This window comes from Haliotis cracherodii, unplaced genomic scaffold (assembly GCF_022045235.1).
Source record: "Haliotis cracherodii isolate W230 unplaced genomic scaffold, xgHalCrac1.p SCAF_11, whole genome shotgun sequence".
Classification (NCBI taxonomy): Eukaryota; Metazoa; Mollusca; class Gastropoda; order Lepetellida; family Haliotidae; genus Haliotis; species Haliotis cracherodii.
Genome location: NW_027266266.1, coordinates 1,430,167 through 1,491,114, shown reverse-complemented (window position 1 = coordinate 1,491,114; position 60,948 = coordinate 1,430,167). Strand labels below are relative to the sequence as shown.

Here is a 60,948-nt window from a genome sequence, read left to right as displayed (position 1 = left end):
CTGGTTCTGTCAACGCAGCCATTACCGCCCGTGTACTGATACATGATATGTGAAGCAATCAAGGACAGGTGTAAAGATGTGTATCATGTAGTGCACTATAGCATGAAATATACAGTCGCAATTACACCCTACCATGATGCGGGTCCTATCATTGTCTCATCTTACCTTCTGTTACACATTCATCAATAACTAAACAGAGATCAAATCAACGTTTCAGCTTGCATCAGTTAACCCTTACTGCTGTAAACATCTATTTTTAATGGACACAAAAATAAGGATGACCTTTCTTTACCAGCACAGATAAAATAAATGAGTAAAGAATTTAGAAATCGAAAGGAGGGTTATAATCGTGATATGTTGGATTAGACACAATGTCCATGTTTAATAATTGAAGGAAGCAAAGGATTTATAAAGTATGTTCAAGCAAATACATTTGTGGTACATTCTACATTTAAAGTACACAACAAATTTATCATGGCATTTCTTTTACAAGCTAAAATACATTGAATGAACAAACATGTAACAATTGGTTTGAAATATATTTGGAGGTGTGACCATAAATTATTTATCGTAGCTCGTACGTGTTGAATTAAAAACATGTTTATGTCATACGAGCAAGTGATTAAATGACAATACATTTTCGCCCTTTTAGCAATATTCAAACAATATCACATCTGCAGACATCACACATGGGCCACACACGCGGTAGTCAAAGGAGAAATAGAACCTGCGCCATCGTCCCGGCGAGTTAACACATTAACAACTGTGCTATTCATTGCCATACGAGTATGAAATTAGGCTTTGGCTTTTTCTGTGTGAGGATATTTACTGAAGGTCATGTAGGTACGTACAGCACGAACTTTTGTAAACATGTACACCATGGGTCAACATTTTATTCACATATGTCTACTGATGCTTGAACAGCCGATTTCATATATTTTAGCCATATATATGTATATGCTTTTGATGTGGCTTTATACAGTGCAACAAATGTCACATGTCTTTATGCAGACATTCATAAAACACGTTTTTACTTTGCTTGACTTTGTGAATGTAACACATAGGGTATGTCCGCAGCAACTGTTGAAAAATATGACTAATGATTCGTTCACACCCAACTCGAGTCGGATATTTATCTTTCAATCAACTGTAACGTTTGGTAACATTTGTTCTGAAGTATGATGCACGAGTAAGTGTTAGGTCCTGGTAGATGAGTATATATGTCTCTCCGTTCTACCTTCACTGTCAGTGTGAAATGAAGACAATGATGATGCTGCATACAACGTCCATCCTCCTCCTCTGCCTGGAACTTGTCACAGGTGACTATATAGTTTACATTTTCTTTATTAATTATCATCATGTGTGTGTTGAAGATGGTAACTTCTTAACCAGTAGTTGTGGGCGGGATGTTATTTTTAGCTACCTGTAATGCTCAACAACATACCTTGCACTTCCAACATAGAACAATAACGATGATATAATGTATTAGCACAAACTTTTTTTTTTTAAATCTGTAATAAAGTCGTAATTAGGTTTAAACTATTGAGGTCACAATGCAATATTTGAACCATGTTTGACTTGTTTCATAAACCAAACATGTTTTCAGTTGTGTTAGGCACCTAAGGTTATTTCCTTTCATCCGCACACTTCTTACGAATATGAACTAGTGGGCTATTTTAGAGGGACTGTGCAATTCAGCAATATTCCAACTATATGGTGGTGGACCAGACGAACCAGTGATTGATATCACGAACAACGATCCATGTCTTCCGGGTATGTTTTCTTTTTGTTTTTTTTAATAATTTTTATTGTTCCTGGTAAAAGTACATCATGTTTTGGTGGAAATCATTATACATGACCAGGGTTTTTAAAGCAAGTACATATCATTCACAAACATCCATACACACATTCACACGCACTAGAAGCTTATAGTATTTATGAAAACAGAATGCAGGATATATATTTAGTAAAGTTTTGGAATAGCAAATATTTATATTTTCAAAATCTTTTCATAACCTTATTTAGGAAATGCGTAATGGTTAGTTGGTTATTTTTCATTTTGCATCTGTAAATGTGAAATTTGGCCAATAAGAGTATCAGATGAAAAATATCATCGGTGTGGAAATGTTTTGAAAAGCCAAAAAGGATTAGGTCTGAATTAAGATTTATCTTGCCAGTAGTTGGACACTTGGATTCAATCCATTGTGAATCTTTTCCAGAAGTTTTTGCTTACCCTACAGTCCCAAATCAGATGTTGGATAGATTCTGGCTCGGCATTACAGAAAGTACATAGACAGTTGTCAACAATATGCATCTTGAGTTAATAAGTATTAACAGGTAGAATTCTGTGGAGCAATCTAAGCTGAAACCATCTAAGTTTAGGGTCTGGAGTAGTTTCGTGTACTCTGATAAATAAGCTAGGCCAGTTCATATCCATTAAAAGTTCCTCTTCCCACTTGTCAATAACTTTTAAACTTTCATCGGTTTGACTTATTACATAGTAATATTTCTTTGAGACTTTTTTACATGAAAAGAGATTGGCAATAGATGTATTTGTATTGTTTGTTGTTTCCAGATGCAGGTCTTTATTAATGCCTAATTGTATCATGTATGTATTTACTGATCTTGTAATACCATAAAATTCAAGGAAATTTATATTTAAGTATTTATTACAGAATTGTTGCAATGTCACAAAATTTCCGTCATTGTTTAGCAAGCAATGTATGCTATGTATGTTATTGAGATGAAAGGTTTTGTTATCTAATGATTTGCCATTTAAAATAATATTTTTATTGTATAGTAGGGGTTCCCTTAGGAACTCTTCATAATTATTGGGTTTTATTTTATTACTATATTTAGTAAAGGCAGTAAAACAATCTTTCCAATTTAAAAAAAAATTTTTTTTAGCAAGCTTAAGTGGAAAATCACTTCCCATAAATAGTAAATCAGGAAATTCAGGAGTAGTTTTAGTCATTAAAATTTTCCATTTCTTTTCCAAATCTACATTTAGTAACTTTTTTATCCAGATTATTTTATCTTCCGGGTATGATGGCATGTATAAACCATGTGACGGGGCCTAAGTCAAATGACTTCACACAACTAGTAGATATATCTTGTTGTATGTAATAGGTTGTAAGAACTGAAGTGGCAGCAATTTCCGTTCACACAGCAATGGGTTGCATACACCTCGTGTCTCGTGAGACATGTTTTTGTTACTTCTTAAACATATTTGAAGTACTGAACGTTATAGGAGAATTATGATCAAATGACACCGGGCCTACCTCTGACATGACAGATATGTGGCGTACTGATTGTTCTACCTCATGGCGTAAACACTTAATTGCAACATAAGAAGACATTAGAAGAGAAATAGTGCTAAATGATGTCGATGATTCTGTATTGCATAAAAATAACTTCAATATGGCCACTTATAATTGCACACATATAAACATATTGTGTGATGAATGTTTGTATTCGACTGCTTTACATAAACTGTGAGCAAATACAATACTGCCCTATGTCTGAAATACACAATGACATATATTATCAATTTGCTATGATTCACTTTTCTTATTCAATATGAACAATAGCTTGATGTAGAGAGGTGTACACACGCTAAAATAAGAAGGGGCAAGATTGCGCTAAGCTGAACGGTAGCTTTTTGTAACTCGGTTGTTGTGTCTCACAATATATTTTGTATTTGTTTTTTCATGAGTAACCGAACTTTTCCACGCAAATATTGATATTGAAATAGACACCACAAAATAAAGTTTAAACATGTAACATTATATATTACTCATAATTTTCGTTTACAATTATTTGATAAAAAGAGTCAAATTGTAGTTTTTTTCAATGCAAGAGAAAATCATTATGTGAAAAATGTGTTGAATAAACAGATAAAAATATAGGCTGTTCGTTGATATTGATTTGACAAGACACACATAGTCAATGTTTATTGTTTAAATCAAATATTTTAAAATACCATTCTTAACATGCAAAATGAGCATCTGTTCCTATATCTTTTGTGATTAAACACGAACTTGGTGCATCCTTTGACATCCATGTTCTGTCAATTGAACGATCCAAAACAAATTTAAAAACCAAACCTAAACTTGTGGATGTATTTTGTCAAATGTGGCCAATTTCATCCAAGGAATATTGAAAACAAAATACAGTCACTACTGTGTGCGATGTCGCGTCTGCCACGGCGGTACAGGCCAAGATTTGTGCCTTATTTTTCCAATCATTGCGACACATAAATATTATTAATTCCTCAAATCTTGCCATGATTTTTAACTCATGCATATTCTCCCTAATCTCATCCAATGTATGCAACACCATGGAAAATGGATCTGTTGTAATAGCAGAAAATGCAAAAGGGTGTTAAATGGGAGGATTGAAACGTTTCAAACGATATAAATGATAAGATTTCAGACATGGGGGTTTGTTTTCACTCTTGATTCATGTTGATTTCGTCTGGGCAACATGTTAAAGTTGCACTGCTTGTTAAGAAAGCGTACATGTAAATATCATGTGGATTTAATACACAGTATGATAGGCCGCATACATACAACTTGTCGCAGGATGAAAGAGCATGTCTTATGTCTTATGCAACCAACAAGTTGCATACTATGGTGGCCGAGAGGGAACATCGCTTTGTCGCCCTCAATTATGGCTGCGAGAAAGCGATGAAGTGATAGAGCGATAACACGAGACGAGAAAGGGATGCCAAGAGATGAGAAATCAATACCACGAGACGAGAAAGCTATAACACGAGACGAGAAAGCGATAACACGAGATGGGAAAGCAATATATTGAGAAAGCAATAGAATGATACGAGAAAGCGATAAAGCAAGAAAATGAGAAAGCAATAGAGCGGGAAAGTGATAGAGCTTCAAAATGTTAAATTTAGAAACCAATCTTTCCCATAATGGCGTACATTAAAAAGTTTTGCTGCTTTTCAGTGATCCATTCCTATAACTGTCAACGCTGTTTTACTTTTATACCTGGAACGTTTCAACATTTTGTAGTAGAGATACATTTCGTAGATATACATACAGAATGTTATCTCGTTTCGTTTGCATACACGCATGTGTTTACTTCTTGTATTGTAGTAAATTAGAAAGATTCACATTCAGTACAACGGGAAAATCTAGTACTTTTACCTTTATTCTTTAAAACTCCTGAGAAAGTCCGCGGATTATTTACGATTTAGTTGGAAACTTAATTGCCCCTTTTATAGGAGTTATAGGCTAAATGCCTACCACCCCAAACATCCCCCCCCCTCTCTCTCTCTCCCTCCCCAACCCGTCGTCGACACAAGCGTTGTGTAGGATGAACATTAGTTATATTCCTCCATGTTTAGACTAACATGCTCTTGGATACTTGTGAATATCGTTCACTGTTCATTACTTAAAACTGAAAACTAAGATATTTCTATTGATATGTGTAGTTATCCCAAGTAAAGATATCAACGTGATAACACCATCGTCATACCAATAGGAACGGTGAGTTACGGGTTCGATTTCCGACATGGCTACAATGTGTGAAGCTCATTTCTGGTGTCCCCCGCCGTCATATTGCTAGAATATTGCCAAAAGCCGTATAAAACCATATTCACTCACTGACAGTGGTGTTTATTAAATTACTATATGCAAACTTTGCTTTGAGTTTCGTAGGTGTTGCTTTGAAGAAAAACAAAACTGATGTCATTACTCCGCGCTCGGCTTCCACAAACAGGCAGTTCTTGCATGAGCTGAGGTCACTGCTGAGCCTCTATCTGGGGGAGAAGATTCTACAGCCAGTGACCTCCGCTCCACAAAGTAGTAGCTCGGGTAAACACGCCTTTGTGTCACTGTGTATGTTTAGTCTTTGATGTCAGAAAGGTATATATCAGATGGTGATTTCAGTACTTGATGATTACTTTCAATTTATGATGATTGTTCACATTCGTCTGTATTCTACTGTTTATTTTCTGTGCTGAAGTCATTTAATCTCAACTCATGCATAACATACTTTACCAATACGACACACATAAAGATTAGCACACATCATGTCTCTCCCTGTTAAGTATTTATTTGTTAATATTGAAATATGTGTTTTTTTCTGTGTATTTGTAGGAGGAGGAGCGATGTTCACTCGGTGGGGAAAGACAACATGTCCGTCTGGAAATGAGGTCATGTATAAAGGTAAAACATTTCGAGACATACGTTTTCTAAAAGTTAAAAGAGAGTAAATCACTTTGTCAGATGGATTTACTTTTCATGTTATCTGAATATTTTCAGGTCGTCAGTTCAATCGAAGTTAACTTATAGGATGGTATCATCTCATGCATAAGTGATCTTTGCTGGGACATATGCAGTTAACACGAAAAGGCCGGTATTGAATCTACTTTGTTACATGACATGTATGCGAAACGAAAACAATCCCATGTGTACAGTGTGTGTGTAACTGTACATTTTCCAATGTATTTATTTTGGAGATTTAACGCTGCGCATTCGCGATCGGTTCCAAATCTAGCACAATTAAATCTACAGTAGGCCTTGTTCTAAAGTGAAACCACATAATGTTTTCCCCCATTCTACCTTTAAAAACAGACTTTTGGTGTCAGCGAGGTTATATTGTGAGGTGAGGCGAAACGGGGTTTAACGTGGTGTTCAAAATGGATTTCACCGCTTATACAGCGAATTGCTAGAGTCGTGCGTGCGTGTCCGCGTGCTTCGTTAAATTTTTCAATTAATGCTTGCAATCGAGCATGCTTTTTCTACGAAGATACTCTTACTGAAAAGTTGTTTGATCAGGGCTCAACATTCAAGGCATTTGTGAAGCTTTCAAAAAGTGTGATGGTTGACATCTGGAGGATATTTTCAAATTTGACGCATCAGTGACCAAACTTATGCCTGCTGCAAAACCCTCCTTTTGCTATATGTGCTCGAGCTTATTCAGGTGAACACTCGACTCGACTTTGTATGTACTTCTGACGGGTGACACCATTGGGGCAGGATAAGCTCACCTTTTCCCGGACAACTGGTATCATCACTGTTTGATTGTGATTCATATGCACATGCTTATGACATAGTCGGAATTGTTCAACGGAAACGGTTTCGTCTCTTTCATCGTAAAAGACTTTAACACCTGCTTCGAGTAATTTAAAACAAAAACAGGTAAACAGTAGCATTTAGACAACCCAGGTATAGTCAGGGATGATGAACTTTGCTAGTCAAACAAAGTAGACACGTTGGTCAACCCATTTTACTGTTAACAGGGATGCAGAAAATGGATCGATGACATGCATCAAACAAGTCAGCGAGCCTGATCTTCCGATCCGTTAGTCGCCTCTTACGACCGCTTCATACCAAAAGACGTTAAAAGATGGTACTTGTTGTTACCCTGTCTGGCGCTCGGCATTAAGGGGCTAAAACAAGGACTGGTCGGCTCGGAGTCAGTAAACTGTGTCTGAGTGGGGTATTCATGTTAAACTGCGGCGTGGTATCTCAGTGAGCTAGCACTATTAATCGGCATCAGTCCGGTCTAGTACAAGGAGCCACACACATCCATACACGTGCATGCACGTAACTATATAAGTGCAATCATCTTGGACGCGACGTTAAACCCCATTTCACCTCACCTCCCCTCAATACGAAGGAAAGTGCAGACTTCATTTTCACGTAGCAGGGCTGCTTTTCTGGGAGAATGAACTTTGAATACTGTAGTAAAAACCACAATTCTACATTCTGTAACCTAAAATTATACGAATTGTTACTTGAAAATGCATACCATCAATGACTGAGAAAGAAGAACGTTTCTTTAAATATTTATAAATCAGATGTTACATATGAATCGTTGTCGTTGTACGTGACTTACATGGTTCCTACGTTCAACACACTGAACCTGTCCCTGGAACATATTTTTCGGAAAATTGATGTTTCCAACAGAAATGAATGGGTCATTTGTTTTTCTTCCACGCCTCAGGACTAAATGCATATATATGCATATTGTGCCGTACATTTCAACAATTTCGATGTATTATATTTTGTTAAAGGGGAGGCTTACGGGTGAGAATGATAAATAGAACTTGTTGAGTTTTCATTATATGAGCAACCAAGTCTTGGTTAATCACTATTCGCCTTGGCATGGGCTCGGCAAAACTAATTAACTAAGACTTTTGATGATTTCAATATTTGATAAAGATTGTCTTTGCACAGAATTAAACCTAGATCCTTTCAATTTCTCAGGTTATGCAGGTGGAAGCCATTACACACACAAAGGCGGGCCTGGGACAACTGTGCCTTCCTGACTCTCCGATCTACGCCAAGCATACTACAGCAGGATCAGGCAGTGCTCTCTATGGGTCTGAGTATGAAACTTATCAAGCAACTGGACCTCTGCACAACATGCTTCAACACGATGTTCCTTGTGTGGTGTGCCGTAGTCGTCACAGGAGGAGTGCTGCCATGGTCCCTGCCAGGAATGAGTGCTTCCCTGGGTGGCATCTGGAATACAAGGGGTACCTCTTCGGGGGTGGCACTGGACACCCAGGTTCAAGTGATTATGTGTGTGTAGATGAAGACCCAGAATCCATAAAGGGAGGCCATGCAGACAAAAACGGACATCTCCTGTACCTGGTCGAGTCTATCTGTGGTGCTCTGCCATGTCCACCATATGTAAATGGCTGGGAGATGACTTGTGCTGTTTGTACAAAATAAATATATATAGTCCATATAGACCATACCATCTGTCAAATATGTACATTAACTGTGTCTTACATACATCCGATAAACACATTCAGTTTTCATATCCATATAAACTGTGTATATAAGTTTACTGAGGTGTATGTGGCACAAAAAGTAGCGTTTGAAATGATTGTCTCATTGTGTAAGGACAGACGGACAATGTTGACCTGTCAGGCTGGAGTGAGTGAGTTTGGTTGTCTCATTATATAAGGACAGACCACGTTGACACGTTGCCGCATAGTTATTGCTGGCTGGAGGTAGTAGCTGCAAGTTATCACCAGCTGTGGGGAACTTCTTGTCAGTGTCATTACACAAGGCCATTCACATGCATGTTCTCCCGATTGATAGAGGGCCAACATTGCAGCATATCATCTGAATCGATCAATCACATAGTGGTTTATACCATACCGTTACATTAACAAATACTGTATACGGAGTATCAAGACAACTGATGTAATATAAAACCATGATGAAAGAAACTTGTAGCTGTAAGTTTCCTTTTTGGACAGAAGACTGGTTCAAATTTGCAGTATGTAATCAAACCATGTTTCATTGATTATACAAGTACCCCAAAGTAACACTAAATGAAGTGTGTATTTATTGTTCTCTTGCCCAAAATAAAGATCCATCCTGAATGTTTTTGTGTGGTCTAAACTTGACACTAAATGACAAAACCACAGTTTTATTAACCAGTCTGTTTTAATGAAAATACTTTGGATGTTTATTATATACGTTGTCAGTGGTTAAAAAATCCCTTTTAACTGATGTGAAATAAATTGTGTCGTAACACAAGAGACATAATGACGTGGATTCAAAACTATGGATAGCTACAAACTGTGTGAGAATTAGGGAAATTCCTGGCTGAATCGACAGAAGCACTGATTTGGTAGAAGTGTAACTTTACGACGCTTTAAGCAATACCCTATCCAAATCATAATCATAATTACGTAGCAGAGCCAAACTATGAGTGGAAGTCAGATGTAGATTCAGTCATCATTTGCTACACAAAAGTGGATAATACTGATGTACATGTAAAGTATGTCCATTGTAAAAAAAACCGCACTATCACCTGTGACCACGTAGAACTGCTATGAGGGGTAGTGCTTTTTCTATCATCAATTTATTCCATCATTAATACTGGATTGGCTTGTAGGTTCCTCGTCACCATGAATCATACGACTATTATACAAAGTAGACTCACGAATCCAAAGTAGGCCTTCTTCCAGCTGGTGGGATGCAGCTATATTTATGGTAGTGAAGACCAATTTCATCTTGTTCTTCCTTTGTATAAAATGTCTCACCCGGATGTCCCATTTACCGTCACAGGTGGAGCGTTTCGTGGTCCATGCCAATAACGACTGCTTTCCTGGGTATTATTTGTGGTAGACACAATAGATACTACGCTTATCACAGTTGGTATCTGAACACAGAAATGTGTAATGAACACAGCTTGTAATATAAACCATCAGCTACAGTTGTTCAATGCTGTTCAGTATACTGGGTTACTCGTTTGCTAAAATGGTCCCTCATTGAGAGCCATAAATTATGTGTCGTTTTTACTTTAAGGCAAGGAACGTACGTACTCCATGATTCCATAATCAGGCGACCCAGGCTAAAAGGCAAAACCCCTATTGTTTATCGTTCTGTTTATTAGTGATCCAAGCCTAAAAGTCAAGAGCACTATTGTACTCATTCTGTTTATTAGTGATCCATGCCCAACAGGCAAGAGCCCTATTAGTTATCATTCTGTTGATTTGTGATCAAAGCCTAAAAGTCAAGAGCCCTATTATCTATCATTCTGTTTACCAGTGATCCAAGCCTAAAAGGCAAGAGCACTATTGTACTTGTTCTGTTTATCATTTATTTCTATTTATTATTCCGCCGTTTGTTTTGTACAAGAGATAACTCAACAACCAGTGGACAGAATCTCTCCCACAAAATCATCAGCATCTGTGTTCATGTGAAGCAGATAACAGAAAGATCCCAAGGCTCTAGGCCTAATGTCCAGTGGCAGACAATTCAAACATAATTAACTAAAAGCAACTCTCACAGAAACCGATAGTTTGATGGCTTTTAAAGCTGCCATCCGGCAGCAGCATCAGATGCTCATAAATTTCCTCTAGACGTCCCATGTCGCCAAATGACATCAAACTCATCACGTAAAGTTGTTGCAGACTTTGCTTGATATATTGCTACTGGCTACTGAACAATTTCTGGTCTTGGTCTCATGTCAAAAGTCACTTGACATGGCAGCCGAATTGAAATGAATTTGTGGAGAGCTCATTTGTCATTTTCCCTCACACATCTTTCCCTACAACTAGATCTGAATCTGTCATGGTCAGCTGCAGTACTTTAACGTTTACAGATATACTCTCTATATTGATGACTGCAGCTATTGGTTCTGGCCGTGAGTTTATATCTTTATCGCTAAAAAAAGTATCTACAAAAGTTTATGGTACACTTCATACTTGGATGAAAGGTTTGATTAAATGTGATTTTACGTCGCATCAAGAGAGTTTGGCAAGTGCAGTGGTTTAGAGTGAAGGGCATTTAAAAGTTAACGCCAAAAAGGAATCAGTTTCGCTTATCTTCAAATTACATTGGTCGTAAAATGAAAATAGTGGTAAATGAAATAAAAGGAAATTCCACAACGGAGGTCAGCGATGTCATGGAGCTGAAAAAATAGTTTCAAGTATATTATTCTCAATTTAAAAGTAAGCAACAAAACTATATATCGCTGGCCAATTATGGGCCACGTTGGTGTGTTTTTAACACAGGAATGCCTCACCATAACGAAGGAAACACTAATTTAACAGTACAAATGTATTGTAATGTATGTCTTTACCCTGCCTGATCACATGTCCGCCGTGGAACAGGCAACTGTGCATACGCAACAGTTAGCGAATTTCAGTTTGGCTTCAAACATCCATCTGAGAGTTCACCGAGTGCATCTGCTAGAATGTCAGTACCACAGAATGTCCTGTCGACAATGTTTGCTGGACAATTCATCGTATGTTCCACTGGATACACATATAACAAACGTTATACTTGGGATAACACTTTCCTAGTAAAGTACAGATTCTCGTACTTTTTGAGATCGTTCAAGGGCGGTAACTCTGTTTGAAACTATTTCTGTCAACCAGGCCATGAAAATACTTACCATCTGGCTCGATGACCGCCAGTACGTGCGTAGGCGAGTCTTACTGTCTGACTCGATGGCCGGAAGCAGGTAGGCGACTCTTCCTATCTGGATCGATGACCGCCAGCACGTGCGTAGGCGAGTCTTACCGTCTGGCGCGTTGACCGGCAGCAGGTGGGCAACTCTTACCGTCTGGCTCGATGACCTGCAGCAGGTAGGCGACTCTTACCGTCTGGCTCGATGTCCTGCAGCAGGTAGGCGACTCTTACCGTCTGGCTCGATTTTCCGTAGCAGGTAGGCGACTCTTACCGTCTGGCTCGATGTCCTGCAGCAGGTAGGCGACTTTTACCGTCTGGCTCGATGTCCTGCAGCAGGTGGGCAACTCTTACCGTCTGGCTCGATGTCCTGCAGCAGGTAGGCAACTCTAACTATGTGGCTCGATGACCTGCAGCAGGTAGGCGACTCTTACCATCTGGCTCGATGTCCTGCAGCAGGTAGGCGACTCTTACCGTCTGGCTCGATGTCCTGCAGCAGGTGGGCGACTCTTACCGTCTGGCTCGATGTCCTGCAGCAGGTAGGCGAATTTTACCGTCTGGCTCGATGACCTGCAGCAGGTAGGCGACTTTTACCGTCTGGCTCGATGTCCTGCAGCAGGTAGGCGACTCTTACCGTCTGGCTCGATGTCCTGCAGCAGGTAGGCGACTCTTACCGTCTGGCTCGATGTCCTGCAGCAGGTAGGCGACTCTTTCCGTCTGGCTCGATGTCCTGCAGCAGGTGGGCGACTCTTACCGTCTGGCTCGATGTCCTGCAGCAGGTGGGCGACTCTTACCGTCTGGCTCGATGTCCTGCAGCAGGTAGGCGACTCTTACCGTCTGGCTCGATTTTTCGTAGCAGGTAGGCGACTCTTACCGTCTGGCTCGATGTCCTGCAGCAGGTAGGCGACTTTTACCGTCTGGCTCGATGTCCTGCAGCAGGTAGGCAACTCTTACCGTCTGGCTCGATGTCCTGCAGCAGGTAGGCGACTCTTACCGTCTGGCTCGATGTCCAGCAGCAGGTAGGCGACTCTTACCGTCTGGCTCGATGTCCTGCAGCAGGTGGGCGACTCTTACAGTCTGGCTCGATGTCCTGCAGCAGGTAGGCGACTTTTACCGTCTGGCTCGATGACCTGCAGCAGGTAGGCGACTCTTACCATCTGGCTCGATGTCCTGCAGCAGGTAGGCGACTCTTACCGTCTGGCTCGATGTCCTGCAGCAGGTGGGCGACTCTTACCGTCTGGCTCGATGTCCTGCAGCAGGTAGGCGAATTTTACCGTCTGGCTCGATGACCTGCAGCAGGTAGGCGACTTTTACCGTCTGGCTCGATGTCCTGCAGCAGGTAGGCGACTCTTACCGTCTGGCTCGATGTCCTGCAGCAGGTAGGCGACTCTTACCGTCTGGCTCGATTTTTCGTAGCAGGTAGGCGACTTTTACCGTCTGGCTCGATGACCTGCAGCATGTAGGCAACTCTTACCGTCTTGGCTGATGTCCTGCAGCAGGTGGGCGACTCTTACCGTCTGGCTCGATGACCGGCAGCAGGTAGGTGACTCTTACCGTCTTGGCTGATGTCCTGCAGCAGGTGGGCGACTCTTACCGTCTTGGCTGATGTCCTGCAGCACGTAGGTGACTCTTACCGTCTGGCTCGATGACCGGCAGCAGGAAGGCGACTTTTACCATCTGGCTCGATGACCGGCTGCACGTAGGCGGCTCTTCCCATCTGGTTCGATGACCTGCAGCACGTAGGCGACTCTTACTGTCTGGCTCGATGTCCTGCAGCAGGTGGGCGACTCTTACCGTCTTGGCTGATGTCCTGCAGCAGGTGGGCGACTCTCTCAGTCTGGCTTGATGTCCTGCAGCAGGTAGGCGACTCTTACCATCTGGCTCGATGTCCTGCAGCAGGTAGGCGACTCTTACCGTCTGGCTCGATGTCCTGCAGCAGGTGGGCGACTCTTACCGTCTGGCTCGATGTCCTGCAGCACGTAGGCGACTCTTACCGTCTTGGCTGATGTCCTGCAGCAGGTGGGCGACTCTTACCGTCTGGCTCGATGTCCTGCAGCAGGTAGGTGACTCTTACCGTCTGGCTCGATGACCTGCAGCAGGTGGGCGACTTTTACCATCTGGCTCGATGACCGGCTGCACGTAGGCGACTCTTCCCATCTGGCTCGATGACCGGCTGCACGTAGGCGACTCTTCCCATCTGGCTCGTTGACCTGCAGCACGTAGGCGACTCTTACCGTCTAGGCTGATGTCCTGCAGCAGGTAGGCGACTCTTACCGTCTTGGCTGATGTCCTGCAGCAGGTAGGCGACTCTTCCCATCTGGCTCGATGACCTGCAGCACGTAGGCGACTCTTACCGTCTAGGCTGATGTCCTGCAGCAGGTAGGCGACTCTTACCGTCTGTCTCGATGTCCTACAGCAGGTAGGCGACTCTTCCCATCTGGCTCGATGACCTGCAGCACGTAGGCGACTCTTACCGTCTTGGCTGATGTCCTGCAGCAGGCAGGCGACTCTTACCGTCTGACTCGATGTCCGGCAGCAGGTAGGCGACTTTTACCATCTGGCTCGATGACCGGCTGCACGTAGGCGACTCTTCCCATCTGGCTCGATGACCTGCAGCACGTAGGCGACTCTTACCGTCTTGGCTGATGTCCTGCAGGAACTGGTGTGGCGGATGCTGTGGAGGTTGCCGTTTTGATCGTTGCCGTAGCTGACGTAACCAGATGTAGCGGCCCTGCCCTATGGTGGTTACAATTAGTCTACATGATCTGTCAAAGTTACGTGTTGCCCTTTGATGTTAGTAATGATTAAAGATGGTGCTTGGAAATACGTGAAACACGATGGCTTCAAGCAATCTCCCAATCTTTCACAAACAGGTAAACGAAAACTATGCACACAGATGCGTTTTGGTGAATTTCTGTGATCTGCATTTCGCCCTTGCTGTGTTGTGGCTACTGTAACAATCGCGATATGTTTGAACCACCAAACTACAATATATTCTGTATCGTTTGTGTAACTATTTGACATATATAATGACTTTATTCATTTTGCATTTCTTTTGTTGCTGAGTATATAAAAGAGAAATCAATACATGTACACATGTAAATAAATAACATATGTTGTCTTTAAGGACAAAACACATATTTCGCCAAGACGAACGGCCACGAACACACAGGGCATCGTACAGGGCTTTTCAATGAACCGACACGTTTACATTTATGGGCAGATAGTCTTTGAAATAAGTTTTGTTGACGTTCATGGTGGCACCTTTGAGAAAGGAATACAACATCCCAGCTTCACTCACCAATGCCATCTGATAACATTTTCTTTCAATAGATGGAATTTTGCAACATTGTGGAATTTGATGATTATCAGTATGGAAAACAGATTTAAGATACTTGGCACTGAACACATTTTTCATAAATCAGATCATCCAGAATGTTTAAATAAGCATGGAGTAACTGGGGTATGGTAACGTCAGCTTTCTTTTTATTCATCTTTTCAGTCATCAAGTGCATCTTTGAAGGCGACAGATAACTATACAGAATATGTTTCCCACAATGCGATCAACCATGTCTTTCTCGTAGTGACTTTGATGATCATCAGAGGAGGAAAAGAATATTTATATTCCTTCTAAGAGGGTATATTGTGACCTAAACGTGTTTTTTATGTAAATATTTTGGCAATCAGAGCTGCCAAATGCGTTAATGAATCACTATCAAATAGTAATGGTACCAGGTGTTCGCGGGAAGGTGAACGCATTCTGACCCACGGATTGCACCCGTCAAAAATACATGCAAAGGCAAATCAGTTGATCACAAGCGGAAAAAAGGGAACATATTGTGCAAGTCAAAATACACACTATTTAAAGTTTTTACAGACACCCTCATGAAACTACCGCCTTGGTTAGTGTTTTGAAGGTGCTTCCTTTAAGAGCAAACACGATGTTTGACTCCGTGGACAGTAGCCCGTAAACCGGAAGTGCTGAGCTGGAGTTGCTGATGAGCATTTATCTGGAAGAGCCGGTCATAAGACCAGTTTCTCTAGTCCCAGCACCCGAGTCCAAAAAGGGTGAGTGAGTGAATGTAATTTAACTCCACCGTTAGCAATATTTCAAGAGAACGGGTCTTCACTTTATCCTAAACGTTCCACGGCTTCAGGGTTCAGCGCCATGCCGTGAGTCATGTCACCGAGTAGGACTCCCCAACACTGATAGCTAACACTAACCTGATGACCTAGCCTCAGAATAGGGCACAGCTGAGCCTGTGTTTTGGGAGTAGCTTCCACTGTTGTGTATACATAGTCTTTGATGGAACAATCGTTTATTGCAATTATATCTGATTTGTTTTCAACATTTTGTCTTCCTTCGTACATTTGTGTATAAATTTCAGTAAAACGATGATATTATCAGTGTGAGCGAAGTTTAACTGATAATTAATTCTCACATTCTTAACTTTAAAACAGTAGCGCCATGGGTTTTATTATTTTACTTCTACAAAAGTCTACAAAATTAAAATGGTCAACGCCAGAAATTACCAATCTCGATTATGTGCCGAAACAGATTGAATCGGACGTAAAAGGCAACACTGTGATGAAATTTATATGTGAGGGTCACTGAAATTCCGTGTTTGTGAAAAGCCTAATCATGTCCTTCCCTCACGGAAGCACCCGCCTCTCACACACTTTTCACACACAAAATATTGTAAGTGTTGTATATTGATAACTCTGCCACACGGCGGTAAACGATCGAGTTGTGAGCAGACAATCCTCTGATCAGTATCTTGAGCAATGATCCACGTTGAGGTAGGATGCCATGCTATCAACCAAACATGACCACCCGATCATCAAAGTGACAGTGATTCAGGATGTGCCAAAACTCCCTGTAAAGATCATAGTGTGGGATAACACCGAGCATCATGTTCACAAGCGACGCGTCATGTTTAGCAAGTTTCTCTGAATGTCTAGCATAGAGTGTCAGGAATTACCCAACCAGGACTACAGGTGTTATCTTGATTGAATGGTTTAGATGTAAACACCACATGTCTTTCCGTCTGAATAATATGAACATGCTGGGACCGATGGTATATTGCTCCCCCGAAAATAAATGTATGATGGCACAATAGAAATTGTCTCTTTCGTCAAACAGCTTTAATCTTACTTGTAATCATAAGTAACTGCAGGTGTTTACTGGCTAGGATAACAAGGCTCAGGCATCTTGTCTCTCGTGTTGTGAACTTCGAACTGCATCAGTTGCACAAGAGCCGGTCAGCAGGGTAGGTCAAGCGTGCAGTCAGTCTGGGTTATCACCTACCTGAGGGCGTAGATGTGATTTGTAGCTGTCACTATAACAACTGTAAAACCCTGCAGTCAGTCTGGGTTATCACCTGTCTAAACGGGTAGCTGTCACTATAACCACTGTGACACAATGCAGTCAGTCTGGGTTATCACCTGTCTAAACGGGTAGCTGTCACTATAACCACTGTGACACAATGCAGTCAGTCTGGGTTATCACCTGTCTAAACGGGTAGCTGTCACTATAACCACTGTGACACAATGCAGTCAGTCTGGGTTATCACCTGTCTAAACGGGTAGCTGTCACTATAACCACTGTGACACAATGCAGTCAGTCTGGGTTATCACCTGTCTAAACGGGTAGCTGTCACTATAACCACTGTGACACAATGCAGTCAGTCTGGGTTATCACCTGTCTAAACGGGTAGCTGTCACTATAACCACTGTGACACAATGCAGTCAGTCTGGGTTATCACCTGTCTAAACGGGTAGCTGTCACTATAACCACTGTGACACAATGCAGTCAGTCTGGGTTATCACCTGTCTAAACGGGTAGCTGTCACTATAACCACTGTGACACAATGCAGTCAGTCTGGGTTATCACCTGTCTAAACGGGTAGCTGTCACTATAACCACTGTGACACAATGCAGTCAGTCTGGGTTATCACCTGTCTAAACGGGTAGCTGTCACTATAACCACTGTGACACAATGCAGTCAGTCAGGGTTATCACCTGTCTAAACGGGTAGATGTGATTTGTAGTTGTCACTATAACCACTGTGACACAATGCAGTCAGTCTGGGTTATCACCTGTCTAAACGGGTAGCTGTCACTATAACCACTGTGACACAATGCAGTCAGTCAGGGTTATCACCTGTCTAAACGGGTAGATGTGATTTGTAGTTGTCACTATAACCACTGTGACACAATGCAGTCAGTCAGGGTTATCACCTGTCTAAACGGGTAGATGTGATTTGTAGTTGTCACTATAACCACTGTGACACAATGCAGTCAGTCAGGGTTATCACCTGTCTAAACGGGTAGATGTGATTTGTAGTTGTCACTATAACCACTGTGACACAATGCAGTCAGTCTGGGTTATCGAGTGGATCAACTGAACATGCGGTGGAGTAACACAAGTCAATTACAAGAGTTTCAAAATTGTAATTATTTTATGTGAAATATTGTCACGTGACGTTTTTATCCGTCTTGTAAGCACGCTATGTTATGAACACCGCCACTATCCCCAAACCCCCACCCCCACTCCCCTTATATCCGTATATTAAATGGTCGGACACCTAATGATACTGAGGTCAGGTTTAATAAGTATTTACTGTTGTTTTACGTATATACTTTTTATTGAATATAGACACATTATACATGCAACCCCTATAGCGGCCAAGAGGGGATATTGCTCTCCCGCGAGAAGAGCGATAGAGCGAGAAAGCGATGTCCCCTCTCGGCTACCATAATATACTGCATCAACACAAATTGAAAATTGACATGTCCAAACATATATTCTGTAATGCTTATAAAACATGTTAGTGGATGAGGTCTTTCTACCGACTGCCCTAACGTGGACATTATTCAGCTAACTTTATGTCGGATGTGGCAATATACTGGCGTTTGAATCTTATCAGAAGACCTGGAGAACCAGTAATGAAAATAATTAATTAACAAATTCACCCGTGGCATGAACAGGATAGACAGCATAACAGATGAGGGATGGAAAAGACAAATTGTTGTACGTTTGTTGTTTAACGCCGCACTCTAATATTCCAGCTATTAACGGTGGTCAGTAAATAATCGAGTGTGCACCACACAATCCAGTGATCAATATGATGAGCATCGATCTACGCATTTGGGATACGATGACACGCATCAACCAACTCTGAAATAATAGTAATTATAGTATAGCATATTCCTCATTGTGGATGCAAGCTAACTTGCGGGTTCCCCATGCGAAAACAACACTTTGCTGCTGAAACTGACACAAAATATCTGCCTCTCACTGAGTGATACACATGTAGCCTATATGTGTTTATTAAGAAGCCATGTCAATTACGCCTTTATGGCTATGGCCGCATTACCGTGAAATAACATCACACGACACCCTACATACAGACTAGAGTATCACTTCTAAATGTTTTTCAAAGACCTTGAGTAACCAATTTAAGCCGGTAAAATCAGCAATAATATTTCATATAATCTGTTGGATTGTTCTAATTTTTAATTTGAAGTTTGATATACGGCTTTTTCGATTACAAGAGAGGCCGGTCACATGACTGATCCATCCTTGTGAAAAATACACCTTAACAATCGTAATATCGACTCCATTCGAGTCTTGGCTGACATTTACAGTCTACAGCAATTTATGTATTTACCTTCGTATCTATTTGACACATAATCTTCTTTATTATGACCTTCCAATGATCGACCAACTGATTAATGATGACCAACACACGTTACTGCCAACGGTTCATTTACAACTTCGGAAATCTCTCCCGTCACGTTTATCGTGTCGGCCATATTGACGTCTTTCACTTGATGTTAAGGCATTACGACGCGCTATCATTGTAACTGACTTACTGAGGTAGTTCTTAACAGATCTTTCTCATCAAATGGAAATATTATTTGAATATATTTGTTATAAACCAACTACAACAGATGTCCCGTAGAGCAAGTTGAGCATACACACGCTCACGTCACCTCTCTTTTTTAGGAACTAAGCTCCGGCGTTCATACAGATTGGCCTCACTCTGTAAAGGTTCATCCTCCAATGAACTCAGAAAAACTTAAAGTGAATTCTTAAATATAGACTGATGATTTTTTTGTTTGTCACTTGTGAGCAGTGAGTATTTAGCCGTACCATTTGAACAATGACTGGCTCTGGTCTGTTGTCACTGTTTACATTCATATCGATTACATTCTGTGTCACACAGAGGGACGTTGAAATTGAAAACAGCCAACACTACTTACTGTGAATACTTATCGGCTGCCTTTGTCTGACCAACTCAGTTATAAAAGCTTTTACACAGATGGTCATAGCACATCGCGATTGAAAGTCAGATTTGAATTAAAAATATAAAAGCGATTTACACTTATCCCCACGTATATGCAACACCTGCCTGAAGGTGGCATGTCCTGTTTTGAAATATAATCAGTTGTCACTATCATTGAGGGATGGAAGAGTGGTGAAACTTTCGTTCACTCGGATGGGGACCGGGGATTGATTTCACAAATGCCCTGCTGTGTGTATTCAATCGATATTACTGCAATGTTGTTAAAAGCTCGCTTGCTCATTCGACAATTATGTTGTAATTATTGCAACATTTCAGTTTGCTTTACTTGTTGATTGATTATGTGTACATACAAATGTTCTTGAGATCATAGATATAGCCAATTATGACAGTGATATTTCATATAATTGTTTATGCATCAGAACATATTAGTGATAACACCATTTAAATGATAAGAAGAATCATCTGCTCAAAGTCTTGACTGTTGAACGATTTCGACTTTGTCATATCAAAAACAGGTCCATCTCCATTCAGCCATGATAAGAGCGTTTTATAAATGCTCTCTTGGAATGCATTCTTACGTTTGGCTAGCTATCCTAGAAGGTGACAAAAGAGGTCAGATATAGTTCAATATGTATTCCTTATATTCTTGACCAGATAAAAATAATGGTTATTATTATGACGCAGTTTTTCTGTTTTCAGTTATGAAATAATCCTCTTCAGATATGTATTTAGTTTCATCACAACCTGCTGCATATTTGCACTGCTTGGACTCAACCAAGTCATTTCTTGGAAATCAACATGACATCTTCCATTGTAGGGGCGACAGGTTATCAAAATAATGATAAAATAACGCTGAACTAAATATTTTCTCAAATACGTCATTACATCAGTGTTTCAGTTATTTTGAAGTTGTATTTATGTACCAGTTAACCAGAAATAACTCCCCAGTAACTGTAAATAAACGCGACAAAACCTTTTCCATATTCATAAGAAATCTTAGCACAAAGCAGAGTAGATTGCACGATTACATCCGTTAACATCCGTCACAAACACATGCAAAGCCAAGTCAATTATTCACATGACAAAACATGGAAACATGGAACAAGTCAAATTAGGGAATTGCTTTTTGAATGCTTTACTGAAACCTCGAAAGCTGTAATCTTGATCAAACAGTTTCTGAGCAAGAGTTGTATGAAGCTCTTTGAAATCTTGGAAGAAAGAGAATCATCGATTGTACCTTAAAAGTTGTAAAATGTAGACACCAAGGGTTGGAGCTGCAGGACTATTGCTCGACTTGATGGGAACCTTGACAACTGGAAAGTCGTTAGTCACCCCTCTTGTCTTGTGATGAGTGTTTTGTCACTCGCTGCAGATATCTAAATATGAAACAGATGAAGCGGTCTGACAGGACCTCTTTTCTTGATCAGGTGGTTAAATCAGTGGACGGGAATTGGGTATTTCATGGTTATTGAACGATATCAGATCATCGATATACCTGAAGCTAAGTTACATTGTTTTGACTTTGCCAGTGTGGGCCGAAATTCCGACTCATATGCATAAAGAAACAGATCATCAAGAAGTGGAGCGCAATTGGTGCCGATGGGGATGCCTACTTCTCGCTGAAAGTTCTTACCCCCAAATGTTACATACATGTTATCAGTGATATGATATGTCATAGATGTAATCAATAACTTCTTTGATAGGCATTCAGAAGTTGGAGTACTAAGTAAGGATAAGAATTTATGGATGAACAACTTCTTTATTACAATTAAGAGCGACGTTTCGGTGTAGGTTCTAACACCGTCTTGCTTGATAATTCTTATCCTTACGATGTAATCAATGTCCACCCTCCTCATATCATGTTTTCTCAGTAAACGTCAGATGGCATTTGCCTTAATTATTTAAAAAATCACTTGAACATCTGAATAGATAGATAGATAGATAGATAGATAGATAGATAGATAGATAGATAGATAGACGTCCACCACGTTTTGTAACAAAAGTCCCATGGATCAAGGAATGAAGTTTTATTCAAGTTTGTCATGTGGGATAGTGGTGTACAAAGTTGAAAAATCCAACGTTTTGACAGAATTGAACCTTGTTCTTTTCTGAGATTGAGTTAGTCTTTTGTTTTGTCCAGCTGGATGCTGTGGCGGTGTTGTCACGGATATGGTCTGATAGAGCTGACCTTGAGTCATCTTTGGAGACTGACCTTTGATGTTCTTTAATTTGGGTTTTGATGGACCTTGATGTTTCGCTAATGTAATGTTTTGATGGTTCTTGTGACACAAAATTAAAGCTCAAAGATTTCAAAATAAAAACAACTACAAGAAGCCATCAACATGAAAAGATTCCAACTATCAATCAACAGTGATCAAGGCTTGTGCATACCCCCTGCGTTCCATCAACTAATCAAAGACCCCAACCAGTCATAATCCTTTTCTTTATATTACTGGCTACACTGGTTCCTATATTTAATCTTTTGTGTACAAAACAGGCGTCTCCACTCAAGTGTAACGACATACCAATCTACTCTACCGTATAAACACTGCCTCCTACCTGTATATATACTGAGCAACAAAATTTCTTGCGACATTGAATAAGATTTAATCGAAAGTTATGTTTTTCACCAAATATGAAACCATTTCGGTTTGCAACAGATAAAAGACTCCTGTAAGTGTTCAAATGGTTTAATTTGCCATACTGACTTCAGAAAATGTGTGATTTCTTAAAAAAAACATGAACATGCCAAAATGTCAATTTACAAATCAATAGCGTGTGTGTCCACCTCTGGTTGTGATGCAAGGAACACATATTTGTCTCATGGAATGGACCAGGCGTCGCACAAATTCCTGTGGGATATCTGCCCATATCTGCTGGAGCATGTTTCGAAGTTCCAGAGTGTCTGTGGAACACGTGGTTGACGTCGAAGGCGCCGATCCATCTCATCCCACATGTGCTCGATTGGTGCGAGATCGGCGGAGCGAGCCGACCAGGGGATGACATTAACGTTGTCATGTTGAAAGATAATGCCTGGGCCATGACGACGCAAAAACGGTAGAAAAACAGGGCCAATGATCTCGTCGCGGTAGCGCTGTCCATTGAGATTTCGTTTGTTGCCAGTGTTTGCCATAAACACCAAATGGTGTTTTTGTGGACGTTAAATTGTCTTGCAACATCACGTTAACGCGATCCTGCTGCAAGTGTACCAATGGCTTGCAGACGCTCATTTTCGGACAGGCGTGGCATTTCGTAATGTTGAACAATTGCGTAATTTTATTGTTTTTTCTGAGTGGTTGTCATCACGATGCTAAACAATGCATATAGAATCCCGTTTTTGTGACTTGATTCCATATATGTACTACAATATTGAAAACCAAACTTTACTTGTTTGAAATATATATATATATATATATATATATATATATATATATATATATATATATATATATATTTGTCAACTTGACTCTGCACATCACTTGCTTGATAACAGTGTTAGAACCTACATCAAAACGTCGGTCCTAATTGTAATAAAGAAGTTGTTCATCCATATATCTTATCCTTACTTAGTACTCTAACTTCGAAATGCCTCTTAAAAAGACACGTCTTTTTACAACTTACCTCTGACTCCCTCAATCCCTGAAATAATTTCGGAGAATTCCTTTGATTATATTACCATCTAACAGGACATATTCTTAATGAAATAAATTATGGTCCAGCAACATCTGTTGATGCTTAGGGTCCAAAAGAGTTATAGTGAAATCACTACCACGAAGCCAACAGATAATGACTATGAATAATATGCTCTTCAAAAAAGAAACTATACATGCATACATTTGATGACACCGAACCCAATCATTTTCGTATAATCGAATTTTGATTTCATTTGATTTCCGAAGTGAATTGCCCAAACGTGGCTGCAATGCCATAAACTTACAGCATACAATTTTCTGTCGTGACAATTCCTCTGTCAGCAAGGTTTAAAAGGCCAGGACAGTGACTGCCGACACACACATCAGAAAGCGCAGGCGATGGGTGTGACGAGATTGACCATCTCAAACTTGTGGAGACGTTACAACATCACCGGCAACGTTCGTGACAGGCCAAGGTCAGGATGACCTTGCGTTACAACGCCTGGCCAAAATCGCTACATCCGGGTACGACAGATGCAGGACCGTTTCACCTGGGCGACGTCAACATCCTCACAACTACCGGGACTGCGTCGAATATCAGATATCGAGCAGCCAGTATTCTAGCCAGGAGACCCGTGCGGCGTAACATCCTGACGCTGCATCATCTCCGTGAACATCTGCAGTGGTGTCGTCAGAGAGTCAAAAGCATTAAGCAGATGGAGGCGTGTTCAGTTCACAGACGAGTCCTGTTTTCCGCTGGGACGTGCTGATGGCCGTGTGTACGGACGTCGTAACTAACGTTATGTTGAAAATTGCGTTCAGCAACTGGATCGTTTTTGATGGGGGAAAACGTCTGGCGCCATCTTTCAGCAGGACAAAGCCAGACCCCACGTCGCACGTGTTTGCACAAAGTTTCTGCGTCAGAACAACGTGTCTACGCTACCCTGGGCTGCTTCTCTCCAGACTTGCCCCTATCTGTGGGACGTGCTGGATCGTCGTGTCCGTCAACGTCAACCACCGCCACAGTCGCCGCAGTCGCTGTCTTGGGGTGATAGCAGCTCTAAGCAGGACGTGATGGTTACTGATGGTTTCTGTTCAGTGCATATTATACAGCATTAAACATTGTATCACCTTGTATGATTTACTGTAGAGTGATGTGACTTTCTCAATTAAAGCATATTGTGTATCTGACTTAAGCAATACTAGTTGGACATGTTCATGCAGGCAGATAGAGAACGGTGTATAAATCAATATGTGTGCGTGGATGTTTGTGACCCGGGCAGTCAACTGTGACGCCGTACTTGGTAACAGATGAAGTTTAGCTTTGAAAACCTTACATGTATTTCTGTTTTTGCTGACATGGTATCTACCAAAATGTCATGTTTGTGTAATTGTTTGCATATATAACATCCGTTATTGCTGACTAGGCGTTTGTGTAGTTATTTACATGAGGCTCAGAAAAGACGAAAAGCCCTGACAATAATAATTCAACAACTCCTGTTGTGAAATACAAAGCACAGTTATCAAATAACTCACAATACCAATGTTCGAAAGTATATATAAGTTATTCTAAGGAGAATATAACATCTTCCTTATTAAATATTGCCTTACACACCCATGATTTTCTCATCTTACCTTCTGTTACTCATTCATCAATAACTAAACAGATATAATATCAACGTTTCAGATTGCATCAGTTAACCCTTACTGTTGTAAACATATATATTTTATATACAAAAAAGGTTGACATTTTTTTACCAGCTCAAATAAAATAAATGAGCAAATAATTTAGAAAATGAAATGTGTGCTTTAATCCTTAAATACTGGATAAGTGACAATTTCCATGTTTAATGTAGGAAGAAAATGAATAGTAAAGTGTTTTCAAGCAAAATACATTATGTACATTCTATATTTAATGTACATAGCACATTTATGTAGCATTTCTTTTACCAGCTAAAATAAAATGAATGAACAAACATGAAACAATTTGGTTGAACTTCTTTTTAGGTGAAACCATGAATTATTAGCTCACTTGGTCCAAAGGACCAAGGTAAGCTTATGCCCACCGGGGCATCCGTCGTCCGTCTGTCGTCCGTACGTCAACAATTTATTCAAACGACTTCTGGTTCTGAACCACTAATAGGAAATTAACGAATTTTGACTGGAAGCATCCGAAGGTAGTGAGGATTCAAAATTGTACAAATGGTGGGGCTGACCCCCCAAGGGGCGGAGGGGTGTGGTCAAATAGGGGTTATTTGGCTATATTGCATTTTTGTGGAAGCCTCGGTGGCTGAGTGGGTAAGATCGCTGACTTTGTGTACTGGCGATTAGGTGCCTCACCCTGGCAGGTGTGGGTTCGAGTCCTGGACGGGACTCAACCCCCAAAAAGTACTTGAATCTGTACTACTAAGAAAGTGTTATCCCCAATATAACATTAGTTATACGAGATAGTTATCAACCATATTTAGTTAGAAGCATTCTCCAATGGTGGGGATTCAAATTGGAGAAATGGAGCAGCTGCTGTACCATCGTCGCGACGTGCTAACACCTTCACCACGGACCTATTCATTGCCACACGAGCATGTGAGGATATTTACTGAAGGTCATGTAGGTATGTACAGCACGAACTTTTGTAAACATGTACACCATGGGTCAACATTTTATTCGCATATGTCTACTAATGCTTGAACAGCCGATTTCTTATATTTTAGCCATACATCTGTACATGCTTTTTGATCTGGCTTTATACAGTGACAAATGTCACATGGTTTATGCAGACATTCATCAACCACTTTGCTTGACTTTGTACATGTAACACATAGGATATATGTCAGCAGCCACTGTTTCAAAATATGACTAATGATTCGTTCACACCCCACTTGAGTGTGATATTTATCTTTCAATCAACTGCAATGTTTGGTAACATTTGTTCTAAAGGATGAAGAGAAGGTGTTAGGTCCTGGTAGATGAGTATATATGTCTCCCCGCTCTACCTTCACTGTCGGTGTGGAATGTAGACAATGACGATGCTGCATACAACGTTCATCCTCCTCCTCTGCCTGGAACTCGTCGCAGGTGACTATAGTTTCAATTGTCTTTATGAATTATCATAATGCGTGGGTTGAAGATGTTAACTTCTTAACCAGTAGTTTTGTACGGGATGTTATTTTTAGCTACCTGTAATGCTCAACAATATACCTTGAACTTCCAACATAGAACAATACCGATGACATAATTTATTAGCACAAACTTTTATCTAAAATCTGTCATAAAGTCGTAATTAAGTTTGAACTATTGAGGCCACGAAGCACTATTTGTTTGCACTTGTTTCATAAATCAAACATATTTTCAGTTGTGTTATGAACCTGAGTTTTTTCCCTTTCATTTGCACACTTCTTACGAATATGAACAAGTTGGCTATTTTAGGGGGACTGTGTTTGTTGTTGAATCTCCACATTTAGCAATATTCCAACTATATGGTGGCGGACCAGACAAACCAGTGATTGATATCATGAACAACGATCCATGTCTCACGGGTATGATGGCATGTATCAACCATGTGACAGGCCTGACCACCCGATCCATTTAGTTGCCTTTTTCGACCATCATAGGTCGCGGAGGACCAGAAATTGCCACAGGGGCTCACCATATGGAGCTGATAATCTCAGAAAATTATATGGATTGTAGAAATTTAGCAAACGTTTAATAACTAACCAACTTGGTCAATAAGAAGAAAATCACGATTCAAATCATTTCGTATAACAGTGGTTATGTTGCTTTTATAGAAATTGATAGAAATATTGTACGTATGTAGTTTCGTTACAAGCATTCAATAACACATATGCATTTGAGGAAGCTAAGCCAAATGACTTGAGGGGCATTCACACAACTACTAGGTATATCTTGTTGTATGTAATAGTTTGTAAGAACTGAAGTTGGAAGCAATTTTCGTTTACACAGCGATGAGTTGCATACAACTCGTGTCTCGCGAGACATGTATTTGTTACTTCTGAAACATATTTGAAGTACTGAACATTGTACCAGAATTGTGGTCAAATGACATCGGGACTACCTCTGAAGTGACGGATATGTGATGTACTGATTGTTCTACCTCATGGTGTAAACACTTAATTGCAAAATAAGACGACATTAGAAGAGAAATAGTGCTAAATGTTGTCAATGATTCTGTATTGCATAAAAATAACTTCAATACAGCCACTTTTAATTGCACACATATAAACATATTGTGTGATGAAGGTTAGTATTTGACTGTTTTACATAAACTGTGAGCAAACACAATACTGCCCTATGTCTGAAATACACAATGAGAATGTTATCAATTTGTTATGATTTTCTTTACTCATTCGATATGAACAATACTTTGATGAAGAGTGATGAAGAAGGGCAAGACTGCGCTGAGCTACACATGTATAGTAGACCATTGTAACGCGGTTGTTGTGTCTCACAATGTTTTTCGTATTAGTTTGTTAATGAGTAACCAAACTTTTCCACGCAAATATTGATATTGAAATAGACATAACAAAAGAAAGTTTAAGTTTTATAAGTTATAAATGTAACATTATATATCACCAATAACTTTCGTTCACAAATATGTGATAAAAAGAATCCAATTGTAGGTTTTTTCGGTGCAAGAGAACATCATTATGTGAAAAATGTCTTGCATAAACAGATAAAAATATAAATTGTTCGTTGTTATTGATTTGACAAGTCACGCATAGTCAATGTTTATTGTTTAAATCAAATATATTAAAATGAGCATTCTTAACATGCAAAGTGAGCATCTGTTTCTATATCGTTTGTGCTTAAACACGAAATTGGTGCATCCTTTGACATCCATGTTCTGTCAATCGAACGATCCAAAACAAATTGAAAAACCAAATCTAAACTTTTGGATGTATTTTGTAACATGTGGCCAATTTCATCCAAGGAATATTGAAAACAAAATACAGTTGTGCTTAATTTTTCCAATCATTGTGATACATAAATATTATTAATTCCTCAATTCTTGCCATGATTTTAACTCATGCATGTTCTCAAGATTTCAGAGCACGAGTTTGTTTTCACTCTTGATTTATGTTGATTTCGCCTTGGCAACATGTCAAAGTCGCTTTGCTTGTTTAGAAAGCATACATGTAAATATCACGTGGTTTTAATACACAGTATGATAGGCCGCACACATACCGCTTGTCGCACGATGAAAGAGCATGTCTTATGTACAACCAGTTGCATACAATGAGGTCCGAAAGGGAACATCACTTTGTCGCCCTCAATTATGGTCGCGAGAAAGCGATAACAGAAGAAGGCAAAAGGGATACCAAGAGATGAGAAAGCAATACCACGTGACGAGAAAAATATAACAAGAGATGAGAAAGCTATAACACGAGACGAGACATCGATACCACGAGATGGGAAGGCAATATACTAAGCAAGCGATAGAGGGATAGAGTGATTAACTGATAGAATGATACGAGAAAGCGATAAAGCAAGAAAGTGAGAAAGCAATAGAGCGGGAAAGCGATAAAGGTTGAAAATGATAAAGTGAGAAACCGATCATTCCCATAATGCCATAAATTAATTTTTTTTTTGCAGCTTTCCAGTGAGCCATTCCTATTGTACCTTTTGGACCTGGAACGTTTCAACATTTTGTAGTAGAGATAAATTTGTTAGATATACATTCAGAATGTTATCTCGTTTCGTTTGCATACACGCATGTGTTTTCTTTCTTGTATAGTAGTAAATTAAAAAGATTCACATTTAGTACAAAGGAAAAGTCTTGTACTTTTACTTAAATTCTTTAAAACTCCTCAGAAGGTCCGCGGCTTTTTTACGATTTAGTTGGAAACTTAATTGCCGCATTTATAGGAGTTCTAAGCTAAATGCCTACCACCCCCCCCACCCCCCCCGTCTGTCTCTCCCTCCCCCTCCCTGTCGTCGACACAAACGTTGTGTCGGATGAACGTTAACATTAGTTATATTCCTCCATGTTTAGACTAACATGCTCTTTGATACTTGTGAATATCATTCACTATTCAATACTTTAAACTAAAACTAAAAACTAAAACATTGATATTGATATGTGTAGTTATCCCAATAAAGATATCAACGTGATAACACCATCGTCATAGCAATGGGAGCGGTGAGTTAACCTAGTGGTTAAAGCATTTGCTCCTTACGGGTTCGATTTCCGATGGCTACAATGTGTGAAGCTCATTTCTGGTGTCCCCCGCCGTAATATTTCTAGAATATTGCCAAAAGCCGTATTAAACCATACTCACTCACTGACAGTGGTGTTTATTAAATTACTATATGCAAACTTTGCTTTGAGTTTTTTAGGTGTTGCTTTGAAGAAAAACAAAACCGATGTCATTACTCCGTGCTCGGCTTCAACGAACCGGCAGTTCTTGCATGAGCTGAGGTCGCTGCTGAGCCTCTATCTGGGGGAGAAGGTTTTACAGCCAGTGACCTCCGCTCCACAAAGTAGTAGCTCGGGTAAACAAGCCTTTGTGCTTCTGTGTATGATTAGTCTCTGATCTCAGGAAGGTATATATCAGATGGTGATATCAGTACTTGATGATTGCTTTCAATTTATGATGATTGTTCAAATTCGCCGGTATTCTACTGTTTACATTCTGTGCTGAAGTCATTTAATCTGAATTCATGCATAACATACTTTACCAATGCGGCTCCACATAATGATTAGCACACACCATGTCTCTCCCCGTCAAGTATTGATTTGTTTGTAAAGAAATCTGTGTTTTTTCTGTGTCTTTGTAGGAGGAGGAGCGATGTTCACTCGGTGGGGAAAGACAACATGTCCGTCAGGAAATGAGGTCATGTATAAAGGTAAAACATTTCAAGACCTACGTTTTCTAAAAGTTAAAAGAGAGTAAATCACTTTGTCAGATGGATTTACTTTTCATGTTATCTGAATATTTTCAGGGTGTCAGTTCAATCGAAGTTAACTTATAGGATGGTATCATCTCATGCAAAACGAAAACAATTATATGTGTACAGTGTCTGTAACTGTAGACTTTTTAATGTATTTATTTTGAAGATTTAACGCTTCTCATTCGCGATCGGTTCCAAATCTAGCACAATTAAATCTACCGTTAGTCTTGTTCTACAGTGAAACCACATAATGTTTTCCTCCATTCTACCATTAAAAACAGACTTTTGGTGTCAGCGAGGTTATATTGTGAGGTGAGGCGAAACGGGGTTTAACGTGGTGTTCAAAATGGATTTCACCGCTTATACAGCGAATTGCGCGAGTCGTGCGTGCGTGCCCGCGTGCATCGTTATTTTATTTCATTAATGTTTGCAATCGAGCATGCTTTTTCCATGAAGATACTCTTACTGAAAAGAGCCTGATCACCCGATCCGTTAGTCGCCTCTAACGACAAGCATTGTCGCCTTTTGCGGCAAGCATGGGTTGCTGAAGACCTGATCTTCACGGGTCTCAATACGAAGGAACGAGCAGACTTTATTTTCACGTAGCAGGGCTGCTTTTCTGGGAAAATGAACTTTGAATATCGTAGTAAAAGCCACAATTCTACATTCTGTAACCTAAAATTATTCGTCTTGGTTTGGACAAAGAAGAATGGGAAAACGGGAGGGCTTCCGAGCACCTATTTATTTACTCTGATGACGGAGTTCTGAAAACAATTGACAAAAATAATAAATCTTTGTTTATACACCAAATATTCATACAATCACTAAAATACATCTCTCAGTGAAAGTCTCTTGGCATTAAATTCATAACTCTCAATTGTACAATGACTCGGTGTTACTAATTGTCTCTGGAATGCCTTATATTATTTATGAAATAATTATCAAATAAATATATAAAATAGTGTAACACAATATCAGGAAATCCATGATATATCATCTCTTTGGCACTCTTACTCAAAATTAAGTGCACGCAAAAACTCTGGAAGCTTTCATACACTTGTTGCTTACAAAAAAACCAAAAAAACCCACCTCAATTGAAAGTTCAATTCTCTAACGAAAATAATTGCAAAGTACTCGGAAATATATTTAGATATCATATAAAATACCCAAATAGCAAAAGAATTAATGCTTTTGAATATATAACAACATTTACTTGACTCCAAAATGTAAACAAACACTGAAACTAGCGTAACACTGCCAGCTGGCCTAATGCCGAGATTTGGACTAGTCTATCTTACTCGAGGGGAAATAGGTTGTGCTCTCAAGTATATGTACTCAAAAAGGAAAGCCTAAAAAAGCCTAAATAAAGCGAAAACGATAAACATTACAAATATTGGAAAAACATTGAAAATAAAGTGACTTTGGCGCTAATAAATGTACATTTAAGAAAACATCCCTACGCTAGAATATAATGGACTGTTCCAAGAGTCAACAGTTGTCAAAATGCTACACTTTTCCTTCAAATATGCATAAAAATAAAATTACATGAAATAATACATGAAAAGCTACTCTAAGCATTAATAAACAATATAAAGTACAACTAATTACCTGAAGAGTAAACCTCCCTTACTTTGGACAATATCTCTCTCTCGCTCCGACTCTTTCTGTTGAACGCATGTGTTCGAGTGCTCGTGCAGCACGGGCGGAAATACAATGAGTTAAAAAATACTATCTACCCGAAATAATCGATAAACATGTAGTTAGAATTTATTGACAACTCTCTGTCGACAAAAGAAAAAAATATAATGACTTACGACCGAGAAGTACAAAAAGACAACTTAAGCTTTTAAAATAGATAATGTATTACAACATTATAAATTGAATATTTTCTTCACAAAATTAATTCAATCCACACTCGGGGGCCACAACAAAGTGAAAATAAGCAAAGAAAACATCTTTAAATGCAAATCATCACAAAATGTTCACATTCACTCTCTTGATATAAACTGACGTCCAAAAGTAACTTTACCAGAGTTTGAAATCACTCTTGCTCAATAACAACAAAACATACATGCATGAAGTCAAGTGTATTGAGAAGATCAATATATCATCATAATCAACACGGAAAATGACAATCATACCGCGACCGAGAATGACGTCAGAGCCCCCCAAATTGGGTGTGGTACAAAACTCGAGCTTTCAGAATCATGGACAATAGGCAGAGTACATAAACAGTCGCTCACGTTCAATAACAAGTCATTAGTAGCGTGTGTGACCACCAAATGCCTCAATACACGCAAAAACTCTTCGACGCACACAAAATGTCAGTCGTCTGATGTGGTCACGTGGGATTTGACGCCATTCTTCTTGGAGGGCCAAGATCAGTTCTTGCCGGTTGGTGTTCTAGGAGGCCCATGTCGGGTGAGCGTGCAGGCCACGGCACGACGTTGACGACTGCGAGGAAGTTAGTGACAATTATGGCTCTATGGGCTCTAGCGTTGTCATGCTGATAAATGACACCACGTGGCTGCTGTTGGAGAAATGGTAGGACAACTGCACGAAGAATGTTATCCATCTAACGCTGAGCTGTCAAGTGTCCGTCAACGATGACCAGCGGTGTCCTCTCCTGCCCACAGATCCCTCCCCACACCATGACACTCCCTCCACAATATGGTACGACCTCCTGCACGCAACACGCCGCCGTTTGTTCACCCCTTCGGTGGTAAACACGTTGTCTTCCATCAGCCCTAAACATACAGAATCGACTTTCGTCAGTGAAGACGACCCTCTGCCAGTCACGTCGTTGCCAACATCGTACAGTCCGGGCCCATCTCAATCGCAGACGACGATGTTGCGCTGTCAATAGCTGTCCTCTGTAAAGCCCTGATTCCATGAGCCCTAAGTCTCCTGGCTACTGTCTGTCGACTAACCCTGTGGCCTAAGGCATTTGTCGCCGATTATGTCACCGTCGGGAAGCGATTTCGGAGGCGCAAGGTACATAAGTACCGGTCATCATGGGGCGTGGTCACCCAGGGTCTGCCTGTTCTTGGCCTGTCAGCGGTTCGTCCTGTCTGTCTGTAACTTTGCATCAAGTTGGTAACACGGGAGCAACCGAAGGTTCGTGCAATATGGGCGTGGGTGGCTCCCATCTGTACCATACCAAAGGCTCGTTCACGTTGTTTGACTGTGAATCGTGGCATTTCTTTTCATCACTGTGGATGTCTGACCTGCCGTTGCAATCATTTTATACCCTTACCCGCACGTGCATTTGCAGTCGTCCGTGGTGCCCGTGTTTTTCACTTTTTCGCGTGTTATCTCGCAAACATGTAACAGACGATTAACATTTTCTGCATACACTGTTGTTGTATTTAGGTTATGTGTTTGAGATAGACTTCATTGAAAAATAAATTGTGCTTTGTCTGAAATATATATTTTCAGTTGGTAAAGTTTCTTTTGGACATCAGTTTATTTACACTTAATCCCTCACTATGTCAGTTCATGTATCTCAGCACAAAGTTAGTTTTTAATCAAAACACAGCACTTCTGAACTGATTTTTGTACAGTCCGTTCTGAGTTTTCACTTTCACATTTCGGATTACACCATCTTTACCTGGAAACACTTCAACTTCACATGCCAAGGGCCATTTTCTGCGTGCAGATTGATTGTCTGTTAACAGCACTATATCATCAATGGCTAGTTGTCACCCTTTACTTCTCTTATGAATCTCTTCCAAAACTGGTTTACCAGGGTTTGTGTGAAATCAAATCTCTTTCTGAGACTCAGGGATTGGTCGAAATGTCCATGTGGAACATCTGTTGTAGCATTACCAAGGATGAAGTGGTTTGGTGTCTTTTGGGTCATTCGAGCAGTATCCAAGCAGTCTTGAATTTAACAGACTTTACACTTCACTGAATATTGTTGACATCTCATTCAATGACAAAGTAGGGTCTCCAACCATGACACGGACTGCTCGTTTGGCTTGCTTTATCAGGCTTTCATACATACCTCCTTGATGTTGTCTTAGAGGTCTTGTGAAAATCCATTTCACATTGTTGAAAGCACTTACTTCTTTGATGTCCCGCTGTCCGTCCTTGAAGATTTTCTTCAATTCTCTCTCTGCTCCAACGAACGACGTACCATTATCCGAGATGATTGTCGATGGCCAGCCATGATGTGATGCAAATCTTCTCAGAGCGTGTAGAAATCAATCTGTTGAGAAGCGTTCTACTGTTTCCAAATTCACTCCTCTTGTTGCAGCACATGTAAACAGAGCACCCCATGCTTTAATTTTCTTATTTCTTCCATACTTTAGGTGAAATGGTCCAAACAAGTCTACACCGGTTGTTGTGAATGGCGGTGAATATATCTTCAGTCTTTCTGACGGCAGGTCACTCATCAGTGTCGAATGTGCAGGTTGTCGCATTTCCCTGCAGATTACACATTTTCTCACTACACCTTTCACTGCATTTCTACCTTTCACTATCCAGTATTTTCTTCTGCTTTCAGACAGTGTTCTCTCTACTCCAGCATGGTATGTTTTGTTGTGTACTTCTCTAAGGATGAGCTTGGCGATGTGACTGGAACCACTTAACAGCACAGGATAAACTTGGTCATAGCTTAGATATGAATGTTTTACTCCTACTCTGATGATTCCATCTTCTACAAAGGGAGACAACTCACTGCATGTTCTTCTCCAGTCTGGGATTTCCTTCTGTGCCTGCTTTATCCACCATGTTTCTGTTGATTTTCTCTCTTCTGGAAGCAGACACTTGTTAAGATTTCTCTCTTTTACTGCTGACCTGAGATTTCTGAGAAATCTGAGGCAATATGATGTTACAGGGATCAGTCTTGTGAATATTTCTAAAAGTCTATGATTGAGGATAGATTAATCACTTCAGTCATTACACTTGCACATGTTGATTAAACCTGCTTGTCTTCATTGTCGGGTGTTCTGTCTGCTGGTTTTGCACAGATGGTCTGGTCAGGCCACTTTCCTTTCGGTTTCTTGAGGAATGAAGCTCCATGGAACCAGGTGTTCTTGATGTCACTCATTTTTATCCCTCTACTCAGATCGTCAGCCGGGTTGAGGTCGGTAGGAACAAACTGCCATATATTTATGTTCCACTCACTCTGTATTTCAGCCACCCAGACACCCACGAAGGCCTTCTTTGTTGTTGATTCAGCATTTATCCATTTGAACACTATTTGGGAGTCAGTCCACAGGAGTACATCAGGCTTTTCTCGCAGTTCTGTGTAAATGGTTCTTGCCAGTCTAGACGCTAGTAGAGCTCCCATCAGCTCTAGTCGAGGAATTGTTGACTGTTTTAGTGGTGCCACCCTTGCCTTTGCTGCTATTAATTGAACTTCAGGTTCCTCACTTGTTCTCCACAGCAGATATGCACAGGCTCCATATGCTTTCTGGCTTGCATTGCAGAAAACATGCAGTTCCGGGGTTGAGCTTACTTCTTCTGGTCTCAGGCATCTCTCTACATGTATCTTATTCAGGTTTTCCAGATCCAGAAACAATTCTCTCCATTTCTTACAGTCTTCATTGGACAATACACCATCCGAGTCAGTATCTTTCAATCTCCACAGGTATAGCATGGCTATTCTTGTTCTGATGGTTGTGATGGTTGCAATGCCAAGTGGATCATATATCATGGATAGTCTGGATAGTCTTCATCAGCTGCTCTTCCATTTTCATTTCTACTTTGAAGTGTATTGTGTCACTTTCACAATTCCAGAACACTCCCAAGGTCTTCACAGTCTCTCAGGTCTGCCTTTTTTATGTTTGATGGACTTGAATCAGCTGATTTATACCATTTCTTTATCTTGAAAGAACCTGATGCAAGTATGTGGTAAAGTTCTCCCATCAGTTTAGCTGCCTCTTCTGGTAAGTTGCAGGAATGAATTATGTCATCCATGTATCTGTCATTTGTCAATATTTCTGAAGCCTCTGGATACTCTTCTTCATTTTCTCTTGCTATCTTAACATGACGAAGTTGGCCATATCAGGGGATGGTTTGTCGCCGAATGTCACTCTCATCAGATGATATACTGTAGGCTCTCTTGTTGCATCTAGATCTCTCCACAGGAATCGGTGTACTTGTGTATCAGCTTCTGGTAGGCGGATCTGTAAGAACATCTCTGATATATCACCTTGAAATGCTACGGCTCTTTCTCTGAAGCGTATGAGGATACCGAGCAGATTACCCAGCAGTGATGGACCCTTGTACAGGAAAGAAAGGAGACTCCCTTGAACGTGCTTGTTGGATCAAAGACTATTCTCAAGGGTGTACTTTCTTTATCTTCCCTGTACACCCCATGATGTGGTAGGTAATTGTCTATGAATTCCTTCATCCCCTCTTGTATAGTTCTGTTTTCAATCCCCTCTCCAGTGACGTCATTCGTTTTGCAGCTAAGGCATAGTTGTTTGGTAATTCTGATTTGTCTCTTTTCCAGGGCAATCCTATGACATATCTATCCCCTTGTTTCTGACATGAAGATTCCATTAGCGCCAGAGCATTTCTGTCATCTTCCGATAGGATATCTCTGGGACAGGCGAAATGTGATGCTTGAACTCCTATGGTCCCCATGTCCTACCTTCTCGCGATGTCTGGATTAGTTAGTCTTCGACAGAAGTTGACACTTGAGCTACCAGTCTTCTGCTTATGGTCTGAGCCGATTACACACCATCCACGTCTGGTCAGTCTTGCTACTGGTTCAAACGGGCGCCCCTCTCGTACTTCTTGTTCTGCAAGGAGATGACTGTATTGTACTCCTAGTATCATGTCAATGTCACCTCCCTCATGTGGGAAGGAGATACCTTTCAAATGCTTAAACGTCGACAGCCATTCTCTATTCAGATCAGGAACACTCAGTACAGTCTGGTCAAGTTCATGAGCTTTGATTTCGTAATCTTCATCTCTATCAAGGGGACATATCCAGAATTTATGACGACGACTATCACTGTTTACATGCCTCTTGCCTCCTACTACCCCTATCTCTAGTTCCTCTTTCACTCCTTGTAGACCTAGTGTTTTAGCAAAGCCTTTTCTTATTATTGTAGTCCCCGCTTCCCCATCTATCAGAACATTTCCTTCTTTTACTCTTCCATTTATTGATATGAAATTTACCCTGACCACTGGCATGATGCTGTCATTATCTAGCACTGATGTTGCACACCCAAATCTTACTGGATCTGTATGTATCAGCATGTGATGTGTCCTCGTACAGTTGTCTTTTCCACAGGCCTTCTTCAGTCTACAGTCTCTTGTGACATGTCCCTTGTTGAGGCAGGAGAAACATAGTCTACTCTTCTTTATCAGGGCTACTCTGTTGGGAACAGTTGAATTTCTGAATGTAGGACAGTCTGTGACCTTCACTGCAGACATGACATTTGATCTCTCTAACTGAATGGATCCCTCTTCGTTGATCTCTCTCTTTGTCTCTGTAACTCTTGTCAATGTCTCCGAAATCTGGGTCAAATTCTGTCTTCACCTGCTTACAAAGGTAGTTGTTGATGGTCTGTAGGTCTGGGAGTTCACCTCTCTAAGATCAGTGGCATGACTTTTCCATTTCCTGATGCGGTAGTCTGGTAGACGTTCTATTAACTTTCTTAGGGTTTCCGTAGCGTTAGCGTCAGAGATAAACTGCAATCTGTCTAGATTAGCTAGACAGTTCGTGATGTCCAGTGAAAGTGAGTCCATATCTGTCATTGGGTCGAAGTCTCTCCCTGCTTGTCAACTTCTTGATGTGTGCTCTGGCAATTACTGATCTTTGTCCAAACTGTTCTTTGACCATCTTCAAAGCAGTGGCGCACATTACTCCTGCACATCCCAGGCCAGTTATAGCTCTGGCAGCATCTCATGTTAATGCTGTCTTCAGGTGTTGCAGTCTCTGATCATCATTCAGGTGAATTTTGTCATAAATCTGAATCTTAAATGTCTCAATGAACTCTACATACTGTAACGGATCACGATTGAAAGTCATTGATCTGCTAGAAGGCATTTCTCTTGTTGATTCAAGGCGATACAATGCTTCAGCAATGGTCATTTTTACTTTTGGTTTTGGGTGTATGATTTCTGCCAAGTTGTCTATCCAGGTGTCCATGGGGCTCTTTGAAACACTGTTTATTTCACTCTGAGTACCTTCAACTGTAAAATAGTCCTCGACTTCCATTTCAATGGATTGGACATCTCTAGTGAGGTCATTTCCCATCTTTCTAGTTTAGCTTCCTCATCATATCCATACAGTTCACTGTGAAAGTTCAATGCACTGTCAAAGTCTCTTCTTAGATCTCCTAACTCTTTATCTGCTATCGTCTCTGATAGGGTTTCTTTTTTGATCTGGTCATTTATTCTTCGAATTGATCTTGTAATTTCACCTCTTAGCACCCTTCGTCTGGTTTTCACATACTCATAGTTTGACTCTTGTGTATTCTCTGTTTCCGCTTTTCCATCTTGTACTCCTGACTCTTGTTCTTCATGAATCTCTATCACTCCTCTCTCGACCATTCTGTATCTCTCTACTCTCTTGAAGAACTTCTTCACTCTTCAGAAAAAAATTGTTTTGGACAAGAATGGGAAAACGGGAAAACGGGAGGGCTTCTGAACACCTAATATTCATACAATCACTAAATAAATAAAATACAGCCCTTAGTGAAAGTCTCTTGGCATTAAATCAATTGTACAATGACTCTGTGTCACTAATTATCTCTGGAATGCCTCATATTATTTATGAAATAATTATCAAATAAATATATAAAATAGTGTAACAAAATATAAGGAAACCCATAATATATACTCTTAAAAAACAACAACTTGACATTGACTTTCAAAATGTAATATAATGCGATTGTTTCAAAATAGGACACAGAAACCATAATTGAAACACTGTTTGAAGATCAATGTACCCAATGTTCAAAACATTAATCGTGTCACTTAGACAGACACAAGTACACGATACAGTTAATGTCACAGGGGTACAGAACATGTCAGTATCGGTTGTGCCCACCACATTCATCAATCACCGCTTAACACCCACGACCCATAGATGCAATCATGTTGTCAATAACACGCTGTAGGATGTGCTGCCATTCATGCTGAAATGCATCAAGAAGCGCCGGAAGTGTTTGGGGCGGTGGATTCCTTCTGCAAACGCGTCAATCAAACTCATCCCACAGATGCTCAATGGGGGACAAATCTGGTGACCGGGCTGGCGGAGGTAATGTCTCGATGTTGTTGTGCTGTAAGAAGTCTTGACAAACACGTGCAATATGCGGTCGAGCGTTGTCCTGCTGGAACTGTCCGCCATGAACGCTGACGTGAGGAAAAACGTAAGGCTGTAGGATCAAGTCTCTGTAACGCACACCTGTAAATGCACCTGCCACATGCACGAGAAGCGTCCTAACACCGTGATGAATTCCGGCCCATACCATGACACTCCCGCCGCCAAATGGGACAACCTGCTGCACACATTTCGGGGCGTAACGTTCACCCCGACGTCTGTAGACACGTGCGCGCCCATCAGCACGTGTGAGTAGGAAACAGGACTCGTCAGTAAACAGTACATTTCTCCACTTTGCACGTGCCCATCTAACCCTCTGTTGGCACCAAAACAGACGGTCCGCGAGATGACGTGGGATCAATACATGACGTCGAACAGGTCTTCGTGCAAAAAGTCCAGCCTCCCTCAGTCTGTTGCGTACCGTTTGATCTGATATTCTGCGTACCCCAGGGATCTGTGTGGTTTTAGACGTGGCTGTGGTAGTGCTGTCTCGGAGGTGTCACAGCCGGATGTATCGATCTTGTGCTAGGGTTGTCACCCTTGGTCTTCCTGACCTTGGTCTATCCTCAACTCTGTTGGTGTTGTTGTATCGGGTCCACAGTGCGGAGATTGTCTGTCTGGAGACGCCAAAGTGCCTGGCCACTTCTTGCTGAGTTGCTCCAGCTTGTAATCTCCCAATGGCGTTGTTCCGTTGAGCTGCATTCAGTCATGGCATTCTGTCACCGCCTCTACTGCCGTTATAAGGACTGTATGAACAGCCGTTGATGTGGATTTTTATACCCATTCAGCAGGGGGGCCTTCATGCCTAAATGCAGGATCATGTGCTGCACGTTTTTTACAGGCGGTTGCGTTAGGATGAAGCTGTAAAATTGATCCCCAAACGCTACGTTTATATGCTTTGCATGTGTTTTTTGCAAATTATAGACACATCATCTTTCTGTTTGACTTATTTGGTTCTCATTTAATGTTTTATACATTTGGCAAAAAGTGGTTTTACATCTATGTCAAGTTTCTTTTTTTTTAAGAGTATATAATCTCTTTTAAGTGTAGTCTTACTCAAAAATAAAGTGCACGCAAACTCTCTGGAAGCTTACATACACTTGTTGCTTACAAAAAAAACCCCCTCAATTGAAAGTTCACTTCTCTAACGAAAATAATTGCAAAGTACTCGGAAATATCGTTAGATATTACATGAAATACCAAAATAGCGAAAGAATTAATGCTTTTGAATATATAACAACATTTACTTGACTCAAGAATGTAAACAAACACTGAAACTAGCGTAACACTGCCAGCTGGCCTAATGCCGAGATTTGGACTAGTCTATTTTACTCGAGGGGAAATAGGTTGTGCTCTCAAGTAAATGTACTCAAAAAGGAAAGTCCCTACGCTAGAATATAACGGACTGTTCCAAGAGTCAACGGGGACACGGGTGGCCCAGTCGTCTTAGGCGCCGCGATTCGCTGTGCAGAGTTGCGTCACTTGGACATGCCAGAAACCTATGATTGTGGGTTCGAATCCCAGTTAGCCCCAATTATGTTTCTAGGCTGGTCATCACCATACCCGTGCTCGTGGGTTTCATCGAAGTGGTAAACGTCTGAGACCTGCATCACTTCGGGCTTTCCTCCCACATTAAGCTGACACGCCGTGATATAAATGGAATACTGTTAAAAGCGGCGTTAAACCCAACTCACTCACTCACTCCAAGGGTCAACAGATGTCAAAATCCTACACTTTTCCTTCAAATATGCATAAATATAAAATTACATGAAATAATACATGAAAAGCTACTCTAAGCATTAATAAACAATATAAAGTACAACTAATTACCTGAAGAGTATACCTCCAATACTTTCGACAATTTCTCTCTCTCTCTCTCGCTCCGACTCTTTCTGTTGAACGCATGTGATCGAGTGCTCGTGCAGCACGGGCGGAAATACAATGAGTTAAAACATACTATCTACACGAAACAATCGATATAGTTAGAATTTATTGATAATTTTCTCTGTCGTCAAAAGAAAAAATATAATGACTTACGACCGAGAAGTACAAAAAGACAACTATAAATTGAATATTTTCTTCTCAAAATTAATTCAATCCACGTCTTGTTATTTGAAAATGCATACCATCAATGAATGAGAAAGAAGTACGTTTCTATAAATATTTGTAAATCTGATGTTACATATGAACCGTTGTTGCTGTACGTGACTTACATAAGCACCATGGTACCTACGTTCAGCACACTGAACCTGGCACGAGCAACGTGCTTTGACTGGTACTTATTTTTCGGTAAATGGATGTTTCCAACGGAAACGAATGGGTCTTTTGTTTTTCTTCCACGCCTCAGGACCAAATGCACATATATGCATATTGTGCCGTACATTTCAACAATTTCGATGTATTATATATTGTTAAAGGGGAGGCTTTGGGGTGAGAATAATAAATAGAACTTGTTGAGTTTTCGTTATATGAGCAACCAAGTCTTGGTTAATCACTATTCGCCTTGCCATGGGCTCGGCAAAATTAATAAACAAAGACTTTTGATGATTTCAATATTTAATAAAGATTATCTTTGCACAGAATTAAACCTAGATCCTTTCAATTTCTCAGGTTATGCAAGTGGAAGCCATTACACACACAAAGGCGGGCCTGGGACAACTCTGTGCCTTCCTGACTCTCCGATCTACGCCAAGCATACTACAGCAGGATCAGGCAGTGCTCTCTATGGGTCTGAGTATGAAACTTTTCAAGCAACTGGACCTCTGCACAACATGTTTCAACACGATGTTCCATGTGTGGTGTGCCGCAGTCGTCACAGGAGGAGTGCTGTCATGGTCCCTGCCAGGAATGCGTGCTTCCCTGAATGGCATCTGGAATACAAGGGGTACCTCTTCGGAGGAGCCACTTCACAAACAGGTTCAAGTGATTATGTGTGTGTAGATGGAGACCCAGAATCCATAAAGGGAGGCCATGCAAACAAAAACGGACATCTCCTGTACCTGGTCGAGTCTATCTGTGGGTCCCTGCCATGTCCACCATATGTTAATGGCTGGGAGATGACCTGTGCTGTGTGTACAAAATAAAACACTCTACATAGACCGTACTGTCTGTCACATATGTACATTAACTGTGTCTAACATACAGCCGATAAACACATTCAGTTTTCATATCCATATCAACTGTGTATATAAGTTTACTGAAGTGCATGTGGCACAAAAGGTAGCATTTGAAATAATTGTCTCATTGTGTAAGGACAGACTGACCACGTTGACCAGTCAGTTTAGAAATCGCTGGCTGGAGATCCAAGCTGCGGAGGAGCTTCTGGTCAGTGTTAGTACACAAGGCCGTCAACATCCATGTTTTCCTAATTTATAGAGGGCCAACATTGTAGCATATCATATGAGTCAATCAATCAAATGATGGTATTATTGAAGGAAATGTCATCGGCCCATATACAAGCGAGCTTCACAGACATACCTTTATATTAACAAATACGTAAGTGATATCAAGACAACTACCGCAATAAAAAAGATAATTATAGTTTAACTTATTTATTTGTCTTTTTTTGACAGCAGACAGGTTTAATTTTGAAGCATGTTATCACACCATGCTTCCTTGATTACACAAGTACCTAAACGCGACACAAAATATGTTTGTTGTCCTCTTGACCAAAATGAAGATCCATTTTAATGTTTTTTGTGTTGTCTAAACTCTGGACACAATGTAAAATTTTTTTTTTTCTAAATAGTTGTTACACTAAATGACAAAACTACATTTTTTTTAACCAGTCTAGATCTGTGTTTTGAAAAATATATTTTTGAAGTATCTTGCTAACATTTAAAGATGTCTATTTGATGTAAAATGTATTATTTCTTAACACAAGAGAGTAAATGCTCTCGTTACATGGGTAAAAATTTCTCGTTGCCAAAATATAGATAGCTGTTTGAAAGAAATTCATGAAATGTTGAAGCACTGATTGCTTAGAAGAGTTATTTTACGACGCTTTAAAGAATACCCTATTCATATCACTGTGGAAAATATCAAGTCTCATTAAAATCAGATTTTTGTTCTCGCTATCGCTGAACAAAGATCTGAGGACATCCCATGAAGGGTCACGTCAGAACGACCTTTCATCCAACCAATCAGAGTGTCGCTTACCAGATCGTGAAAGTGACAGTCGGAATGTGATTACTAATCATGCAACCTCGAAAATGTTAACATGGGGTATTCCGAACGACAGTTACGGCCTGTACGACTGATTCTGTCAAAAATATCGTCTATATCTCGCTTTCGTCGGATAAACATTTGAAGGGAGGAGGCGTTGAAGAGTACGTGGGAAACACTGACATACAATCGCAACCTTATATCAGAAATTCCGGAATGTTGTTCAATTTTCAAAATTTTAATCGAGAACTGTGTCAACATATTTTTCAAGCGTAGTCTGAAATGGAAGTCGCCTAGGTTGAAACGAGTGCCGTAAAGCTCGAGAAAGCTGCTTTCTAATTGGCTGATATCGACTTCTTGTTAGTCATTTCAGTGGTCGGTCAAAGTTCGTGAAAGGTCTTTCTGACGTGAACCGTAATGGGATTTCCTCAGATCTTTGTTAATATTTATTATTACTGATAGCGAGAACTAAGAACTGATTTTAATGACTTCTTTGATAGGCATTTAGAAGTTGGAGTACTAAGTAAGGATAAGAATTTATGGATGAACACCGTCTTTATTACCATTAAGAGAGATGTTTCGGTGTAGGTTCTGACACTATTATCAAGCAAGTGATTTACAGAGTGTGGTTGTTGTTGTTGTTGTTGTTGCATTAGGTGTTTAAGAGGTCGCCTTCTGCCTAGGCAATTTCGGCTGACCTGTCCCTTTTTGGGACTCCTGTGTGTGAGAAGGGTTCACATATCTATTGTGATTTCGGTGTTCACATAATTTCTGTTTTTGCATTGATATGAGTTCTATTTTCTTATATTGATATGATTTCATTTTTATCCTTGGCTGCTCTGTTTATATACGTTCGAGCAGCTGTCCATCTCTCAGAAATAGAGTTAGTTTGGCCTTCGCTATTGCATCTCTTGGCTTTAGGAGATCTATGACAGATAGCGGATCTAACTGCAATTCTTGTTTTAACCTAGCCCGGGCTGGGGCATGGTCTTGACATTCTAGTAACAGGTGGTCAATGGTTTCAGCCTGATTGCAAGATGAGCAAACCTTGTCATAGTGCTTTTTGTGACCAAGTCTGAGGCGTGAGATAGCAGTTTCAATTTTCCTTTCATTTGGGTATGAGTTTGGCTTTTGTTGGACCTTGGGTTGAATTTTGTATAGCCATCTGCCGATCTTACTTGCGTCCCATTGGGCTTGCCATCTTTTTGCTATGGAGGCTTTGATTTTGCTTTTTATCTCTAGTTTACTAAAGGGAATAGGCTGTATATCCACTTTGTCTAGAGCTAGCTTCGCCAGTGAGTCTGCTTTTTCATTTCCATGAATATCTATGTGAGAGGGGATCCAACACAGCTCCACCTGTTGCCCTTGGTCCGATAGTTTTGTATATTCGTATAGAATATTGTTGACTGTGTTTGGCCTGGAGTTTGAGTTTCTCCCACTGATGGCCTGAAGTGCACTTAGCGAGTCTAATAGGACGACTGCCTTTGCTTCCGGGAGTTCCGGTATGAGTTTGAGTGCATGATGAATTGCCTCCAATTCAGCCGTGAATACTGACTGACCATCAGGCAAGCGAACTGAATGTGCTTGGGGTTTGGAGCTGTGGATATGGATACCGTAACCAGCACTGTTGTTGATAGGATTCTTGGATCCATCAGTGTATATATGGGCCCAGCTGTCCCAGGTAGTTTGAATTTTAGTGATAGCTACTGATCGTAGTAGGGTTGGGTTTTCTCTTTTAGTGACTTCTGATGTTAAAGCAGTGTCAACTTTGGGAGTTTGTAAAGTCCAGGGAGGGTGTAAACCTTTGTAGTGACTTTCTGGAGGCTGAATGTCATCGCAATTGTGACTTCGAATGAGTTCACGCACTAATATCCCAGATGGCTTTAGTGAGGGATTTTTTCGAGCTAGGGCTTCATCTCGAGCGTTTTTGTCTTGCCATATCATTTTAACCAAAGGGTTTGATGTTCGTCCCCAGAACGATAATATTGCCTGCTCTCTTCTTAGTTTCAATGGGAGTTCTCCTGTTTCTACTTGTAGTGCTTCTAGTGAGGTGCCTGTCGCTGAGCCTGTGGCCAGCATTAGGGCTTTGTATTGTATTCTGTCTAGGCGCCTCAAGACAGTATTTGATGCTGAGTGAAAAGCCTCACAACCATAGTCAATTTTTGATCTGATAAGAGCTTTGTAGAGGTCCAGCTGAGTGTCCCTCGATGTGCCCCAAGATGTGCCTGAAATTGCCCGTAATACGTTCAGGTCTTTTTGACATCTGTTTTCCACATATTCTATATGCTTGCGCCAAGTGAGGTGTTGATCAAGGATAACTCCAAGAAGTATTGCAGATTTTTCGAATTTGATAGATTTGCCTTTTATGGAGACACGGGGTATCATAGCATCTTTCCCCCGGCGTTTGAATAGAACTCCAACCGTTTTTTCACTTGAAAGGGTGAATCCCCATTTATCGCACCATTGATCTACTCCGTCCAGGGCTGACTGGAGTTTTTTTCTGATTTGTGAGATATCTCTGTGCTTTACCCATATTGCTCCGTCATCAGCGAACTTAGAAGTTTGGGTAGGAGAGTTGACATGGTCAAAAAGATCATTGATCATGATATTAAACAGGGTTGGGCTTATGATGCTGCCTTGTGGCGTGCCATTGTCCAGTGCCATAGGATCCGATCGATTGTTCCCTATTTTAACTGATAGCGACCTGTCTTGCAGGAAGCTGTCTATGAAGTTTGCCATGTTCCCTTCAACTCCACGAAGGCTTTGCTGAAGTCCAGAAATACTGCGGCTAGGTATTGTCTGTTTAATTGGGCTTTTTTTATTTCATTTTCCAGTCTTAGAATATGATCTAGACACGAGTGTCCCTTCCTGAAGCCACTTTGGTCAGGTTTTATGTGATTGCCAGTTTCAAGATGATGCATGAGCCTTTTTGTAACCATGGCTTCCATGGCTTTGCACATGTTTGAGGTGAGTGAGATCGGTCGATAAGAGTTTGGTAGGGCTTCTTCTTTCCCTTGCTTTAGCAGCGGGATAACCGCAGCATGTTTCCATGCTTTTGGGACTTCTCCTTTGGACCATATCGTGTTATACAACTCAGTGAGTAAGCCTTTGGTTTGATCAGGTAGGTTTTTCAATATCTCGTAGCTGGTTGTGTCAAGACCAGGTGCTGTGCCTTTTCTATGTTGTATCGCATCATCAAACTCTGTCACCGTAAATGGTATATTGTATACCAGATGCTTGCTTTGCGGCCGTTTTGAGAGCTTAGGCATAAGCATTTTTTCCTGTTTGAATTCTTCGCTGCAATTTGTGTTGCTGCTGACAGATGAGAAGTGCTCAGCTAGAATGTTGGCCTTTTCTTTGACTGTATGGGCGTTGGCTAACTTGGGAATTTTTGTGGGTTTCCGCTTACCCCTGATTGCGTGTATTTTGCTCCAGACTGTTTTAGCATTTGTTTTCTCATTAAGGGATTTGCAGAATGTCTGCCATGACTCTTTTTTAGAATCGTCTATGAGTTGTCTTACTTTCGTCCTGGCTGCTCGGACTTGGGCAAAGGCTGATTTATCCCTTTTTGACCTATTTAGGGCTTTCTTTCTCACTCTCCTAGCTTTTGCTATTTCCCTGTTCCACCATGGTACCGGCGTTTTGCCAGTTTTGTAGTCTTTTTTTGGAATTGATTTTTCAGCTGCGGCAATAATTGCTGAGGTGAGATTTTGGCAAAAAAGGTCAGGATCATCCGAGGCAATTTCTGAGGACTTGAATGATAAACATTCCTTTCTGAATTTAGGCCAGTCAGCCTTTGCATAGTCCCATGTGGGCTGAGGATCGGGCTGTTCCTCTAATTGTGGTGGGCTACCTATGTAGGTGAGTATAGGAAGGTGATCGCTTCCCCAAGTGTCGTCATGGACTTGCCATTGGCAATGTGAGGCGAGGTGTTTGGTGGCAATTGTAAGATCAATTGAACTCCACGTGTTGTGGACTTGGTCATAACGTGTGTTACTGCCGTTGTTCAGAGTTATGAGATTGTCGTCCTCAACCCATTTCTCTACCATTTTGCCGTATTTGCATGAATCATTCCTGTCTTCCCAAAGAGGGCTGTGGGCATTAAAGTCACCAAGGATTATCCCATTTTTGCCTACTATTTGAGCTAGTCTTGTTAACTCTTCCATGTTCGTTTCATGGGTAACCCTGAGATATATGTTAGCTATGCGTAATTCGTTGCCATTTGCCAGTTTTAGGGAGATTACTTGGGTTTCAAGGTTTCCTACGTTTGCTTCAATATTCTTGGAGGTACAGCTGTCGTGGACAAGGGTGATTAGTCCTCCTCCCTTGTTGCCAGGCATAAGTCTTTTTCTGTCTTTTCTATATTGGGTGTACCCAGGTAGTGTGAATTTGGCTTTTTCACTGAGTTTAGTCTCCTGTATTAGAATGACATGAGGCTTGATCACCTTTTTTTTGACGAGTGCAGTCAGTTCATTGCCGTGGCTCTTAAGGCCATTTGCGTTCCACTGTAGTAAAAGCAAGTCCATGATAATTTATAGATGAGCGCTTATTGAGTTTTAGGGCATACCCTATTTAGGAACTGTTTCTTTGTTCCTTTGTATTTCATTATTTTGGAAGCCAGTTTGAGGATACAGGTGGCTTTGGCTTTGACACTCATTTTTCTGCTTGTAATTTGGATCAATGCCGTTGCAATGAACCCTACAACTTTGTTTGTGTTCTGAGCCTTTTGTTTACCATGAGCTGGTGTTTTCTGAGCCTGACTGATTCGTTTGCTGTGTTCCTCAGTTTGAGGATTAGAAGGCATGGGGTTTGATTGGGGAGCTTGGGTCTTTTTCCCCTTGCGTTTTGCAGTGGCTTTGTGCCTGTGAGCAGGCGGATCAGTGCTCACAGATTCGATTGTTTGCTCAGTGCTCACAGATTCGATTGTTTGCTCAGTAGAGTGATCAGTAGTCGCTTGGGTTTTTTCGACCTCATTGGGTTGAATAGATTTGGATTCAGATTGCTGAGTAGGTATTTTATTTATACGTTTGCTGATGAGCAAGCGTTTAGGACATTTCGGCGCCAAGGATGAATGACCCTCTTTCCTGCAGTTTGCACACCATGTGTTGCAGTTTTCTTTGCAAGAAACTCGGGAACAGTTTTTGCACTTGGGTGGCTGGTTACATGATGTTTTCGTATGTCCATAGAGCATACAGTTTGTGCATTGGGTTGGCCTCTTCCTGTATGGCATTGTTTCTATGTCCTTACCACCTAGATTAAGGTGGCCGGGGACTGACTGTCCAAGTAATGTGAGTATCACTACTCGTGTGTTGTTTGTGCCCATTGATTTGATCCTGAATGCCGACAGGATTGTAGGTTGGGTGACTTTCTTTTGAGCTTGACAGACAATTTGATAAAGCTCGTCGTCATTAATTTTTTTGTCAAGATGTACCGCACATCTGACATTGCTAAGCCACTTTGGGGTATCCCATTTTAGTTTGATCCCGTTTTTGCTTTTGGGCATATCAATTGACTCTGTGAGGTTGTCCCCGACAACAACATACCCTCTTCCACACTTATTTATTCGAATAATATTTTTGTGCTTCAGCTCTTTGGCAATATCTTGAGCTGTTAGGATCTTATTAAGATCTTGGGAGAAGTCTGCGCTAAAGACTACTTTTTCCCATTTGGTTTGTGGTCTTCTATTTTGCTGTGTCTTTGATTCTGATGAGACCATTTTTTGTCTTTTCTGTACCATTTTAGCCTTAGGTGGGCTAGATTGAGGCTGTTTGCGTTTAAGCATGCCTTGAGCCCATAGGGCACTATAATCGATATTTTCTTTGTTTTTAGTTCCTGAGAACGTGAATCTGTCCTGAAAACGGTCAGGGACATTTAGCGCGGCAGAGTTACTTACTTACTTACTTACTTTGGAGATTTAACGTGCGCTTTCCGACTGATGCGTATTTCGCACACGGGCCCGGCCAGGCCATTTAATGTGTTTCTGAAAGGGGCGAGGGTGGTCTGTGCAACCCAAGAGGGGGCTTTAGGGGTTGCTTATATATAATTTGGGAATTTTGAGATTTGGAATAGATGCCGATGGGGTTGGGGAGGAGAACTAAGGGAGCTGGGTATGGTGGATGTTTGTTTGTTTATGTGATTTTGATTTGGTAGGTTATTATGGTTTTAGATGCGTTTTATTAGTTCCGTTTTTATTAAGAATACGCCTAAGGCCTTGAAGTTTTCTAGTTTATTTTGTGGGTTTAGTATTGCTTCTAGAGTGAGAGCCTTGTTTAGATTGAGGGTGGTTTGTAATGCGGTTCGATGTGTTAGGTAGTGTGTGCAGTGGATGAGTGCGTGTTCTGGGGTTTCTGGTTGTTTGCAGTGTGGGCAGTTACCTGTAGTGTGTTTTTTAAGTTTTTTTAGGTGGTTATTTAGGTTGGTGTGTCCTGTTTGGAGTTTAGTGATTACTCTGTCGATTTTTTTTGATGGATGGAGAATTTTTGGTTTGGTTAGTGGTTTGCTGAGCACTCTTTTGATTTGGCTATTTGAGTTTAGATATAGGTTATGCCATTTTTTTGTGATTTTTTGTTTGTTTACACTTTTAATTTCTGATTTTGAGATGGGTAAGTTTAAGCTTATTTCTGGGATTTTGAGTGATAGTTTAGCTGCTTTATCGGCGTTTTCATTACCGTATATTCCTACGTGGGCGGGTATCCACAAGAAGGTTATTTGTTTGCCTGCTTTTGTTAGGTCGTTGGAGCTTTTAAGTATTTGATTTATTAATTTAGGTCGGTTTTTGGTATTTTTGTTTTGGAGGGCTTGTAGTCCACTTAGGGAGTCAGTAAGTATTAGGATTTTTTGGTTGTTTTTGGATTCTTGATTGTGGAGGGCTGAGGCCATGCCCATTAGTTCGGCCGTGAATATTGATTGGTTATTTGGGAGTCGGAAGGATTGTGTGGTTTTAGTTGGTTGTGTGGTATGGACTCCGAAACCCGTGTGTTTGGAGGTCGGATCTGAGGATCCGTCCGTGTAAATGTGACACCAATTTGGCCAATTTTTGTGTATGTATGCTAGTGTGGTAGTTTTAGCTATGTTTGGGTCGGTTTGTTTATTTATTTGGCTAGCTAGTGTTGTGTCTATTTTGGGTATTTTAAGTTTAGGGGTGAAGATATTTGATTGTTTGCAGTTTTGTTTAAGATTTTTAATTTGGTGTTCATTTAGGTAGTTTGTTATTCTTTGGGATATTGGGGTAAGTAAGGGGTGTTTACGAGCTAGAGCTTGGTTTTTGGGGCTGATGTTTTGGTTTATTAAGTTTTGGATGAGAGGGTTTGATTGGGACGCGGCCCAGAAATTTAAGCTTAGCTGTTCCCTGCGTAGACTTAGTGGCATTTCTCCTGTTAAGGCCTGAAGTGAGGTGTAGGAGGTGCCATGTTGGGTGCGTGTAATGAGTTTGAGAGCCTGATATTGTATTGAGTCAAGTTTTTTAGATAGAGAGTTGTTTAGGGTGTTGTATATGGCGCAGCCGTAGTCTAGTTTTGATCTAATTAGGGATATGTAGAGAGAGAGGAGAGTATCTTTGGAGGCTCCCCAGTTAGAGCCAGTTAGGCATCTTAGGGTGTTTAGGTCTTTACTGCATTTAGTTGTTAGGTTTTGGATGTGAGCATCCCAGGTGAGATGTTCATCGAAAATAAGTCCTAAGAATTTGGTTTGTTTTTGAAATTTGATTGTTTGATTGTTTAGCTGGAGGATTGGGGAGGCGGGTTTCATGTTTTTTATGTTTGAATACTATTCCTGTTGTTTTTTCTGTGTTAAGGGAGAAGCCCCATTTGTCAGCCCATTGTTGTATTTTATTAAGAGATTTTTGGAGTAGATTTTTGGCCATTTTCATGCTTTTAGTGCGGATCCAGATGGCTCCATCATCCGCGAATTTTGATGTGTTTACTTTAGGGGATAGACCCTCGAATAGATCGTTTATCATTATATTGAAGAGGGTGGGGCTGAGGATACTGCCCTGTGGAGTGCCATTTTCTAGGGGACATTGGTCCGATAGAGTTTGGTCTATACCCACGGTTATTTTACGATTGTTTAAGAAGTCCTGGATGTAGTTTATTATCTGACCTTTGAGTCCTATTTTTTTAAGTTTTTGTATTAGCCCATCGTGCCATACCATGTCGAAAGCTTTAGAGAAGTCTAAGAAGATGCCTGTGGTATATTGTTTATTTAGTTGTCCTGTCTTAATATCTTGTTCTAGTCGGGCGAGGTTATCTAGGGTTGAGCGGCCAGGAGTGAAACCGCTTTGATCTGGGTTTATGATTTTATTTTGGGTTAGGTAATATTGTAATCTATTTTTAGCCATTGATTCCATTACTTTACATAAGTTTGAAGTTAGGGATATTGGTCTATATGAGTTAGCTTGATTAGCTGGTTTATTAGGTTTAGGGATTGGTATGACTAGGGCCTGTTTCCAGGGAGTAGGAACCTGTCCGTTTAGGTAGATGAGATTGTATAGTTTGAGTAGTGCCTGGAGTAGTTTTAGGGGGAGTTTTTTAATTATTTGGTAAGAGGTTAGGTCTAATCCTGGGGCTGTGCCCTTTTTCCTGTTTTGGATTACGTAGAGGAGCTCCTCCATTGTGTAGGGTTGATTTATTTCTAGATTGTTATTGTTTGGTTCTTTTGTGGGTTTGTTTTCTGTTTTAAGTTTATCTTGGAATTTTTGGCTGAAGTTGCTGTTACTGCTAACGGCCGAAAAGTGGTTGGCGAGATTATTTGCTTTTTGGGCGGGGTTGGTTGAGTTGTTAATGTTAGGTTTTTTTTTATGTCGTTTTAAGCCTCTAATGGCGTGGATTTTGCGCCAGACCGTTCTGGCATCTGTACGGTTATTTATACCTTCGCAGAATTTTTTCCAGTCTCTACTTTTGGCTATTTGGACTAGTTTTTGAACCTGGTGGTTTAGTTCGTGGGCTATGTTTAAATATTTGTAGTCGCGTTTTGCTTTATTGAAGGCTGATTTACGTTTTCGTCTGGTCTGTTCTATTTCCTCATTCCACCATGGTACCGTCGGTTTGCCTGTCTTAGATGTTTTGAAGGGGATGGAGGTTTTGGCTGCGTTTATTATATAGTCTGTTAGGTTTTTACAATAGGTTTCTGGATCATTATTTTCTATTTCGTTTAAGTTAGCTTCGTTGCAGATATCTTGGAATTGGTCCCAGTTAGCTTTATTGTAATGGAATTTTGGTTCTTGGTTTTCTGTTTGGATTGGTACGTTTGTATTTCCTATGGTTATGTTTATGGGGAAGTGGTCGCTACCTAGCGGGACGTCGTGCACTTCCCATTGAGTGTTTTGGGCTAGATCTGCGGTGCATATGGTTAGGTCGATAGCCGACATTTTTTGGTTTATCTTATCGTACCTCGTGGGTTGGTTGCTATTAAGGAGTACTAGGTCGTTTGTTTCTATCCATTCGGAGATTAATTTGCCATGATTATCTATTTTATCATCTATGCTCCATGTAGGATGGTGAGCGTTAAAGTCTCCTAGGAATATAGTAGATTTATCGCTTATTTTGAGTAGTTTGTTTAGATCCTCAGGTTGGACTTTTTGTTCCGCCCAATGGTAAATATTTATGACGTTTATGTTTCGGTTATTTAATGTGATTTTAATGCCGTTGGCTTCTAGGTTTGGCGTGTCTATTTTTATTTCTTCGTAATTTATATCTTCCCTGATAAATATGATTAGTCCTCCTGCGGCTCTTCTTGTTTTCGGTTTAGCTCTGTCAGTTCTAACTGAGTTGTAGTTAGGTAGTGTGAATTTCGATTTTTTTGAGAATTTGGTTTCCTGTATACAAGCAATGTGAGGGCCTTTATTTAGTTTAAATTTAGTTTTTAGTTCATGGCCGTGGGAGGTGAGTCCGTTGGCGTTCCACTGAAAAATATTTAGTCCTTCCATTATTGGTTTCGGGTGATTGGTGATTTAGTTTTTAGTTTTTATTTTATTCGGTGAGTTCTTTTAGATGGAGGTTAAAGAGGAAGAAGGGAAGATCGGTTAATTTTAGATTGAAAGCTACTTTGTGGAAGGATTCCATACTAGCTTTTGGTGAGTTTTGACTATGCATATATGCTAGGAGTAAGGTGAGGTTATTTAGGTTTGGGGTGTTGGCTGGTTGGGAAGTTTGGTTTGTTTTAGTTGGAGTAGTGTCTATTGTTTCCTCAGTAGTGGAGAAATCTTCGTCATGGGTTGGATTAGGTTTAGATGGTTGAGTTTCCATGGGGGAGGCATGTGATGTGGAGGGTTGTGAAGGTGTTGGCGGGATGGGTGTAGCTGATGTTTTCTTAGTGTTTGTGTTTTGTTGTTGTGCTTGCTTGTGGGAGAGCGTTGTTGCCATATGGGCTGTAGGGTGCTTGGATGAGGGTCGTGTTGTGGTGGTCATTTTGAGGTTTGTTTTGCATGCGGGGGTTGATGTTTTGGGAGGGTTCGTGGTTGGTTGAGTGGCTGCTTGTGTGTGTGAGGTGGGTGCGGTTTCTCGGTAGGGGTCCCAGACAGAGCTGTCGGTTATGGGTGTGGTGTTTGTTTGTGGGATGGTGTTTGGGTGTGGTGTAGGGAGGAGTGGTTTAGATGCAGGTGTAGCAAATTTTCGTGTTTGGATTTTAGCCGTTTCTATGTTTATGTGTTTGTTGGCCTGCTGGGTGAGTGTGTGTCTGTGTGGGCATTGGTTTGAAAGTGAGGTGTGTTGGGTGGATTTGCAGTGGATGCACCAGGGTGTGCATGTGCCTGGGCAGTCTGTTTGTGCGCATTTTTTACATTTAGTTTTAGGGTAGGTGCATTGGGAAGCAGTGTGGTTGTAGTGTGGTTGTAGCGCGGCAGAGTGTGGTTGGCAAGTATATATACAAGTAGGAGGCAGTGTTTATACAGTAGAGTAGATATTGTTATACTGGAGTAGAGAAGCCTGTTATGTACACACAAGGGTAGTGATGACAATCATCGATGAAGTCACTGACATAAACAAGGGATGAAGCCAGAAATACAAACAACGGGATAATGACTGATTAGGGTCTTTGAGTTGATGGTACGCCAGGAGTATGTAATAGTCTTGGACACGGTTGACTGACGGCTGGATTCTTTTGATGTTGATAGCTTCTTGTAGTTTCCTGATCTTGAAGTCTTTGAGGTTGGTGGCGAGGGTTGTGACTCTCTCCCACTGAATGCTGTGGCTTGGGTTGTCACGGATGAGGCCTGATAGAACTGATTTAGAGTCATCTTTCGAGACTGAGCTTTGATGTACTTTTATTCATATGGTGATATTGGATAGTGAACATTTTCTGTTCTGGATCATATGTCAAAAGTCACGTGACTTGGCAGGAGAATTGGAATGAATCTTTTGAAAGTGCATTTGTCATTTTTGTGGGGAACAGATCTTTCCTTCTTTCCTTTCTGAATCAATTCATCACATTTAGGTAAACAGATATCCATTCTTTAGGTCATGACTGTTTTTTTTAAAAATCTTGATAACTTGCGGACATATTGGATATATTTTCTTTGTAAATTTGATCATAAAGTGCTTTCTTTATTGCTTTTTTGAAATAAAATGATTGCACTATGTAATTAGATAGCAATCCTGTTCGTAAACAGATTTTGTTCTTGGGTGCATGTCAAAACGTGATTTGTGTAACAGACATATCGGATTCTACTTTGCAAAGGTTGTGTCTGCCCAGGTTGGGCACAACGCATCACCAAAAGACTCTGGACATTAGTGTTCTGAGTTCTTTGCCAAACGGCGTGTCGTTAAGTGGCCATATTGGATTGAAAACTGTCTGAATGCAATCATTTTTAAAATGTAAGCATCATGCATATCAGACGCTACAGGCCCAACAGCTTCCAAAATCTGGCATGTGACAGCGTTTTTAGATGCTTGTCAATTTATACTGTAGTGTCACGGTAATGATGTTTCAAATATAATGGAAAAAAGGAATTGTTTGACTTAACACCACTTCATGCATCAATGTCAAGGCAGTGAAACGTGTTTGTAACGTTTTTTTCTAAGACGAAAATACAGTATGGGAAATACGCCAATTATCTACCTTTACATCCACGAAGGATAAAGTAAAACAGTAACCAAGTGCATTATAGAAAACCCATTGTTTTTTTGTTTAAGAGAAAGTGACAATTAAAGCCATATAGCGGGAATTACTGTGAACTCTGTACCTTATTCACTTAGAGCCATATAACGTTCAATCTTACTGTGCTTGAAGGATGCGTTCCCAATCATCAAGTGATAAACTTAAATATATAGATAGACAGGCAACCTTTGTTTCAAGAACATTTTTTTCAGTTACAAGGTAAACTACAACCACAATACTTTCCTCTTTGAAGTGCTAATGTAGTCAGCATTTGTTTCAAGAACAAGTGAGGTAATCCAAACCGGAAGTATTCAACCCTTTGTAATGACCTGAGCGAAAACCATGAGAATTCCGTTTTTAAGTTCTAGGTAAATAAAGTAGGGACATAATCAAAACTAGAAGTGCCAAGAGCCTTTGTTTTTGTCTAAACTGAGATAAAATCACGGGCCTTCAGATTCAGGGCTTTAATGCAGTAAGAAAGTATTTTGTGAAACCGAAAATTAGACAATAGTGTTGTTGCAAAACGAGCTGCAACCATGTGATTTTCAGGTTTATAAAAAGAACGTGTTTTATTCAACCTCATATGGCGAAGTACGAAGACAGAGAGTACTAATTATTTTATTGTAAACTGAGCTAGAACTATTGGACTTTGTGAGGTAAAATGTAAAGAAAGCAGACCTATTTTTTAGAAACCAGAACTGATTTCTTAACACAAACTGAAGGAGGGTCACGGCATGCTTTGTACTTGGACTAAATGATTAAAACACGCGGTCGTTGTGTGATTTTAAGTCGAATCAACAGAGTTTGGCAAGTACACTGTTTTAGAATCAAAGGAAATTTAAAAAGTCTTGAATATATTCAGAAACAAGTTCCTGGGGACGTACGTTCCGTTGATTAATGTCCACATGAAGTCATTTTACTGGTATTTTCAAGCACCACATAACCAAAATAGGACATTTATGTTTGAACTCACCAAGAATGAAAAAAAACCCAACATATGTTAAGATCTATGCACAAATAATCAGAGACAAAAATATATGCACAAAACCGAATAACAAGACGGATGACTTCCAATAGTCAGTATTCGCTACACGTGAGCGCTATTTCCAGCAACTCCAACCTTTAGTTTCAACATTTAATAACTTAAGATACAAAATATACAAAACTATGCACAAAACAGTATGACATGAGGGATGACTTCCATGTAAGAGCAATTTCTAACATCTCCAACCTTTGGTTTCAACCGTTCCAATGTTTTAAGGTACAATCAAGCATGCTCAATGCGCGTCATACAATTCTTGCTCAAAAGGTGTTTGATCAAGGTTACAATATTCAATGCCTTAGTATAGGTTTCAGAGCGTTTTACGCTTCACATGCGAAGGATGGGGAGGTCTGGTAGTCTAGTGGTTAAAGCGTTCGCTCGTCACTGCAAAGACCCCGGGTTCGATTCCTGACATGGTTACAATGTGTGACGCCCATTTCTGGTGTCCCCCGCCGTGATATTGCCGGAATATTGCTAAAAGCGGCGTAAAACCATACTCACTCACTCACATGCGAAGGATTCCTATATAATTGCCTATTTTGACTTGTACCATGTGTTCCCTTGTTTTTATCAGGTGGACAACTGACTTGCCCTTGCTTGTGTTTGTGACGTTTTGGATTTTCCATGATTTCGGAAATAATTTTGCCGCTATAATCAAAGCAGCGTGTCTTAAGTTTGGAATGTTATTGATCTTTATTTTTAATAGAATGTCAATATTTGCGATAGATTTGGCCTAACTGTGCATCCCATAACTACCCTAGTCGTCCAGCCGATTTTACGATGCTTCGTTGTAACGGGACAACGCTGATCCGTACATAAAAAGGCATAGGCAGCTTTAATCGTGGCTCAAAAGTATACCAACCCCTCCTATTCGTGAGAACTCTCTGCTGACAGCATCATCAATTCTCGATTGTACCTTAACGTAGTCCTTAAGTCATCTACACGTGATTTTATCTTGTAACTTGTAACCTGTCGTCGTGAGGCGCACCGGAAATTGTAGCTACCACAATAACCACTGTAACATCGCTCAGTAAGTCTTTGTTATCATCTGTCAAAGAGGGTATATGTGATTTGTAACTTCGTCAATAACTACAGTAACATCGCGCAGTAAGTCTTTGTTATCACCTGTCAAAGAGGGTATATGTGATTTGTAACTTCGTCAATAACTACAGTAACATCGCGCAGTAAGTCTTTGTTATCATCTGTCAAAGAGGGTATATGTGATTTGTAACTTCGTCAATAACTACAGTAACATCGCGCAGTAAGTCTTTGTTATCACCTGTCAAAGAGGGTATATGTGATTTGTAACTTCGTCAATAACTACAGTAACATCGCGCAGTAAGTCTTTGTTATCACCTGTCAAAGAGGGTATATGTGATTTGTAACTTCGTCAATAACTACAGTAACATCGCGCAGTAAGTCTTTGTTATCACCTGTCAAAAAGAGTATATGTGATTTGTAACTTCGTCAATAACTACAGTAACATCGTGCAGTAAGTCTTTGTTATCATCTGTCAAAGAGGGTATATGTGATTTGAAACTTCCACATTAACAACTTAAACTCAGTCAGTCTGGGTTATCACCTATCTAAGGTGGTATATGGGATTTGTAGCTACCCCTTATAGAAACCATAACATCACGCAGTTAAACCGGGTGAATGTTTTCTAAATCGACTGACCTGACTTCGGTTTACGGATATATGACGGCCCTGATATGTGCTCATGATTGATTACACTGACATTTGTGTGTTCATGTGCTGACACTGGTGTTCTCGTGCCTGACTGCCCTTAAACTGGTGTTCTCGTGCCCGACTGTCCTGACATTGGTGTGTCGTAGCCGACTACCCTGACATTGGTGTGTCAAAACCGACTGCCCACACACTGGTGTGTCATAACCGACTTCCCTGACATTGGTGTGTCATAACCGACTCCCCTGACATCGGTGTGTCATAACCGACTCCCCTGACATTGGTGTGTCATAACCGACTCCCCTGACATCGGTGTGTCATAACCGACTCCTCTGACATTGGTGTGTCATAACCGACTCCCCTGACATTGGTGTGTCATAACCGACTCCCCTGACATTGGTGTGTCATAACCGACTTCCCTGACATTGGTGTGTCATAACCGACTCCCCTGACATTGGTGTGTCATAACCGACTGCCCTGACATCGGTGTGTCATAACCGACTCCCCTGACATTGGTGTGTCATAACCGACTGCCCTGACATTGGTGTGTCATAACAAACTGCCCTGACATTGGTGTGTCATAACCGACTCCCCTGACATCGGTGTGTCATAACCGACTCCCCTGACATCGGTGTGTCATAACCGACTGCCCTGACATTGGTGTGTCATAGCCGACTCCCCTGACATTGGTGTGTCATAACCGACTCCCCTGACATTGGTGTGTCATAACCGACTTCCCTGACATTGGTGTGTCATAACCGACTTCCCTGACATTGGTGTGTCATAACCGACTTCCCTGACATTGGTGTGTCATAACCGACTTCCCTGACATTGGTGTGTCATAACCGACTTCCCTGACATTGGTATACACATGTTTAAACATAACATCTTTACTGCGGCAATCCTTGTTGTTTTTAACTGTAAATAGTTTATCACCGCAAAATGTAAAATTGCAATCTTCAGTTATTATTGGGCAAGTTGGACATAGAGGTGCGTGACAACAACACTACTGACAGCTTCGTGTGTGTCTCCTACAGCAATACTGACAACTCCGTGTCTTTCTCCTTCAGCAATACTTACAACTCCGAGTGTGTCTCCTTCAACAATACTGACAGCTCCGTGTGTGTCTCCTAAAACCATACTGACAACTCCGTGTCTTTCTCCTTCAGCAATACTTACAACTCCGAGTGTGTCTCCTTCAACAATACTGACAGCTCCGTGTGTGTCTCCTAATACCATACTGACAACTCCGTGTCTTTCTCCTTCAGCAATACGTACAACTCCGAGTGTGTCTCCTTCAACAATACTGACAGCTCAGTGTGTGTCTCCTAAAACCATACTGACAACTCCGTGTCTTTCTCCTTCAGCAATACTTACAACTCCGAGTGTGTCTCCTTCAACAATACTGACAGCTCCGTGTGTGTCTCCTAATACCATACTGACAACTCCGTGTCTTTCTCCTTCAGCAATACTTACAACTCCGAGTGTGTCTCCTTCAACAATACTGACAGCTCCGTGTGTGTCTCCTACAACAACACTAACAAATGACAGCTCCGTGTATGTCTCCTACAACAACACTGACATCTCCGTGTATGTCTCCCATAACAACACTGACAACTTCCTGTGTTACTCCTACAACAATATTGACAGCTCCGTGTATGTCTCCTGCAACAACACTGACATCTCCGTGTATGTCTCCCACAACAACACTGACAACTCCATGGGTGTCTCCTACAACAATACTGACAACTCCGTGTATGTCTCCTACAACAATACTGACTATAAATAAAGAAACCGACCCAAACATTGCTAAAACCACCACACCAGCATACATACACGAAAATTGGCCAAATTGGTGTCACATTTACACGGACGGATCTTCAGATCCGACCTCCAAGCACACAGATTTCGGAGACCAT

General features: G+C 40.7%; 1 protein-coding gene and 1 pseudogene across 1 annotated transcript; both read left to right on the top strand.

Moving 5' to 3' along the window:
- Positions 1 to 1,210: 1,210 nt before the first annotated feature.
- LOC139455198 (uncharacterized) lies at positions 1,211 to 8,705 on the top strand (annotated as a pseudogene).
- Positions 8,706 to 26,857: 18,152 nt separating this feature from the next.
- LOC139455197 (uncharacterized) lies at positions 26,858 to 43,559 on the top strand. The gene is made up of 4 exons (XM_071236745.1): positions 26,858 to 26,924; positions 30,204 to 30,359; positions 30,645 to 30,713; positions 42,658 to 43,559. Exons 1-4 carry the CDS (start codon positions 26,870 to 26,872, stop codon positions 43,128 to 43,130), a joined length of 753 nt encoding a protein of 250 aa, XP_071092846.1. The 5' UTR covers positions 26,858 to 26,869; the 3' UTR covers positions 43,131 to 43,559.
- Positions 43,560 to 60,948: the final 17,389 nt, after the last annotated feature.

Excerpts from the sequence above, each read along its gene's own strand:
- LOC139455197 (XM_071236745.1), top strand. The coding sequence starts at position 26,870 with ATGACGATGCTGCATACAACGTTCATCCTCCTCCTCTGCCTGGAACTC. Across the intron at positions 26,925-30,203 it reads CTGCCTGGAACTCGTCGCAG|GTGTTGCTTTGAAGAAAAAC; the intron begins GTGACTATAGTT and ends TGAGTTTTTTAG. Across the intron at positions 30,714-42,657 it reads AAATGAGGTCATGTATAAAG|GTTATGCAAGTGGAAGCCAT; the intron begins GTAAAACATTTC and ends TCAATTTCTCAG.